The sequence below is a fragment of the Benincasa hispida genome, chromosome 3 (genome assembly GCF_027475165.1).
Source record: "Benincasa hispida cultivar pf3 chromosome 3, pf3_genome.v1.1, whole genome shotgun sequence".
Taxonomy (NCBI): domain Eukaryota; kingdom Viridiplantae; phylum Streptophyta; class Magnoliopsida; order Cucurbitales; family Cucurbitaceae; genus Benincasa; species Benincasa hispida.
Genome location: NC_143480.1, coordinates 73,966,464 through 74,038,552, shown reverse-complemented (window position 1 = coordinate 74,038,552; position 72,089 = coordinate 73,966,464). Strand labels below are relative to the sequence as shown.

The following is a 72,089-nucleotide window of genomic DNA, read 5'->3' as shown; positions in this document are numbered from 1 at the left end:
TGCATGATCTTATAACGATATGGATGGTTGAGTTTTTTCAATAAACTTTTAATAAAATTTGTAGCTCTCATGTAGGAGTGATGCAAATAACCAAAAGGCAAGAAAACCAAACTAAATCAAACCGATCCAATAGATTAGTTCAATTTTTTAGCAAAACATTGGATAGGTTGGTTTGAATTTGGAGAAACCAATAAAAAAAAAATTTATCAGTTTTGGTTTTTTTTTTTTTTTTTTTTTTTTTGACAAATCCAATAAAAAACTAAACTGACCCAAGAGATATGAATATACATAAATAAACCCAAAATTCCTCATATTTCCTTTGTTTAAGCTTGGATTCTTCATCTCTCTCAGTCTCATACATACGTACATACATATATGAAGGAAATCGAACACGAGGATTTTCATGAGCAACGAAATGGATCATTCCAAATTACAATCATATATGACATTACAAATTACAGTCATACACAGAAACAAATAGTTATGCAATAAATCCAGAAATTACAGCATGAAACTACAAATGATCAAGAAGAGAAATCTCTACACACATTTGTAGACTCGTCTCTACACTCCTTGATCATGAATGCTCGAACACAGCAACCTCGAACGCTTGAACAACACGACCGCTACATGACACGAATACCATGCACTCGTCCTCAACAATCGCCTCGGTCACGAACAGCCTCCACAGAACCTCGATGGCGTCGAGTTGAGTATGACACCACCAAGAAGGGTATCTTGGTATTCTCGGTGTGAGAATCTAGAGGGTGGGCTCTGTTTGGACTTGGATTGAGGCAGAAGAATGGTGGAGAAAATAATCGTGTACACGATTGGACAAGTGGGAGAAGACTGGACCTATCATATAGGTCAATGCCCAATCGTTTAGCAAAAGCTAAGTGATCATCTAGTAAAAGCTAAGCGATCGTTTAGCTCATCGTTTAGCAACGTGTCTGTCACCTACAAATACTACACGATCGTTTACCTTTTCTCAAGCTGTCGTTTAATATATCCGTATTTACTTGACAAACTCCATGAGATTCTTTTTCTTTTCGAGAGAAAAATCTCAAAACAAATTTTTGACAAAAAAAAAACTTACTAAATTTAGGTAAACAATTTTTCTTTTATCTCACGGTTTCCATGAACCACCAATAACCTCCCACTCAATTGATTATTAGAGAAAAATAATTAATTATCCAATAATTAATATTATTATAAATATAAATGATAACCAACTTATCATACTATATTTATAACCTATAGTTTTAATATTTCATCTCATGAAACATATAAACTATAGTTCTTTTTCTATTCCATGGCACTTAATGTAAATCTCATTTACATTAATTCTCCACTAAATGTCTCATACATCATACCGATCATATCATAAATAATATAATTACCTCTTGTCAATTTGAACATTTCAAATCAACACCAGGAATTGATTCTCAACTGCATCCATTGAGCTACCAAGGGGACCTTATGGACTTGTAGCTCAAAGCTCCAACGGTACGTGAATAACTCACTAAACTCTTTAGTCACGGGATCCACCATCTGTTAACTGCCAGGCACTCCATTAAAGACCGATAACTGAACTCTCCTTACTACATATATATTATGTGTCCATCTTAACCAATCAATAGTACGACAATCTTTCACAGATCGCTCGTAAGTATAGTTGGGCCAATAACCGTTATGCCCCTATAGTTACATCTAACTCCTTAAGTACCACTAATCCCTTTAATGAACATAAGTCATAGTCCTACTATGACTGAGTCCTCTCTTCCAAAGCTGTGGCCACTATGTTCAAGCCCCAGAATCAACCCTTAAGGGAGCAATCTCTCTACTTATCCCTGCTTCGGGAAAGAAGTGAATTCCATCTTGTGGATTGAGTTCCCAACTCCCAAATCAGACAAGTCCAAAAAGGTAGGCATGTTGAGTTGGCAATCTGGCTACTCTTGCCCATACTAATCAAAGGAACGCCCTCAAAGACAGAAGTTCCTAAAACACTCAGGATTGAGGTCGTGTCACCTATGGTCGTTTAGGTGAGATGTAAGTCTCAGTATCAACAACATTATATAGAGTATAATCATCTCATGGTCCAGGTCTTATACAAACTCTTTGTCTAGGACACCCCCGCTTGCACATCTCCACATGAGTGGTCAAGATGTACCATTTGTAGTAGTTTACAACACTTACAAACCTCTACAAAGCGGACCGTATCCGTAGTATCACCAAGATAGGGTATCACACCTTAAGCCTTATACTACAGACCTATTTAGGTTATCACTTAACACATGATCCACTTGTATATCACATATACATGCTTAAGTTCACATAAGATAACCAAGGAGTTTTGTTTATTGGATATGAGTAAGTGCCATAATTAAATAACAATTATTTTATTCATCAAACAATGTGTATTTTTACAAAACAACGAGATTCCGAGAGAATTAGGACACCAATCCCAACAATATATACGTACACATTATGTCAAGATATAAGAATTCAAAAACCAACTGCAAAATATAAGAATTCAAAGATAATGTCATATATAAATTTTAAAATTAAAATGAGATCTTTATACCTATTATGTCAAGAGAGGTATGAAGGGAAAAAGACAAACAATTCATTCAGATTGTTTGAATTATGATTTGTTGCCAATTGTGTTGAAATTTTGCCGATATCTTTGATTATATGATAACTTTGAATAATTGCTATGGAAAATTTGAATGATCTATGGAAGTAACTTTGGGGAAAAAAATAGGAAAATGGACAAAAACATAATTTTTATTAGATATCAGTTTGGTTCCTATTTTAGCTAAACTAACCTGTTCGGTTTGGTTCTTGGATTAGCTTAAAACTGAAGAAAATCGAACTAATATCACCCCTACTCTTATGAGTGGGGTGTGTTATGTTATAGGAGAACCCTTGACAAATTTTACCTATATGGGTGTGGGAGTAGGGTTGCTCTCTAAGAATATGAGGTTTATTCTCAAATACATTCATGAAATACCGGATAAGCACAAAGCTTTAAAGTGTTACCCAATAAATCCTATGTCAACACTTGGATAATTATATGAGGATAGTAAATTTTCTATTTTCCCGTTAGCATTATAGTTCACGTCAAAGACTACTATTAATACTAGAATAGAAATTATATTTCACTAGTAAAAGTTCGATATAGAGCCACACCTTTTATGATGCATGATTATCTTTCTTTTGGCCAATATTATTTTTATGCTTATTTTAAATAATAAAATGAAAGAGGTAATGTTGTTACATTTTCAATATTTAACAACTTTCTTTTAAAGTTTTAATTGAGTTAAATAAAGAGAGTTTAACGTACTTGATTTGGTTACTTGAATAGAAAACTTAATTACACTTGAATTTAGATGTCATTTATTATGAATATTAAAAATCAAGATCCAGATTTGAGTATAAATAGTGGTAATATCTTTCCTCAAGTCATACATCTTCAATAGTGTATATATATATATATAATATATATATATATATATATATATTATATATATATATATATATATCTTATCTTTCTCTCATTAACTCTTTAATAGCAATTGATCAAAAGAAGATTATTTTTAGTTGTGGAGCTTTGAGCTCAACCTTTCAGTGCATAGTGGTTTGAGTTACTCAATGTTTCAATTGGGTTGTTGTATCTTTGAGGGGACATGCCAGATGAATATCTATTACACCGGTGGTCGATATAAAGAGATACAACACACACTGCATAGGTCTTGAATCTCCTTAAAGAGATTGATATATTCGCGCCTCAACCTAATTGTTAACGTATTTGTTTTCTCAATATCAACTTCATTTTCCTCTGTTATTTGAAAAATTCCCCCATCAGGAATCAAAGTATTATTTAAACTTTGTATGTTACTTAAAAGATTGTGGACAATTTTTTAACTTGAACATAACTTAATTAATTAAGATGTTCCTCTTGGACCAAAAAATCGCAGTTTAAGTTAAAATGAACTTAATTCAACGATAATTGACACGATTTTTCTTTATAAAATTTAAAAATTTGATATCCATTCTCGTTGTTTATTGTAATAATTTAAAAAAAAAAAAAAAAAAAAAAAAAAAAAAAAAAAAAAGATTCAAAATGAACCTCAAAATAGGAGAAGGAAAAAAAAGATGGTAAACAATTTGATGCCTTATTAAATGACAAAAGGAATGAAATTCGAACAACGTCCACTCGGCACACTCCTTTTGGCTGAGATTGTCCAACTTCACGTGACACTTGTGAGCTTGCCGTTAAATATTCAATTTCAATGGTAGGAAACTAAAAGGAAAGTTCTTATAAATAAATAAAAAAATACCAAAAATATTTACCTTTTATAATAAAATGTACTTGTGAAACTTTTTGCTATAAAGTATAAATAATTTTAAATATTTTTTTATATTTAAAAAGATCCCGTAGATAAATGTTACTATCTTCGTTTTAAATTTGAAATGGTGTTGCAATTTTTACTCCCTAATAATCGTTATATAATGTATTTTCATATACTTTCAATAAATTATAAAACATATGTATGTATGAAGTAAAACTGATGAGATTTAAAAAAAAATGATATTATATATAAATATTTAATTTGTGCTTGTGCATTAATCGAACATAAATTTACGCAGAATTTGATATTACTAAAATTAGCGAGTTTACGTAGATTTTCACGTTGCTTTTTTTTAAAAAAAATAAAATAATATATGAATGAATTGAATGCTATTAGATGGTACAAATTGCAATATTTAACCAACTATATACTAAAATTTGATGAAATTAAAATTTTAAAGTGAAAATTGATAATAAATTTTGTGTATAAAATACAATTTTTCCATTGTTTTTAAATTTTTAAATATAATTTAAATTTTATTTTCACAATATTAGATTATAATGTATCAATAAAATTTTAGTAGTTACTAAATGTTAAATCTATTAGTGTTACTTTTGTTTGTCCAGAGATGAGAAGGTTAAACTATGAAATTTTGAAAAATACATATTGATCAACATCTTATAAAATATCTTTGTATTAATTGAATTGAAGATGTACCATTTATTTTTCTAAAAACCTAGATAGTTTACTCATAAATATACTCAAAAGTTATTATAATCGCAATTTTTTTTAGGCGTATTTGGATTGACTTTTTAGTTACAGTCGGTTAAATGTACTTTGCCTAAGAGTGTGTTTGGATCAATTTTTCACGTGTTTAATTATTTTTTTTAAATATCATTTTAGTAAAATTTGTAATACTTGACAACCATTCAAAATGATTTTTTTAAAAAAAATATATTACTTGATTAATGTCAAATTTTAATATCGTGATATTAGTTTTGAAAATAATCTCATGATTAAGCTTCCAGTTAAATAAATATTAAAATACTACCACTTAATTTTATCGACAAAACATGAAAGAGAGATTGAATTTAAACTAAAATTAAACATAAGATAGTTGGAGTCATAACGAAAGGATATTCTTAGGAAATTGAGTTGATTTTATCTCGAAAAATTGTGTTTTAATTTAAATTTAAAAACAAACATTTTATTAGAGGTCTATTTATTGCTTTTTTCATATGTCATTATGTCTTAAAATAATAAATGAAACTTTATGATCATCAAGAAAATTTGACACAAAAACTTGTTCAATACAATTTGGGGGAAAAAAACAGTTTCTATCGTTAAATTTGAGTGTTGTATCATAAATAAAACTATTAAATCAATTATTGTATTAAACATTTGTCAAGTATATCCATTTAAATTTTCGTTCAAATTTCGTTTGAGAAAATTCGAATGAGAATTGTATAAATTAAACTTTTAAATTAAGATAGATAAATCAAATGAGAATATTTTTAAGGTTATCATTGAAAATCAACAACAAACTTCTTTAAATATCGGATCAATAAAATGGACAATTAAAATTGATATAGGAATGACTTAAAAAAAAAAAAATCTAACATTCAATAGTTTAAATTGATATAATTATTAATTCATGTTCTTAACAATTACAACTCCAAAGTTTGTTCTTTTTAATTAACATTGTTTTTTCTTTTTCTCTAATCAAATAAATTTTCATTTTCGATAACTATATTAGGAGAGCATACTATAATTTCATTAATAAACGGATAATAAATAATAAAGAACAATTTGTTTTGAACAATAGATGTCTTTCACATTCAACTATAACAATGAATAATCAATTATAATTTTTTAACATCAGTTCTAGAAAAGCGCACTTCTATATTAAAAAAATGGATTTGAAAAAATATTTGGAAAAACAAAGATTGTCGAGTAGTATTGAAAGAAGGGAATTGAACCTATAACTTTGAAATTCATAGTATAATTTTTATGTTAATTAGGCTATGCTCATTATGACAATACATACTCGAAAGTTGAAGAATATAAATTGACATTTGTGCTTAAATTTGTTTTCTTGCTTTCGCACATAGTAGAATCATTGTAAAGACAATTTTATCAAACCAATTCCATCTAGTGACAATAATTCTTCACGCGTGTTGTACATAGTTTGGCCCAATACTACATAAAGCAAGTCTAGTTCACAATATTCCACCATGATCTTCTTCAACTCAATAAAGGGTTAGAGTTATATCTTCGCTACTCACAAAATGCTCGTCTCCACTAGAATGTGATTGACTAAAACTCAATTGACATAAAGTATGTATCTTCGATAAAAAAATAATAATTAAGGTCCAAATCTGTACGTATTGAACTCAAATAATGATGATGATGATAACAAAAACAACAAAATAAAATAAATAAAACTTCAGTTCATCACAAGATTTTTATTATCGTTATGGAATCTACGATCTTTTTGGTCATACCTATCAAATAATATCACATAACCTCTCGCCTCCATAATTCATAATTTGAAATTTGGTTGTACACCTAGATATCAATAATTCTTCCCAAGCAACCAACTAACACAACTTTAAAAATTGCATTATGAATAGATTGATGGTTTTTTTTTTTTTTTTTTTTTTTTTTTTTTGTGAGTGTGTGTGAGACAATATAGAAGATAGGGAATCAAACCTTTAAATTCAAAGTTGGCATAGCATGTTTTGTACTAGGTTAAGTTATATGTTTATTTTGACATATAAACCGATTATTTGAAGATTGTTTTTCATTGTCAATATAAGATATCAATTGGTAACATATTTTTTTGACTAAAATGTTCATTCTCACCTACTGAATGCCTTGCATGTGTTATCTCACATAAGGAATATGGAAGTTATGCGTTCCTAGATCTATAAATAAGAATAAATTCCTACATATAAAAGAGGTAGGAAAGTAATTAGTTAAAATACATAAAATAACTCGATGGCTTTGATCAATTTATAATGTTTTGTATATGATCTTTGTATTCTGTTCTCCTCAAAATGATAAAATTGATTCTCCCTTTGTTCGTAGACATAGTTAACACATTGTTAATGAACCATGTAAATTTGTACTTTTATTTTTCATGTCCCGTCATAACATCACCAAAGCTCAATTCATTTATATTTTCACATTTGTCATGTTGCAATTCTCACGTTTGCAGGTTGTTCAAAAATTTCTAATAACGATCATATATATATATGATCATATGTCATAAATATATGAAAGAAGTAAATTTTTTTTTTTTTAAAAAAAAAGTAATATGTATACTTGTAAAAAAATGAATAGAAAATATATAGGGGCAATTGCAACTTTAATAAAAGATAAATTGAAAATTGGGCACTTGTCTCTAGATTTTGCTTTTTTTGAAAACATGACAAAAAACTTCCGCCTAACAATTTGATTGTTATATGATTTTTATGTGATTGTTATCTGATTTGTAAGTGATTGTTATGTGATTATCACACCTGCAATTACAAAAAAGTTGAAGTCATGACTTTGATTTCTTAAAATGTATTTGTCATACAATGCAATTTTCTAAATATATAAAACATCAAACAATTATTAGGATAAAATATATACATACAAAATACATGGAAGGTTCTAAGCCACCGGACATCTGTCATATAGGTCAAAACTGCTGGTCTATGGGGTTGGGTTGCCAACTCCATTATTTGCATAGTTTATTTGTTTATTCTTTTTTTTCTAAATATATTAAATTCAAACATACAGAAAAAAATATATATATATATATATACAAATATTCTCATTCCGCCCCCTTTGATTTCTGAAGTCCCACTTCTCCGACTAGAAAATTCAGAAAATGTCATCAAATAAGTAAGTTCTAAATAAATGCATTAAATAAAATGGTTAAGGTTAGGTTAAATTATTATTTAATTTAGTCATTTAAAATTAATTTTCATAAAAAAATAATATTTTTTAAAAGCTACTTATAAATAGTTCGCAAAGAGACTAAATCTTTTGGAAAAACATCAACAACAAACTTAAATTTAGTGAAAGTATATGAATTAAAATTAGACATTTAAAAATATATAGATAAAAATAAACGAAACTCAAAATATGAGGATCAAAATAGTATTTTAACTATAAAATTACATACTCTTTTTATTTCAGTTAAATTACTATTTCAATCCACCTGAAATTTATTCTAGTCTTTTTTTCGTTATAATTTTAAAATTTTTGTTATGATCATTATTTGTTTTGGCTGGCTCTAAAAAAAATTGTGCATAAAAAAAGGTGGGTTTTATTCTACTTGTTCTTTTAAAGAACAATCGATAATTTTAAATCTACCATTTTTATGTTACGTGAAAAAGTTGGAACGTTCTTAGGCACTTAATTATCAAAATTAAACGAATGCATGTACATAATTAATAGTATGTTTTCAAGTGTTTAATTTAAAAATTAAGTCATTTTAAAAAAAAAAATGTTTGACAATCATTCAAAATAGTTTTTAAACTGTATTTTCAATAGTTTTTTTTTGTCGAAAGTGTTTAAATAAAAATGAGTTTTTTGAAAAACATTTTTTCTCAAGTCATTCCAATTGGGCTCTAAAAATATTGCCCGTTAGTAAAATATGGTTTTGATTTCATTTTTTTAAAAAAAATTCTAGTACAACAAATAGGGTTGGAAGTTTCTTAAAAAAAGTAGTATTATCACTTACGTTATAGTTGAGTTATGCTCACTTTAGATATTATATTTTTTTTTAATAATTTTAAGCGTGTTTACATAATTATATATAGCACTTAATATATAGTTGTAAAAAAAAATATCATTATAAGAAAACTATTGTGAACTTGAGAGTACAACAGAAACACAAATACCAGTAAAGAATATAATATTAAAATAAATATAATATAATAATAAAATAAATAAAACAACAAAAGATGAATTTCTCCACTTTCTCCAATCTTTTTGGTTTGATCACCCATATATGTCTTCCAAAACCCACCAAATGTCACTATTTATAGGCAATTTGGCAATTATGAGGTGGATTACATGGACACCGATAGTGTGTAATCTTGAGACACATGGACAATACATAGATAATGGGTTAGTGACACATGGCCAATTGGCACTAATAATGGGCATATATATTACACCTAATTTAACATATTTATAATAATTCCCTTTAAATGCCCATCATATATGAAATATGTCTCGTTAAAACCTCACTAAGAAAAAACTCATGGGGAAAAAATCCTAGTGAAGGAAAAAAAGCACATATTTCATATAATTTGATACTATTAAAAAGAATACAATATATTTACTCCCCCTCATGGAAACATCACTTGAGATCTCCGAGTTTCCGCATTCCAATGTTGTGTACCAAAATTTCAAAGGTTGCAGTTGGTAATGATTTTGCAAATAAGTCTGTCAGGTTATCCTTCTAACAAATTTGTTGTACAGTGATGTCAACATTTTCTTCAAGATCATGAGTATAAAAAAGCTTCGGTGAAATATGTTTTGTTCTATTTCCTTTAATATATCCTCATTTGATTTGAGATATGCATGTTGTGTTGTCTTCGTATAATATCATCGAAGATTTTTACTAGAAGACAAACTACATGTTCCACGAATGTGATGTGTTATTGATCTTAGCCATACACATTCTCGACTAACCTCGTGAATTGCAAAAATTTTAGCATGATTTGAGGAAGTGGCTATTATGGTATGTTTTACTGATCGCCATGATATAGCAGTTCTTCCACATGTGAACAGATATTCCATGTCGATCTTTCCTCGGAGATAATGGAGTATATGCTTAATTCCATTCCATCGTCTTTTTGTCGGAGACGAACTATATCTTGCTAATAAATTTACTGAAAATGCAACATCTGGTCTTGTATTATTAGCAAGATACATAAGTGCACCAATTGCACTAAGATGTGGAGAAGTTATTCATTATCATCTTGAGGTCGAAATATATCTTTCTTCACTTCTAGTGAACGAACTTCCATTTGCATATTTAATGGATGTGCTTTGTCCATATAGAACATTTTCAAAACTTTTTCTGTATAGGTTGATTGATGAACAAATATTCCATTTGTTAAATGCTCAATTTGCAAACCAAGGCAAAATTTTATTCTTCCAAGATATTTAATCTCAAATACGTTCTTAAGATATTCTATTGCTTTTGAAAGCTCTCTAAAAGTTCCAATTATATTTAAATCATCAACATATACAGTTATAATAACAAATCCTAACCGTGAATTCTTTATAAAATACACGGACATATTGGATTATTTTGATATCATTCTTTCAACAAATATCCACTCAGGTAATTATACCACATTTGTCTTGATTGTTTCAGTCCATATAGCAATTTCTATAACTGTATTGAATATAATTTCCAGGAATTTGATTTATATGTTTTAGGTATCTTAAATCATTTTGGGATTCTCATATAAATATCATTACCAAGAGATACATATAAATATGTTGTGATTACATCCATAAGATGCATGTCCAGATTTTCAACACAGTTAGACCGATTAAATATCTTAGTGTAACTGTGGAGAATATGTCTCCTCATAATCAATACCAAGTATTTGTGAGAAAACTTGTGCAACTAGTCCTGCTTTATATCTTGTGACCACATTATTTTTATTTTTTTCCGCACAAATATTCACTGTATCCCACAGTTTTGACACCTCCTGATGCTCAGACTACTGGTAAAAAAACCCGACGTTTTGAAAGTGAGTTTAATTTTGCCTCGATTGCTTCTTTCTACTAAAGCCAATATTTCTTATGTCGACATTCTTCAATAGATTTTGGTTCAGAATTCTCATTTTTAGATATAATATTAAGAGCAACATTATACGCAAAAATGTTGTCAACAATTACATGAGTTCGATTCCATCTTTTTCTTGTCATGACATAGTTTACTGAAATCTCATTATTATCTTTATGTATTCCACTTTTCTCATTAGTCACGTCATGAATTTCTTCTTGGATATTTACATCCTCAACCAAGTCCTATTGGCTATTAATTATTTTTCTTTTTCGAGAATTTTTATCTTTGGAACTCACTAGTCTGCCACGCTTCTGCCGTGTTCCAGACTCATTAGTAACAACTTGTTGTGTTGGGATATCAATTTTCGATGAAACATTTGCAGTTGGTATATATTACTTTCTTTGCATCTATAAATGCATATTGTTATTGGTTTGCTATATTTTGCAAATGAATTATCTTCTGGACTTTAATTTCACATTGATCTGTATGAGATTTTAAATGAGACAATAACGATGCATTTCATGTAATTTATTTTTCCAATTTCTTAATTCCTCCCCCTAATGTTGGAAAATTTGTCTCATTAAAATGACAATCAGCAAATCTGCAGTAAATACATCACTCGTCAAGGGTTCGAGATATTTAATAATTGATAGGGAATCACATCCAACATATATTCCTAACCTCTTTTAGGGACCCATCTTAGTGCACTGTGGTGGAGCAATTGGAACATATACTGCACATCTAAAAATTCTCAGATGGGAAATCTTTGGCTTATGATCATAAGCTAATTGTAATGATGAGTACTTGTGATAAGTTACTGGCCTAACGCGTACACGTGACGCTGCATGCAAAACAACATGTCCCCATATAGACGAAGAAAACTCATGAGTAATGGTCTTGCAATTAATTGCAAAGGTTTTATAAATGATTATACTAAATCATTTTGCGTATGAACATGAGTTATAGGATGTTCAACATTTATCCAATTGATATACAATAATATCAAAAGTTTGGGATGTAAATTCATCGGCATTATCAAAATGAATGGTCTTAATTATATAATCAGAAAATTGTGCTCTTAACTTAAGTATTTGAACAAGTAATATTGCAATTACAATATTTCGACTTGATAATAAGCACACGTGTGACCATCTGCTGGATGCGTCTATTAATACCATAAAATATTTGAATGGTCTACTTGCTGGGTTAATAGGTCCACATATATTACCATGGATTCATTCTAAAAATGTAGGTGATCCAATCTCCACTTTAACTGGTGATGGTTTAATGATTAGTTTGTATGTTCATTTGAATTCTCAATAGTTATTCTCATCATTATAGACCCTGAATGACCTAATCTGTTATGTCAAATTGTAAATATGTATGGATTCATGAACTTTAGGTTCATTGTTGCATATGTTTCAATTACTCGTATATGAGTATAATATAATCCAGAAGATAAAGCAAACAACTCTTCCAATATACGTTTTTCATATGAGACGGTAGATATGATATAAAAATACTCTATATTATTCTTTCTATTAGTCTCAATGTGATAACGATTGCAACATATATCTTTAAATCTAAGTAGATTTCTCTTTGATTGACTAGAGAACAATGCATTGTCAATTGTAAAATTTGTTTCTCTAGGCAAAATAATATTTGTTTTTCCAAACCCTTCAATTAGGTTTGCAGAACTTGACATTATATTGACTTTTGCTTCTAGCATTATCAGTTTGGAAAAATATTTCCTACTTGTAAGTATTGTATATGTAGTTGTACTGTCTGCTAGACATAGATCTTCTTTACTCATTTTTGAGTCACCCAACATACGAGAATGATCCAAGTTTCTTCATTAAAAGAAAATAATTACAACAAGAAAAACAACATTTGGAATATACAAATGTTAACGTATACTGAAAGGAAAAAACATGAAAATTAATTAAAAAAAACATTAAGTCTAGATATTTTCAAAGTCAAAGGAAATACTTGATGTTCCATCAATTCTGCCGATTTTCTCTTTAGGAGATTCAAATAAGTCAACCACATCTAAATTTTTCATATTTGATGGGGTAAAATATGTCATTATTCTGGTATACAAAATTTTCTTCCACATCTTTCTTTCTCTCTCTCTCCTTTTTTTTTGTGATGCTTGATAAAGATCAACTAAGTGTTTTGACGTGCGACAGGTACGTGACCAATGACCAGTCATTCCATATCAGAAGTATTTATTTTCAACACTTTTTGAACTCTTATCTTGTGGAGTTTTTACTCGGTGATCATCATTTTGTATGGTTCTTTTGAAATTTGAATGATTGGAACGACCACCACAGAAATAATAATCATTTATTCCTCTGCACAGCCATGACCTCAGCCACGATCACGACTTTGACCATGATTATTATTAAAATTCACAACATTCACTCTAGGGAATGGTGTCGTTCCGGTTGGTCGAGATTCATGATTTTCATTAATAACTCGTTATTTTATTCGGCCACGAGAAGCATGAAATTAGTTCAGAATATTATTTAAAACCTTTCTCTCAATATTACTATTACAGAAGTATATTAGAGATATGAAATGTAGAAAATTTCTTCTCTAACATATTATCACCAGTCATTTTCTCTCTGTATAACAATAGTTTCGAGCTGATTCTAAATAATGTAGGGTTGTAATCATTTATTGATTTAAAATCTTGTAGCCTGAAATGTATCAACTCATAACGAGCTTTGAGAAGAATAATTGTTTTTTTTATGAGCACGCCTCTCTTTCAGATTTTTTCACAAGATATGAGGATATTTTATTGTAAGATACTTCATTTTCAGTCTCTTGTGAAGACGACAACGAAGAAAAATCATAGCCTTTGCTTTGTCCGACTGGATGTCGTATTTCCTTCTTTAATAGTCTTTCCAAGATTCATAGCATCCAGTTGGATTTCGGCATCAAGTACCCATGATAAATAATTACTGCCTTTAATATCAAGGACGATAAATTCTAAATCCGTGAGATTTTTCACGGCAATATTATCATAAAATATTGTATTTATATTTCCTTTTTTTTTTTCTGATTGCAACAAATACTGAATCATCTTTCGCCCTCCTTGGTGCTCGCCAAGATGCCAGCATGTGATTGGTGCATGATCCCTATCGCTTCATCACCTAATAGACACCTTAACAGAAATTTTCCCAATTATTCTGGCCGGAACTTGTACGCAACACTTGTACGGGGGTGCATGCATAAAGGTGAAAATAACCCTATTTAGGGAGTGCAATAGAGAACCTGAGATTCGATGCGAACAATCAGTTGAAGGAGCGACAAGCCTGTTTATCCAATTAGTTTTTCTCCGTGGTACTCAAATTTTATTTGTGAGAGCTCCTATTCACTATCTTTTTTATTTCTTTTTCGCAACCGGGCGGACCTGATGATCTGCAGAAGGCTCCACGGGAAGCTGCTGCGCGACCTCTAGCGCGATTATCTTAGTCAAGGGATCGGCCCCGCCTAAGGCGGGTGAAAAGTAAAGAAGGATTGATGGTATGAACCGATATGCTCCATCCACTAATCTGCTCAGGAGGTGGCCAGATGATTGTTATGTTAGAAATTTAATAAATATTAAATATGAAAAATAACATTAAATTTATTATTATAACGAAGAGGAAAACACTAACATACCTTTAGGACCTATCTTTAGCGAGGAAAACAATAGGAGCTCGTGCTGATAACGTGTTGTGAACTTAAGGAGCATAATGGGAATATGAATACCAATAAAACATAATATTAAAATAAAATAATATAATAATAATAATAAAATAGAAACATATTAAAATAAATAAAATAACAAAAGATGAATTTCTCCACTTTCTCCAATCTTTTTTGATTGATTACCAATATGTGTGTCTTCCAAAACCCACAAAATGCCACTATTTATAGGCAATTTGGTAAGTAAGAGGTGGATTACATGGACACTAATAGTGTATAATCTTGAAATATGTGGACAACACATAAGATAATAGATAAGTGACACATGACCAATAGATACTAATAATGAACATTATTACAGTTAATTTAACATATTTATAATACAAAGTTTTTTTTTTTTTTTTTTTTTTTTTTTTTTTTTTTTTTTTTTTTGCCTTTTTCACCTTTTTGGTAGATTTTAACCACGAAACCCTTCCCATTTTATAAAGTGCTTTTAATAAAGTCAACTATTTTAGTATATATATTTTTTAATCATAAATTTGGAAGAAAGAGTGATTTATGATTTAAATAATTTAGAATTACTTCAAAAAAAAAAAAAAAAAAAAGGCCAAAGATACTTCTTTACATGAAGTCAGAATTTCAAATTTTCCAATGTCCACGCGTTGGTGTAATAAATATGTTAAAATATTATTCTAGTCCAAATACTTCGAAATTTGTTCAATTTTAACCCTTATATTCATAATATTAAATTTCCATCGATATTTATACGTTTCTAGGAGTTTGACATTAACCTAAAAGGTGAATCGATATTTTTACTGTATTTTAGAAAAAATTATGAAATTAAAAAAATTAAACAATAAAATATTATTAATGTAAATATAACATAAATAATAGACATGTTAAATTGTTTAAAAATAATCCAATGTTTATTTATTAATTTAACTTTATCTTTTTTTTTTGAATTTTATGTTTCTATATTTTTTTCTAGAAATATCTATTGAAATTGATAATTTATCGATATTTCTATCAAAGTTTTCTTAAAAATAAGACATCGATATTTTTTTTTGTCAAAATCGACATTTTAAACCTTACCTACACTATAAATTGTCTAATTTTAGTAATATTACTTTCAACAAATCTTAAATTTATTTTACTATAAATTTTAAAAACATATCTACATATATTGTATTATCTAGCCTAAAATTTGTTATTATTATTAAACCAATTACAAAAATGAATGAACATAACTCAACCATCGAACAAACTTTTAAGTATAAAGAGTAAAAATGATATTTAAAAAAATGAAATATAAAATAGGAAGGCTAAAAAAGTAATTTTACCATGTAAAAATGGGACAGTGAGAATAAATCACACACTCTTTTCCAACAACTCTTTCTTACACAGTGCCACTATAGACATAGACTTGTTTGACGCCATTTTCTTTTTTTCTACCTTTTTGTTTTTCCTTTTCCCTCTCTTACTTTTCCATTTCTCTCTCTCTATATCTATGCCTGAAATTGCAAGTTTATGAGTTTCCTTTTCTCTCTTTAAAGTTGGATTGGGAATGCGGTTTGTCTTTGATGGAGGGCATCGCTTCCAAGGCAAGTAAGGAAAGCTACGATTACAATTAACAAATTCTAGTATGTTTCTTTAATCTCCCTCTCTTTTTACTGATGCATGATAATGATGACTTTGATTATGATTTATTTGCTTTATTTGTTGGTTGATTAATTTACTCTTTACTTCCTCACTCTTAGATCTGTGTTTCCCACTGTTCGAAGAAGATCCCCCTGTTCAATTTCCTCCTTTTTGTTTGAAAAGCTCGGTTCTGCCTGCAATGCTCCTCTGATTTAGCTTTGTTCCAGGTATTTTACTTTCTTGAATCTTATCCATTTGGGTTTGGCAGAAATGGGTTGGGGTCCAAAGGGGAAAAGGGTACTGCTCTGATTGAGCTTCAGGAGAAAGTAGTGGAGAATTCGACTTTGAACAGCGTTTTAGCTGCTTTTCTTTCTTCAACGTTTGAGGAATTTTGGACTTTTTCTTCTTCTTTGCTTCGGAGTTGCTGAGAAATGTTGACTGAGGTTTGAGAAACGGAGGACTGGTTTAATTCAACCCTTACTGGTGGGGTTTTGAAGTTCGGTGAGCGTGAAATTTGGCTTTGCAATGAGAACCCACGTATGCAAATTTTCGTTGAAGTTTTTTAGTAACCGAAAATGGGGGGTTACAGTTCTTTATTGAGTACATTACTTATTCTAGTCAACTGATTCAATTTTAGACTGTTCGCAAAGTTATTACATGTTCTCAACATGCTGAAGGATGGCCTTGAATTAGGAATTTATGATCCCCATTTTTGTTGCTAATTACCCTACTAGGTTTTCTCTCCATCTGACCCTACGTTTAAGGAAGTGCAATTCTTAGGATACTGAGATACCAAAATTGTTCCTAGAAGATATTTGATGCTGTTCTACATCACTTTTTAGGATCCATTGGAAGTGATAATGGCATCCAGACAAGGTCCAAAGTCAAAAAAATTGGGTCCTGTTAGTACAAGGGTTGCCAAATCGCCGTCATCTTCTACTACCTCATCATCAAAACAGTACCTGGAAACTTCTATTGATGGGCAGAGCTCTCCTGCATCTTCTTCAGCTCGAAGTAAGCCACAGTATTTTTACTCAGAAAATGTGCACTTAGATGTGGAAAGATCCAAAGAAAATGTCACAGTCACGGTTCGCTTTCGTCCGCTCAGGTGCATTTTGTTTTTACAAATTTATGTATAGCTTCAACGAGTAGGTTTCCTGCCCAAGTTCTAATGAACGTGACTGTTTTATCTTTGAGAAGTCCGAGGGAGATTCGTCAAGGAGAGGATATTGCATGGTATGCAGATGGTGAAACAATTGTGCGGAATGAGCATAATCCGACTACAGCATATGCTTACGGTAATTTTTTGAAGTGTATTTGATGCCTTCTGATGTAAGACATTTGTACTTGATTGAAATAAAAAGATTGCAATAATAACTTATTAGTTTGCTCACCTCTTAGATTAAAAGATGTATCACCAAATATGCATGAATCATACCTCTAGGCCCTATTAATGGAGAAAAATGATATTGGTGTTACTGCAAATAATTCTTCATTTGTTGAGTTAAAGGCCACAGTGATGAAATGTCTCAAGAGTTAAGCCTACACTTCTATTCTATATTCCTTCATCTAATGCGATTATCCTTCTGATCGTGCTATTAAATTGTCAAAATTGCATGTTAAAATCTAAAGTTTAAGTTTTATTGGTATTTGTACTTGTACTTAATGTTTTATATGCCATTGCATATCATATTCAGTATTTAGATTCGTTTTATTTTAAAAAGCCCTCTTGGATGCGCACCTAGGCTCAAAGCGCAGGTTTGGCACCTCGCCTTTCAAGGCGAGACTCACAAAATAAGGCGCGCCTTTTGTGGAACCTCAAAGCTTAGTACCCTGGGCCTTGGGGGATTTTTCATTATTTTTAAAAAATAGTAATAATTAGGGTTTTTCATTCTTTATTAACTAAATCAGATTTACTAAGGTTAAATGCAAACTTTCTTATGTTTTAGGGGTCTTTTTTATTTTAAAAGGAAATAAGTCACTTTATTATTAAAAATGAGACAAATGCTCAAAGTATAAGAGGATTATACAAAGAGCATACAACAAGAGGCCTAAGGATCAGGAGACGCACCCGAACATCTCAACTAGGGGTCTTTTTCTTCATTGGACCTTGTGTTTTGGGGTTCTTTTGCGCTTTGCGCTTAAGCCCCATAAGACTATTGCACTTTATTGCCCCTTGAGCTTTAAAAAACACTGTTTCACTCTTCTTTTACCCTCATTTTTTGTATCTTATTTGGTAAGGCGTCCAAATAGTTATGCAAGGTGTATTAATTATTTTTGTGATTACTTTTAAATTTGTAATCAATTTATCTGTTGGAAGAGATCATGGTTCTAATTTTGTTATCATGTCAAAAGTAGTGTTGTCTCACCCAAAAATATTTTTCTTCATGCTTTTAGATCGAGTTTTTGGTCCTACAACAACTACTCGTCATGTCTATGATATTGCCGCTCAACATGTTGTTAGTGGTGCTATGGAGGGCGTTAATGGTAAGTAGTACTGGTATTTGATTTGGTAATATTTTGCATCAAAGTTAAGTTTGAGTGAATAGTTTGCGTCATATCTTGATAATTAATTGATTTATTAAGTTCTTTCTAGTTACAATAGTTGCCCTCATTTTGCTTTGTTTTAAACATGAAAAGCGAGAAGGATACATTGTGATGAAGGACCAGTAGAGTAAGAGTAAAAAAAAAAAAGGGCTTGCCTTTGGACCTTAGTAACAGCTGAACTTCTGATTACTTAAAGCTGCAACCATAAGTTCAACATCCCCACCGGCGCCCCCCCTCCCCCTCTTGGTGGCAGTCCTAATGGCAACAAGCTCCTAAAAATCCTCCATCGCCATGGTTCCTTGACATTGTTTCACAATTCTTTATGATAGTTAAATTTTCTCCCTTCATAGCATGCCCCTGAAAGTGCGCTGATACTGATATAATAGAGCCTTTATAAGAATTATCAATTACATTACTGAGGATGGAAAAGCACTACAATACTAGAGCCCTTATTCTCTTCACTCACCAAAGACTGGTTCACCACCCCTCAGCCACGTTTTACTAACGATATTTACAAAGAGTGGGCCCATACAACAAGTATAACTCTTACTGGTCCTTTGAGGGAGGGGGGGGTGGGGGGTGTTGGGTGGTATGCCTCCCTAGTAGACCAGATAGGAAAAGGGTTCCCTCGTGTCTGCAACTGTGCAATATAGCTTATATTCATTTTTCTGCGGTACATATTCATGCTTGGGCCCTGAATGCCATTGATGAGAATGTTCCTGATCAGTACACTTGACATCTGCTGGCTTTACTAAGAGCAGTCTGCGCAGTAAAACTGCTGATTAATACTGTTTTTTATCATTGTTAACCTCTGCATTATGCATGTTTATGACCATGATTTGCTGTTTGAAATATATGATATGCTGTTTAGTTTAAATCATGTCCCCACCTTCCCAGGTACAATATTTGCATATGGGGTGACAAGCAGTGGGAAGACTCACACCATGCATGTAAGATGCAAAATTTTATTTCCCTCCGCATTTCTTATGATCAGTATTTTGCCATGAACTTGAACGTTTTATTTAACAGGAGATGAGGGGAAAAAAGAAGACTTGACCTCAGCATGTAGAAAACATACAACTTAATAAATGAATGCTTATAAAATGATAGTCTCAATAACTTATAGACTCACCCATCTTTATCAACAAACAGAGAGAATATCATTTTAGGTGGTCCTAAGTTGGTTGGAACCCAATCTTTTGGCAATGTCTCTGTAATGCCCCAGGCCCAGGATTCGGACCAGGATTTGGAATTTGGATCGATACCTGATGGTCCTGGCATTCCCCTACGTTCTCTGCGACCTGGCTACGTCGTCCTTACATATCTTGAATGCTTCTAGAGGTGAAAGTTGTCTCCACAAACCAACACACGTTCTTTCAGCATGCTTTGTCCTCACTCACATACATCCTAGGAAAATTTCCAGGTCACCCAACATAGGATTGCTCAAAGCTAAACACGCTTAACTTTGGAGTTTTTATGATTGAGCCACTGAAAAGGAAGGTGCACCTTGTTGGTATAGGTAGTAACTTTCAATTCTTTTAAGTCTTTCTTAACTATACATCTACGTCCTTAGGATCCCTCTCATTCGGATGTGATATCGGTTCATTCATGTACCCTTCCTGAACTCGGGTCATTACAGTCTCTGATTGTCATTATTTCTCTGTTTGTTATAAAGAAAATAGGACCAGTAGTGTATTATTATGTCACTGGTGCTAGATTGTAATGTTGTTTCATGGTGTTAAACGTGTCAACTACATTGATTCTAATTCCCCTCCCAGCCATTGCTATAAACTGGTTATGGTTTCTAGTCTAGGATTAATCTTCGGTTATTTCCTTTGTCGGCATTACAGTTGATATATGTTATAATTCTATAGTTCGGGTTTTTCATTCTTGTAAATATTTTGTGATATTTTCCTTTTCTATGCTTTGTACACTTGTATATATTCATATCTTTGGTGAATGAATAGAGCATTATGATTCTTTCTTAAATCTAAGAGTTTTACATGGCATCAGAGCCCTCTAAACAAACTTAGGGTTTTTTGAACCTTAGGGTTTGAGAATTTAGAACCCGTTTGTGATATATTTAGGGTTTTGTGGAGAGGTGAGTTTACACTTTTGCTCACAATCGCCGTCTTTGGTTCGTTCGCTGTCGTTCGCTGTTGCCGTCGCAACCATCAGCCACCGTCGCGGGGAAAAAGAAAACCTATTTTTTCGACACCGCCCAGTCTGTCGAGGAGCCCAGCCATTGATCTACCAAACCTTAAAGTCCGGATCCCATCTGACTAGCGCGTGAGGCTCACGCGCCGATCGTTCCTCTATGCTGTCCGTCCACGCGCCGACGCATGTAGGCGCGTGTGCCATTGTTTTGGTTCGTCTTCTGTGGGTTTCCTCAGTTTTGTTGACTCTTCTTGGTGGTGTGTTTGTTTGGGATATATAGATATACTCACTGCTTGTAAAGATTTCTCTTCGGTAAATTAGGGTTTGATTCTTTGCTGTCCGATGTCTATTTTTTGAGGTAATGGCTGATAAGAAACCAACAGTCATGTCTGAGATTGTTCCTATGGTGTCAAAAGTAATTGAACACAAGTTGAATGGATCCAACTACTCTTCATGGAGATCAAATGTTCGCCACTTTATTAGGAGCATGGAGATGGATGATCACATCACAGAAGAGTCACCGATTGATGCTAATAAGAAGATTTGGTGGCGGGACGATTCAAGAATGCTTCTACAAATCAAGAATTCTATTGACCGTGAAATTGTTGAACTAGTAAATCACTGCGAATCAGTCAAGAAACTATTGGAATATTTGGATTTCCTTTATTCAGGGAAAGAGAATATTAATAGAGTGTTTGATGTTTGTAAGACTCTATATCAACCCGATCAAGGAGAAAAATCTCTTACAAGCTACTTTATGGAGGTTAAAAATACATGCGCGGAATTCAATGCCTTGATGCCAATCAGCACAGATCCAAAAGTTCTAATGGCTCGATGTGAAAAGTTGTTTATCATGAGCTTTTTAGTAGGTCTTGCACCTAAATATGAAATGGCCAAAGATCAAATGTTGTCAAGCTTAAATATCTTATCGTTGGAAGAAGCTTACACTCGAATACTTCGTACTGAAAAGACACAAGCAGTTACGTCATTTGATTCTAGTAGTACTTTGATTGGGCGCACAAATGATTATAGAGGTAATAAGGGGGTTGAATTAAATAGCTCTAAAGGTCATCCCAATAACCAAAGATCAAATCCAGGAAGTTTTGTTTGCTATTATCGTCATACGAAGCGTGAATGTAGAAGATTGCTGAATAAGGGTCAGAGGATGCCATCACCCTTTGCACATGTCGCCTCGACTCCTGATAATCTTGACAAGTCAATTACGATTTCCGCAGAGGAGTTTGCTAAATTTTAGCAGTATCAAGAGTTATTGAGGGCATCATCTTTTACTCCCATTACGGCCATCGCAGAGACAGGTAATATTTCTAAATGCCTTCTTTCCTCCACGTCAAAATGGGTCATTAACTCTGGTGCTACAGACCATATGACAGGTAACCCTAGTTTATTCTCTAACCTTTGTACATCTACCTCTTCACCTAATGTCACTATAACTGATGGAACCTCCACTCCTGTTTTAGGATCAGGAACCGTCCATCTTACTGAATCAATTTCTTTGTCATCAGTTTTAAATTTACCACATTTCTCGTTTAATTTGATTTCGGTCAGTAAACTTACTCATGATCTTCATTGTTGTGTCTCCTTTTTTCCTTGTTATTGCTTATTTCAGGATCTTACGACGAAACAGACCATTGGTAAAGGGCGTGAATTTGGAGGTCTTTACATCTTTGAACCACAAACACCTACGGCCATCACATGCTCAAGCGTGTCGTTTGAAGAGCATTGTCGTTTGGGTCATCCGTCTATCTCTGTGTTGAAGAGTCTTCGTCCACAACTTCAACAGTTTGCTAAATTTCATCGTTTGAGTTTGTATCCTCAAATATAAATGAGCTAGTGCTCCTTTTGAATTAGTCCATTTTGATGTTTGGGGTCCATGTCCTATTGAGTCCAAAGGAGGGTTTAGGTATTTTGTTACATTTGTCGATGACTATTCTCGTGTTACGTGGTTATATTTAATGAAAAGTCGTTCTGAGTTACTTTCTCATTTTCATAACTTCCATGCTGAAATTCAAACTCAGTATATTGAAATTCAAACTCAGTTTAGTGGTGCTCTTAAAATCCTACGGAGTGATAATGCTAAGGAATATTTCTCTCATACACTCAAGTCTTATTTAGATGCCCATGGCATTCTTCATCAATCTTCTTGTATCGATACTCCATCTCAAAATGGGGTTGTAGAACGAAAGAATTGTCATCTCCTTGAGACAACCAGAGCTTTGATGTTTCAGATGCATGTTCCAAAATCCTTTTGGGCTGATGTTGTTTCCACAGCTTGTTTCTTAATAAATCGCATGCCCTCTTCCATTCTTAAGGGTGAGATACCTTTTCGTACTTTATGCCCCAAGCAACATTTGTTTCCCATTCCACCTAAAATATTTGGTTGTACCTGCTTTGTTCGGGATGTTCGGCCTCAGCATACCAAGCTGGATCCAAAGTCCTTAAAATGTATTTTCCTTGGTTATTCCCATGTCCAAAAGGGGTATCGGTGTTATTGTCCTAGTCTAAATAAATATTTCGTCTCTCCTGATATCACTTTTTTTTAACATACCCCATTTTTTTCATCACCATCTTTCTCTTCGAATAAGAGTCAAGGGGAGCATAAGGAATTAGAGGATGATTTCCTTGTCCATACAGTTATTTCTCCTTCCGATCCTCTTCCTGATTCATCTCTACCTGTGGCTACCTCTACTCTTCCACCCATCGTTAAGGTCTATACTCGACGACAACCTCCTTTAGTTCCATGCCCTGTACCAGAGTCTTCTTCGTCATTGGATCCAGAAACGAGTGATGATCTTCCTATTGCTCTTCGTAAAGGTAAGCGTACATGTGCTCTTCCTATTTCCTCTTTTGTTTCATATAGCCATTTGTCGCCTTCCATATGTTCATTCATTACATCCTTAGAGTCTGTATCCATCCCTAAAACTGTTCATAAGGCTTTGTCTCATCCTAATTGGTGTGCCGCAATGGTGGAGGAGATGACTGCCTTAGATGATAATTGTACTTGGGATTTAGTTTCTCTCCCTACAGGAAAGAAGACTATCGGTTGCAAATGGGTGTTTGCAGTTAAAATCAATCCTGATGATTCTGTTGCTCGGTTGAAAGTGCGCCTTGCAGCGAAAGGCTACGCACAAACTTATGGCGTTGACTATGCTAATACTTTTCCTCCTGTAGCAAAAATGGCATTTGTAAGGTTGTTTATTTCATTAGCTTCAATCAATCATTGGCCTTTACATCAGCTTGATATTAAAAATGCATTTCTTCATGGTGATCTTCAAGAAGAGGTGTATATGGAGCAACCACCAGGGTTTGTTGCTCAGGGGGAGAATGCAATGGTGTGTCGTCTTCGTAAATCCTTGTATGGATTAAAGCAGAGCCCAGGAGCTTGGTTTGGAAAATTTAGTCAGGTGATTGAAAGCTTTGGAATGCGGAAGAGCACGTTAGATCATTCGGTCTTTTTTAAGAGATTTGAGGGTAGTGTCATCTTGTTAGTCGTATATATGGATGATATTGTGATTACTGGTGATGATGCTTTAGATATCCATTCTCTAAAGACCTTTCTTCATAGTCAATTCCATACAAAAGATTTGGGCATGTTGAAATACTTCTTAGGAATTGAGATAATAAGAAGTAAGAAAGGAATTCTATTATCGCAGAGAAAATATGTATTTGATTTGTTGACTGAAACAGGAAAGCTAGGGTCTAAGCCATGTAGTACCCCAATGATGCCCAACTTATAGCTCACAAAAGATAGAGAATTGCTAAAAGATCCTGAAAGATATAGGAGGTTAGTGGGAAGACTTAATTACCTTACAGTGACTCGACCCGACATAGCCTATTCAGTAAGTATTGTGAGTCAGTACATGTCATGCCCTACAGTTGATCATTGGGCTGCATTGGAACAAATTCTTTGTTATCTGAAGGCTGCTCCGGGCGTGGTTTATTATATAAGGATTATGGTCATACTAATATTGAATGTTTCTCAGACGTTGACTGAGCAGGATCTAAAGAAGACAGAAGATCAACTTCAGGGTATTGTATTTTTATTGGTGGTAATTTGATTTCTTGGAAGAGTAAGAAGTAAAATGTGGTGTCACGTTCAAGTGCGGAATCAAAATATAGAGTAATGACACAATTTGTGTGTGAATTAATTTGGATATATGAACTTGTTGAGTTTGGATTTGATATCACCACACCGACAAAGTTGTGGTGTGATAATCAAGCAACACTTTATATTGCGTCTAATCCAGTATTTCATGAAAGAACTAAACATATTGAAGTTGATTGCCATTTTATATGTGAGAAAATTCAACAAGAGTTGGTATCTACAGGATATGTGAAGATTGGAGAACAATTAGGAGATATCTTCACGAAAACATTGGATGGAAGACGTATAGATTATCTATATAACAAGTTGGGCATGATTAACATATATGCTCCAACTTGAGGGGGAGTGTTATAATTCTATAGTTAGGGTTTTCCATTCTTGTAAATATTTTGTGATATTTTCCTTTTCTATGCTTTGTACACTTGTATATATTCATATCTTTGGTGAATGAATAAAGTATTATGATTTTTTCTCAAACCTAAGAGTTTTACAATATATAAGATGTTTACTTCTAAAAGAAGGAAGTTTTAATGATAAAAAAAAACCTTTAAAGGAAAACAAAGAAACCTCGGTGAGGAATTAGGTATTGACACTAAGGTAACCAAATAAAATATTTACATAAAAATAAAGTAATTAAAGAGTTTTCAAGAGAGATACTAAAGGAGGCAAAAGGGAAATTTTTTTTAGAATATTACCATTCAAATAGAGGATTAGAATTCAAAGTATGACATTATGGAAGATTAGTCATTTTTAGCTTGATTATTCGGTACAAAGTTGTGTAGCCTTTCATAGTTGGATCATTTGATTACTCCTAATTCTACATATGGCTGATCCATTTTTAATATTTTGAATTATTGAGGAAGTGAATGCCTATGAGGAAGCCTTTAAAAAGGAAGTAAATGATAATTTAAAGACTTTAATAAAAATTTCCGGCTTTTGGGAGGTTTATTCTGGCTTTTCCCTTGCATTATACCCAGAGAGTCGATCATTCTTCTTCCAAGTTTCATGTAGTTTTTTTTTTTTCTTTTCTTTTTAATATGAAAACAACAACTTTCGTTGAGAAAATAATGAAAGAATATACGGGCATCCAAAAACCAAGCCCACAAAAAGAGGGCTCCCCCTACAAGAAGGGACCCCAACTATACAAAATTGAGTCTAAAGGATTGTTACAAAAGCCTTTGAAATAGAAGCCCAATGAGAAACATGAAACCGAACAAGAGATCAAATTTCTCTAGCATCCCTTTCAAACCCTCTGAACACCCTACCCCACAGTACCCAAATAATAGCACAAACACAAACATACCAAAGAAACTGGCCTCTCTCCCTATACGACGGATTGAGGAGGAACTCCTCGATCATATCTCTAACATCTCTGTGTCGGGCACTCAACATGCCGAATGCCTGGAAAAAAAGAATCCCAAACATAGCTCGCAAAATCATAATGCCAAAGAATATGGTCCAAGTCTTCCTCTGCCTTCCAACAAAGAATATAGCAAAAAGGCCAACCATCGGTGACATCTTCCTCACAAGCTTATCCAACGTATTAAGACGACCCTGAAGAACTTGCCAAGTAAATAGCCTCACATTTCTAGGAACTTTAATCCTCTACAACGACAAAAAGACAGACTGACCAAGAGGAGAAGGGTTAACCAAACACTGGAAAAAGGACTTACACGAGAACCCTTCCAAAGGATCAGGGCTCCAAACTCTCACATCTCTCCTCCCACGACAAAAGGGATGGCTCTCAAGAAGAGAAAGGAGAGCCACCATGTCCATCGTTTCTCTATCAGAAAGAGTCCGATGTAACCCGAAGGAAAACGTACAAGAGCTCCCATTCCAAATAAGAAAATTTGTCACAAAATGGTTTTTAAAAGAAGACTGATGATATAACAGGGGGAAATAACCCATAGAGAGGTCTGTCCCCCACTTAGTGATCTTTCCAAAAATACGTCTCTTTCCCTTCCCCCACCACACACCGAACCTAACGAGTAAAGACAGGGAACTCTTTTGAGATATCTATCCAAAGATTCCGGTAGGTGCCTTTAAACCCTTTATCCAACCACTCATAAGTATGAGGACCATGCTTACTAGCAATAATCCTACGCCAAAGATAATTGAGCTCAGCGGAAAGTGCCATAGCCATTTGGCTAAAAGGGCTTTGTTTCGACCCTTGAGATTCCCAATTTCTAATCCCCCAAAGAAACCGGTTTTTCGATAACCTCCCATCTAATAAGGTGCGAGCCTTTTCCTTTACCTTCATCAATCCCTTCCCAAAGGAAATCACACATCAATCTTTCCAAATGCTTGCACACTTTACCTGGGGCTCGAAAGAGAGAATCAAGTAGTTAATTTTGACTTGTAAGAGGAGAAGTGTGTATGATCTCAAGTTCCTTCGTTGTCTGAGAAAAATTGTCTACACAGTTCAACAAGGAGTCATTGTTCTTCAAAGGTTTTCAGTCAGTTGACTTTTTTGATCCTTGGTTTGAAGATTCGGTTTACTAGAGGTGTTGCTTGTCACTCTCCTTTCAAGGATCTCCCTTGTTCCTATGATTCTGATGAGGACTTGGTTGTTAATGTGAGTAATGAAGAATCTGATTTTCATCATTTGGACCTAGTTCCCGAGGAACCGTTTTTAGGAGAACATATAGGGGAAGCTTTTGATTTATTGTTCCATAGGAATGAGAAAAAGCAGCGTGTTCAAGATACAAGGTTGAGTGCTTCTCCTTTGTCTCCCTCTTAGATACCATCCACATTTTCTTCAATTGTAGAAGCTTGTGGTCTTTAATTGTGTAAAGTGGGTTAAATCTGTCCTCAATCTTATGGAATGTTCTTTTGCACTTTGTTTCGGTGGTAGTCCTTTGGGTTGAAATTGAAGCTACACTCTCCAGGCTCTAGGCTTTTAACTCTTTTCTAGAGATGGTCAAAGGTTGTTGCTGCATATGTTGGGTTCTTATTCCTTCGGTATCATGCCCTTTTTGTTTGGTTGTTTGTATAGCATTGCAACCTCTCTTTGTGTGCCTATTCTCAAGCTTAGTTGGCATTCAAGTTTTCTGTTAAAGCTTTGGTTTGAAAAAGTTCAACGGTCTTTATAGGATAAGCCTCTTCATTGGATTGGTCGCTTTGGTTTAGTATGGGTTCAAGTCTCTTCATGATAGATCTGGATCGACTTTTTTTGCCCTTCTGCGTAGTCCTTTTCTCATTTTCTTCTGTATGTACTTGTTTTGGTAATTTTGGAAAGTTTTTCTTTTGGTTTCCTTTTATCTTGAGCACTAGACTCTTTTCATTTATTTATTTTTTAAATAATTGGACTTATTGATGTAATTGTCGTATTTTATTCAAGGTTAATATAAAATCAGACCTTCCTAGATTATTTTTAAACATAAATCAAATTGGTAGTTATTCACATTTTAATACATTAATACATTATTATTGGGGTGTGGGGCATTTGGCTTGAGATAAATAATAGCAGAATCTTTAAAGGGGTGGAGGGATTCGGTGAAGAGCCTTGGAAGGTGACTAGACTTGACTCTTCGTTGTGGGTGTTCGTTAATTGTTTTTATATATTTATTTATTTTTATTATGATTATATTTTGGCAATTATTAGCTTGGCATCGTTCTTTTGGATTGAGATCTGGTTTTTATAAAACTAGTTTAGGGGTCTTTTTTGTTGGTGGGCTTGCTCTTTTTGTACTCTCTTGGATATTCTTTCATTTCTCTCAATGAAACTTGGTTTCTTATAAAACAAAACATTATTATTTCTTACATTTAAATATTTCATACTCATAAGTTCTTAGATTTAAATAGGAAAAGGATGCCTTTGACTTGGAGTTAAGATATTACATATTCTTGGATGAACTTTTGATGGCTTGTTTATGGTCTAAAGACATTTCAGGGGCATGGCATTTGACTTGTCATGTAAGAGGGCACAATTTTATGAATTTATATTCAAAGGAGGCGGGCAGGCTGTTATAAACTTGACCTAGTGTGCTTCTTATTAGACTATGAAAAATGTGTTTTGTATAGGTACATAGTTGGATTAGTGACATTGTCAATGAACTTACATAGGTCATACCCCATTTGTAGGGTGATCAGAGGTCGCCAGGAATAATACCACTGGCTGTGAAGGATGCATTTAGCATCATCCAAGAGGTAAATGCGAGGAAACTATCTATGGTTTAAATACATCATCTTGAAAGTAATACTTTTTTTAATGTCTTTCTACATCCAGACTCCTAATCGGGAGTTTCTTCTTCGGGTGTCATACCTAGAAATATACAACGAGGTACGATCCTTTCCATTTAGGCTTTTAGTTTCTGATGCTTGATTTTATTGTCACTTCATTTGCAAACTTTTATGAGCTTTTAGATTTCCAACGCAACAACCAAAGTAAAATAGTGCAAAATCAGGTTTCTACTTGAGTAGTTTTAATGGCACTAAAATGTTTCTTTCATTCCAGGTCGTTAATGATTTGTTGAATCCTGCTGGACAAAATCTAAGAATCAGAGAGGATGCTCAGGTAATGTACTTGTTTTCTTATTCTTTATTCAATGTCTTATATGTCAACAAATGCCAGTTCAAGAGGTTTGAGTCTCTCCTTGCTAGGAGAATCAGAGAGGATGCTCAGGGGGAGGTTAAAGTAATAGTTAAATGGAATTATGACATACTTCCGCTCTCTGTAGTATATTAAGATGCAAGGAGAAGGCATTACACCAAAACCATTTAGACTTTCAAGAGGTTTGATTTTCTCCTTGGAAGCCCCTAGTTACTTTAAGTCCCCCTTCTCTCTCTACTGTCCTTATAGTGAATATCATAGACTGAGGCCCACTTGCTCATATAATCCCTCAACTCTCGTACAAACTCACACCCCTACCTCTGCTTAGACTCATAGTTATTCCTCCCGACAAAACTGAAGTACTATGGATGCTTTGCACTCTCTGAAATACCCTTGGCCCAAAGGTTTGACTTGTTCTCAAGCTTAGACAGGAAATCTCAATGATGGACACAAGTGAATGAAATACGTCAAAGTTTTATTCAATACCTCAAATGTACAACATGCTGCAATATTTATAGACATGGTAGAAATAAATTGGTAAAACAAGGAATGAACTGGCAGTAAAGGTAGCTGGTTGGTGGTTTAAAACATACCCCACCAAAATACAAGAACTTGACCGAACTTAAAGAACTAAAACTACCACCCAGCTAAGACTTCACAAGAAACAAAGAAGAACAAAGAATAATGGGCAAGAAACGCCAAGAAAAAACCTTGTGCCTAAGAGTCCAAGAAGAGGAAGTAATTTGTACAAGGTTACAAAAATCCCCACAATAAGAATTTGACTTTTCTTCAAAATCCTGATATTTCTTTCTTTCCAAGTAGTGCATTCTTTGAAGAAATGCATCTAAGGGTCTCAATCATATCCTTTGGAGCTGTCAATTTGCTTGTTTGATTTGGGATAGCTTCTTGGGAGTATTTGGGGTTTGTTTTGCTTGTAATAGGGAATGTTCCATTTGGCAGGAGGTTTTTCTCTGCACCCACTGTTTTGTGACAAGGTGTGGTTTCTTTGGCATGTTGGTTCTTGGTAGTTTTATGGGGCATTTAACTTGAAAGAAATAAGAAGAGTTTTAGAGGGGTTGAAAGTTTTTTATTTTTTTTTGGGTTAGGCACAGTATTTAATTAGAGCCTTTTTTTGTATGAATAATTGCTTTTGTATGCACCTTTGTTCTCTTGCATGTTTTCTCTATGAAGGCCTTGGTTCTATTAGGGGAAAAAAAGAGAAAACTAAATGCAAATGTTTTTTGTTTTACCATATGGCTAACCTACTACATTTCTGGATTCATTTAGCTTTTGCATTATCTGAGTCAAGGAGGACTAATTATGGACCTTAATTTCTTGCCAGTTTTCAGTATATTCATATTCTACTTGCTTGCAGCCATGATATTTATTCCAGCTATAAAGAGATTTTGTCAAGCATTATAAGAGTGTTGAAACTATGTGCATTTACTTTTACATTGATGATTTTAGGGCACCTTTGTGGAAGGAATTAAGGAAGAAGTTGTACTATCTCCAGCTCATGCACTTTCACTTATTGCAGCGGGGGAAGGTAAGAATACTCGAGAGAGTCTTTGGTTTTATGGAAAAGAAAAAGGATCTGAATATTTCTATGATGATTTATTTCTCTTGCAACATTCATTTTAAATGCTGATTGTTATTTGAAAGTGAGTCAAGATTATTTTTTCTTTATTAGATTTTCAGATGCTCATTATGGTTAATTTAAGGGCAGGGATGATAAAATCCCTTACAGGTAACTGGTGAGTGGGTTGGGAAATCTTCATTTGAAACGAGGATGAGTTTGAGAGTGGAGAAGAATTTAGTCCAATTTAACTTGAGGCATAAGGATGGATAATTTGTTTTCCGTTTCTGGGACCCAACTCTGGCCTTGAATTCAAACCTCTAGTCATAATTCTATTTATTTATTAACTATTTCTATGTTAGTCGATAAAGTTTGGTTTTTGGAGAAATTAAATTCTTATTTTCAAAGGACCCAATAATGGGCATATATAATACAACAATTTACAAATAAGGAAACTAACTAGGAAAGGAAAATAATGACCTATAATTAAAAATAACTGACTAATATCTAATGTAAACAAAATAATAATCTATTTAAATAATACAAATGTACATAAACTACATATATATATATATATATATATATATATATATATATATATATATATATATATATATATACCTAATTAGTTGAACCAATAAATGGTAAAACTTTTCTCTACTCGTAACACTTTATGCATTTACATGTAAAGTCTTTCACTCTTTTGTATATTTGATCAATTTTTATTTACTAGGTAGTTAATTTATAAACTGAAAGTTGAGCCTGGGACCGCACCTCCATTGCCATCCCCAGTCAGGAGTTGCTAGAAAAGTAGGTATAGGCAAAATATGAAAATTAAATATATATAAAATTGAGAGGCTTACATCATGTCATAATCACATGGTTTATGGATGATTATTGTTGTGCAAAGAAACCAAATTCAATAATCAAGAAAAGTTATTATCCAAAAAAGAAAATGAGCAATCCTCCAATCTACCAAAACGTTTGAAAACTTCACGAGGATATAATAGAGGAGGCATTTTAAATACAAAAGAACTATTTGAAAGAGTTCACCAATTTGAAGCTGAGAATCTAGTTAATCCCCAGAAATCTGTAGAAAAAAAAGTTTCTTCTGGACTGATTTCAAAGTTTCTTCTGTTTCTCACCTCTCATAGCTCCCACAGAATTGGTTATTAGCATTATCTCATGCCTTCTTAGCATTCTGTCTTTGAAATTCTACGCACAAAGAAGTTGAAGAATGACCTGTTTGACTGTATTTTGGAAGCACAACAGTACATCAAAAGTTGCTAATAATATGTGCCGACAAGATGAACTAGATGGGCAAGAGAACAGAGGATTAGCTTTGATCCTCTGAACTTCATGTGCACAGCAGAACGCAAAAGTTCAGAGACAAAGCTGAGCCAGGAAACTTTTTCTGAATCCTGTACAATATTTAACATGTCTAAGATCAATGTTTCAGCTGATTGGCTGGTCTTAGAAATCCTTGGGTCAACATTTCATCTGGCTGTTCAAATCGCCTAATGTTTCAGCTGATTGGCTGTTATTTTTGGAGAATAATAATTCTCTTATTATTCAAAAAGGACCCAATAACGAACAAATATAGTATAAGTATTTTTTTTTTTTTGAAAAAGGAAACGAGCCTCTTCATTGAGATAATAAAATGAGACAAAACAGAGTAAATAATAATACAATGAAGAGACAAATCTAAAGCCAAATGATCAGTGAGTGTACTTGGACATCTCAACTAGGTTGTCACCTCCTTAACACTCTCATCATATCCAGTAAAGTAAAAAACTAACCAAGACCGAGGTTCCAAGAACAACTAGGAACCAATACAAAGCCAGTACAAAGCCAAGAACAAAACATTACAAGAGCTTGAAACTAATACAAGACAACTACAACTGAGAACAACCAGCAACAAAAAGATTAAACAAAACTAAATAAACAAGACTACAATGGAAGGAAAATGAAGGCCTTCCAATTGAGACCGATGTCTTGGATGGAGATATCTTCAAAGGCTTTGGAAAGGGAACACCACGAGGAAGCATTGAGCCAAGCTATCTTGAAACGGATCATCCAAGGGGAAGCTTTATCATGAAAAACACGTTGATTTCTTTCAAACTATAGTTCTGCTAGCAAGGCTTTCACTGCATTGGACCAAATCAATCTTGGTTTTCCTTTAAATTTAGGACTGATCAGCAGCTGCAAAACATTGTCCTTGAACTCATTACCAAAACTGCAACTGGGGTTGAAACATTCAAACAGGTGGTGCTAAAAATTTCAGCATAACCGCTATTGAAGACCAAATGCTGTAGGTCTTCTGAATCTGCCAAGTATAGAGGACAAACTTGTGGAGATGGGCTGTGAGAGGGAAGTTTAATTTTCATTACAGCAGCACAATTGAGAAGCCCATTAAGCATTATCCAAATTATGATATTAATTCCTCTGGGGGCTTTTAGTTTTCCACAATGAAGTTTCCAAACGTTTCCCAATGGGGGAAGCCGTGGAAAGATGTGTTATAAGGGATTTTACCGAGAAATTTCCATTAGCTTCAAGTTCACAACTTCGTTTATCCAGATTTGGTGTGATTGTTTTTGCTGCAACAAGGCCAATGAGGATTTGAAAATCAGCACACTCTTCCTCCTTTAATAGCCTTCTAAAATTAATGGACCAAGAGTCGAGTGAGGAGTCCCATAATTCGTAGACAGCACCATTTGGATTCGAGGAGATTCTATATAGTCTTGGAAAGGAGTCTTTTAGAGGTATTTTGTCCACCCAAGAGTCAAGCCAGAAAGCAATTCTTCTTCCGTTACCAATTTTGAAGGCAGTCAATGTTTCAATTTTTAACCAAGTCCTTGATATGCTGATCCAAGGACTACGAAGGCTGCAAGTGACTTTTCCACTAGTGTGCCACCCAAACAAGCTTCTGCCATGGATACTTTTTACTACTGGGCTCCATAAAGAATTTTCGTCATTGATAAATCTCCACCCCCACTTAGCTAGGAGGGCTAAATTCTTTGTTTTCAGGCCTCCAATATCGAGATCACCATCTGCTTGGGTTCGAGTGATAGAATCCCATTTGACTATGTGATTTAGTTTGCCCCCTTTATGTCCTTCCTAAAAGAAATTCCTCATTAAACGTTCAACAATTAGGACCACCTTTCTCAAATGATTTGGGAGATCTGTTTGGTCTTTGTAATTTGAACTGATGTATCGTTGGTGACTTTAACTTGGGCCGATGATGAAAGGGCTCCTGTGGGGAGAGCCAATAGATCAATGCGAAATTTTAATCGGTTTACAGAGGTGGGAGGTTGATGGATCCTCCGTTGCTGAACCGGAGGTTTACGTGAGCCAATAGCAGAGCTAGAAGCAAAATTGATTGGTTTCTGCTCTCTCCGGATTGGATTGAGTTATTTGGGGAGATTCGTCAGGTGGTTGGCCCAAGGATTACTTCTGATCATTGGCCTATCATCCCGTCCTCGGGTTTTCAGAGGTGGGGGCCTAGTTTTTTCCAGTTTGAAAATATGTGGCTTCAACATCCGTCCTTTAGAACCCACATATCCTCCTGTTCAAGGGAAGTGGGAAGGGTTCATATTTGGAAGTAAGTTGAAAGCTTTAGAAGGGAAGCTAAAGGTGTGGAACGGAGAAGTATTTGAAGACATTTGGGTGAAGAAAAGTGAGCTTGTGGCTCGAATAAAAGAGATAGACGAGGGGGAGATGGATGGTCCTCTTGGGGAAGCCTTAAAGGTGGAAAGAGATTCCTACAAATGTCAATTTGCCGAGGTAATTAGAAAAGAGGCCTGCTCTTGGAGGCAAAAGATGAAAGTTGCTTGGACTAAAGATGGCGATTGTAACACTGCTTTTTTCCATAGGATTGTTAGTGGCAAGCATAGTAGGAATATGATCGGTCCCTTAGTTAAGGATTCTAGGGAGACAATTAGGAAGGACATCGATGTTGAGGAGGAGGTGGTTTCTCTCTTTGCGAGTATCTATGGGCCAGAGGTTACTCCTAAACCGTTTATTTGAGGGATCGGCTGGAATCCAATCTCTCCTAGGGAAAGGGAGGGGTTGACGATCCTCTTTTCTATGGAAGAAATCAAGCAGGCTGTTTTTGCTAGCGATAGGTCTAAATCCCCAGGTCCTGGTGGCTTTTCTTTAGCTTTTCATCAAGATAATTGGGATGTGGTCAAAGCGGATTTGTTCAAGGTCTTTCAGGAATTCTTTGAAAGGGGTATTTTGGATAGATCGATGACTGAAACGTACGTTTGTCTCATTCCTAAAAAGGATAACATGACTAGGTGAAGGATTTAGACCAAGTATGTATAAAATTACTGAAAAAGTGTTGGCTAACCGCCTGAGAAGGGTGCTCCCGTTGACAAACTCGGAAACAGAAGGTGCTTTTATAGCCGGGAGATAGATTTTGGATTGTTGTATTTGAATAGGTTATGGAAATATCCTCTCAAAATTGGTTTCATTGACCCAAATGGGCGGATAATTTTTGTCCTCCATCAATCATACGAGACTGTTTCATTTAAAAAGAAAAACCACATATGTGTGTGTGTTCTATATATATATATGATATGTCTAGTTTAGTTTATGATAAATAAATCAACTTTCCCACCCGCCTTTGATACATGCCCTTGTCAACTGTACTAATCTCTTCACTTTGGTCTTGGCCTAGATTTGGATCCATAGGTGTTTCTGCAAGTCTACACTCAAGATTTCCAGTCTCCTTTAACAAGTCTAGAATATATTTTTGTTGAGAAATGACAATGATATCTTTAGATCTCGCCACCTCCATGACAATTTCTATGGCAGATATTGATGGCGGCATTGATGAATGATGGTGAGGATAAGCAGCGATGACTTAGACTGCTGATGATGTCTGATGGCTAGGATTATGGTTAGGGTTTAGTTTTTCTATTTTCATACCATGTTATTTCTGGAAAAATAATAATTTTCTCATATTTTTCAAAAAAGGACCTAATAATGGGGTAAATATAATAGAAGAGAAATTCTAACAAAGAGAACTAGTTATAAAAGGAAAGAACATCTAAAAATAATTAAAAGATGTAAATGACTAATTCAAATATAACTATACAAATCTACCGGAGGCATTTAAATTCTTACTTCCACAAACTACTTGATCACGTTTCTTGAAAGTTATTTTGTAAGGTTACCGACCGTCCCTGCTCTTCTGTTTTCTTGGCTATTATGGATGACTATCGAATAGATCTGCCTTGTATAGTTCGCTGATGATTACATTAAGTTGTCTTTATATTTTACTTTCAGGCATTTTCTTATTAATATATGTTTATTTTATGAAGTTTAATCCTTTAACCTCTTTAATCTATTGTCTCACAAGCATGACTGTTAATTTTTTCGGAAGTTGTATATTGTAATTGCATCTGTTTGTTATTTTGATGATATTACATTATGACAGTTTCACTTTCTGATAAAATTTTAATTCTTGCGAACAGAACACAGACATGTTGGGTCTACAAATTTCAATTTGTTAAGCAGCAGAAGCCATACAATATTTACATTGGTAAATCTATATCTTAACGAAAGCATAACGCTACTTTGATTGATTTTAGTCTCTTTTCTGGTTGGGTAATCAAGTGTAATTCTTCACCAACTTCTACTTGATGAATTTAGACTTGATTTCACCATACCCTCTCTTATTATTGCTTGCAGAATTACATCTGCAGTCGGTGATATATTATCATGGTGAATATCATTCCTGTATTGAGTGACCCTTTTTCTTTTTCTTTTTTCTTTTTCCTCCATTGGTGAAGACCTTTTAATAACCGGTAGCTATGATCTCTTGGTAAAGAGTTTTCAATTGGGCGTTGGACCTCTTCCTTGAGATGCTTCTCTTGGTATTAAAGAATGCCTGGTCTTCTTTCTTATTTATACATTCTAATGGTGTTATACACATCATTTTTATTTCGGTGCTTGTTTTATCCAAGAATTGTAATACTTTCATGTTATTGAACATACTTGGGCATATTCAAGAAACTCAAGTTTAAAATGGCCATCTGCACAGCAATTTTTTTGGCCTTCAATTCAATCCTTCGACATTTTAAACTCCTAGCTTTGTTTTTATAATTGACATTTCTGCTGTTAAATTCTCAAGAAATGTCGGACCACCTACATGTCAAAATTTTTGTTCCATTCCATTTTTTCATTGTCCAATTTTTGGTTCGTGCCTTATTCACTTTAAGTATTTGTTGGAAATAAGGGGCTTTGTTGATAGTTTATAGCCCCAGGATATTTTAGTATTTTACTTTACCCTAGGTTTATTTCCTTTTCTATTTTAGGTCTTGCTAGAGCTTATAAATATGACTTCTATTGTAAATTTCATTGTGTGTTAAAATAATAAAAAAAAGACTCTATCGTGGTTTTTTCTCCTTGTTCTAGGGTTTTCCACATAACCTAGTGTTCTCTATTTTCTATCATTTAACATGGTATCAGAGCGTGGTAATGAAACCCTAACCACCATCGGCAAAAACCAACCATTGCAAGATAATCTTAGTTCTGCACCAGCCTCGCTACTGTTGATTTTGACCATCAACGCTACTGCCGTCGGAGACGTCGCCGAAGCTAATTCTGTCGCCGCCGATACCGTCATTGTTACTGCTATCCAAGCCGCAATTAATCGGTCCCTTCAGTCCTTGCATATCTGTCCAACTCTAGTGCCGCTGCAACCCTTTGATGGAAACCCTAGTGCCGCCGCTCTTTTTCACAATGCTGCCGGTGTTCCTCCCTTGTTACCGAGAGCTGCCGCTGCCTATCCCTCTAACTTCACTGCCAGTAGTTGAAACCTACACCTTGAAGTCGAGATTGGTGAGTCGTTCGCTTACCACAGAGGTAAATCCCTTGCCGCGGCAACATCGGGAATCCCTAGCTTCTTTCCCTTTCAGCCGCAAGAAACCTATCTGCAGTTGTCGAGCCTTTCTCATCATGAGCTGCCTAGTTATGAACATCAAGGTTCGATTGGTTTATCTCCGATAATGGTTCAACAACAGTTGGCTAATCTTCAAGCAAGTTTTCAACAACAAATCGTTGCTCTTGGGGCAGCCCTAGGTGCTTCCACAAACTTAAATTCTAGTATAGTGAATTCTGATATTCCTTCCGGTCTACTGATGTTTCTAGAGAATCTGGTAACCTCTTTCCTTGCTTTAACTACTGCAAACTATTTGTCTGGATCTATGGGAAATTCCATAGGGTTAATTGCAGGAGAAAAGTTGAATGGTCAAAATTATTTCTCCTGGACTCAGTTCATTAAAATGACTCTTGAGGAGTGTCACAAGTTTGGGTATCTAACTGGTGAGATACCAAGACCAAGGCCAGGGGATCCTCAGGAGCGCATTTGGAAAGGAGTCTTCTCCCTGCTTCGATCACTGCTGATTAATAGTATGGAACCTCAGATAGGGAAACCGTTGTTGTATGCTGCGATTGCTCGAGATATCTGGGATGTATTTCAGAACTTATATTCTAAGAGGCAGAATGCGTCTCGCTTTACACTATGCGTAAACAGGCTCACGAGTGCAAACATGGGACAATGGATGTCACTTCATACTTTAACAAATTGTCCTTAATCTGGCAGAAGATGGACCTGTGTTGTGAAATTATCTGGGATTGCCCTTGTGGAGGTGTTCAGTATTCCAAGATTTAGGAAGTTGATCGTGTCTATGATTTCCTAGCTGGTTTGAACTCCAAGTTCGATGCAGTGCGAGGCCATATACTTGGACAGAGGCCTATACCTTCTTTTTTGGAAGTGTGTTTTGAAGTTCTTCTAGAGGAAGATAGAGCCAGTACTATGAACATCACGACTGTATCTGCTATTGATTCTGCTGCTTTCAGTACGAAATTATCTGGTTCTGATAGTGATAAGCAAAATGGGAAACAGACCCCAGTGTGTGAACATTGCAAGAAACCTTGGCATATGAAAGATCGGTGTTGGAAGTTACATGGTAGACCATCGAATGGCAGAAGACGTCCTCCAAATGACAGGTCCAATCCTGGTGGGCTCTTATGAGCGAATCTGTGAGTGCCTCCCTAGTCACAACCTCAGGTGAATTGCCAAAGTGACCCTGGCGTCTCTTCCCTTGGGGCTGTTGCTCAGTTAGGTACCTCTCAATCCTTAAGTCTCCTCAACACAAATGGAAAGAAACCATGAATACTTAATTTAAGGGCTACAGATCATTTGACTGGATCTTCTGATAATTTTCTATCATATCTTCCCAGTGTTGGTAATGAAAAGATTCAGATTGTAGATGGGACCTTTGCTCCTATTGCGGGCAAGGGTCATATTTCTCGTTTTGATGGTTTAACTTTACAGAATGTGCTGCATGTACCCAAATATCTTACAATTTACTATCTATTAGCAAGATAACTAGAGATATGATCTGTCAAGTTGCTTTCTCACTAGATAATGTTTTCTTTCAGGACTTGAGTTCGGGGAAGACGATTGGTACTGCCTGGCACAATAGGGGACTCTTGATGATGATGCTTTCTTTAGGAACTGTTATAGGACTAGTTGTTATCTTCTTATTTTTCAACTTCAGAAAAATATTGTATGTTGTGGCATTTTCGCCTTGATCATCCAAATTTCAAATATATGAAATATTTATTTCCTCATTTATTCAATAAAATTGATATCTTTTCTCTATCTTGTGATGTGTGCATTCATGCAAAACAGTAGAGTCACCTTTCCGTCTCAACCTTACAAACCTTCTCAGCCCTTCACCCTTATTCATAGTGATGTTTGGGGTCCCTCAAGTATTACCACCTCCTCGGGAAAACGGTGGTTTGTGACCTTTATTGATGATCATACCCGTCTTACATGAGTTTTTCTCCTCACTGATAAATCTGAGGTTTCATCGGTATTTCAACAATTTTACACTATTGTTGAGACTCAGTTCAACACCAAAATTGCTATTCTTTGTAGTGATAATGGTTGTGAGTTCCTTAATAATACTCTTCGTGATTTTCTATCTTCTAAAGGCATTGTCCACCAAAACTCGTGTGCCTATACACCTCAACAGAACGAGGTGGCTGAAAGGAAAAGTCGTCACCTTCTTGAGGTTGCACGGTCTCTCATGCTGTCTACTTCATTTTCTTCTTGCTTATGGGGGGATGCAGTTCTAATTGCAACTCATCTTATTAATTGAATGCCTTCTCGTGTCCTTCCATTCCAAATTCCTCTTGAATACCTCAAGGAGTCATACCCTACCACGCGGCTTATTTCTAATGTTCCTCTTTGAGATTTTGGGTGCACTGCGTCACAGTTGTACTTCTCCAACCAAGCGGCACCATGATTCACCCGTGATCATGGTCAGCCTTAAGGGATGCTCAAGTCCCAATTCACTTTTTGCTCAACTCTTTGAAGCTTCATCGGACCTTAGGCGAGGTTCTGGATGCTCAAGTCCCAATTCACTTTTTGCTCGACTCTTTGAAGCTTCATCGGACCTTAGGTGAGGTTCTTTCATCCTCAACCAAATTGAATCATGCATAATTGAACTTCATTCGGCCATATACATCGCCTGTACGTGTATTTTCCCTTATGTGCGATTCTAACCGACTTACCTTTACTCTAGGCCAAGTCCTGAGGCTTGATCTTGCCCATATATGAGGCTAAGGTCATCATAATGCAACGTCGTATCTCTCTTCATCATCTTGGTTCCCCACGTCCCCCATACTTATACATCGCTTCAGAATTTCACCGGGATGAGTTATGACCTTTCGTTGGTCCAAAATAGGCTTATAACCCTTTATCGGGGTTTACCTGGTGATTCAGACACTGGGGCTTTCCGAGACATAACAATGCTTACCGGGCTCTACCGGTCTACTTCGGTGCCTACTGGGCTTCTACCGGCCTAATGGTCACCTATCGGGCTTTAGCCGGCCATTACAATGCTTACGGGGACAACTCGGGTAAGTATCAGGTCAATCGGGAACTATCGGGTCCCATTGAAGCTTCAGGATGCCATCCCGAGTGTCGGGATGTCATCAACTTTCTCTCTTCTGCTCGGGCATGCTTATCGAGAACCATCGTCAATCAACCCATGGGCAACAATCCAACTCGGGGCTTTTCGGACATCTATCCATCCGGACATAATGGAGAATTAGACCCTTCTGGGTCCTTGTTGAATCGAAACAGCATATCAGGTGCTACATCAAACCTCTGGCCCATGGGAGGGGGCGCAATGCCGGCACACCCGTGCTGTCCGACATTGTCCATGAGATTCCATTCTTGATGGAAGACGTCCAAGACACTTATCTTGTAACGCTCGCTCACGCCATGGCACGCATGTGCCATGGGGTAGCTCATTTAGGCCACGGGCTAAAGGGTGGTGGAGAGCTGACACCATGCCTCCCCGTATAGTACATTCTGAACGTTTTCCTCTTTCCCACCCATGCATATGACATGTGGCGAACGGTCACTCACCAATGTAGAGCGCCCCTCTGGACTTTGATTGACATGAAATTCGACGTGCTTGCATATCTTATCAATATGCATCTAACTCTAGAGCCACTCGTCCAAACTCACGACGGAACCTCACCTTCCAAGGTCATGGCCCGGGCCCCCTCTGGCCCTACTAAGCTTGTTATTGACACCACCGATGACATGGTTACTTGTCTTTCTACTTAGTGTTCAACATGGCATGTTTGCCTACTCATGTTGGTGTGTTGGATGATGCACCGTCCTTCTTTGTTGCATCATGGCATTTCTCTTGACTCTCTGTCTTTGCCAGATTTGTCGACACTCACGTGTCGCCACTTCACTGTTTGCACAAGTGGGTTCACAATCTATTATCTCAAAGTTAGATTGTGACACACTGTCTTTGTCCATAGTCATGGCCCTAACCAAAATAAGTTTACTCCTCGTGCTTAGAAATGTGTCTTTGTTGGGTATCCCCTTCACTAGCGAGGTTATAAATGCTTCCACTCTTCTTCCCAGAATACTTCATCTCCATGGATGTAATGTTCCTTGAGGATAAACCTTTCTTTCCTGTTAGTCATCTTCAGGGGGAGAGTACTAGTGAAGAGACTAATTGGTCCACATCTTCAGTCCCTACTGACCTTCCTGAACTCCTTACTGAACCCATCCTGAGTGTCCATGACACCGTTCTACCCACTAAACAAGTCCCTCGGATAACCTACTACAGGTAGAATCTCAGAAAGAAAATGGTATCCCCTACTGCTCCACCGGCTTCGGTCCATGAATCTGAACCAACGCAAGCTCAAGGTACTACTGGCCTTGATAATACTAACTTGTGTGTTGAGGATGATATCATTGATTTGGCCGAGAATGACAGGAATGATATGTTAGTTCTAGAGAATAACAAAGTTGCAAGCAGTGATGAGACTTCAACAAAAATACAAGAGGGTGAGATTCTTCATCAGGCTGGAAAATGTAATCAAAATCCCATTACAGATGAGGAATCAAGCAAACCAGAGGATTATAATATCTCTCTTGACATACTTATTGCATTGAGAAAGGGCACCAAATCCTGCACCAAGTACCCCATGTATAGCTGTATGTCTTATAGTAATCTGTCTTCTAGGTTCAGGGCGTTCATTGCCAACCTTGATACAGTAACAATATCGAAAAAAACATATATGGCTATGGAAATTCTTGAGTGGAAGACTGGCATCATGGAAGAAATGAGAGCTCTTGAAAAGAATAATATGTGGGACCTTGTTGCTCTTCCTAAAGGGCATGAAACAGTTGGGTGCAAGTGGGTGTTCACTATGAAGTATAAATCAAATGGAACTCTAGATAGGTACAAGGCCAGACTTGTAGCAAAAGGGTTTACTCAAACGTATGAGATAGATTATTTTGTGACTTTCTCCCCTATAGCGAAGTTAAACATGGTCCAGGTCCTTTTTGTTGCAATTAATAAAGACTGGCCTCTCCATCAACTTGATGTGGAAAATGCATTTTTGCATGGTGAATTAGAAAAAGAGGTGTATATGAGCCCCTCCAGGCTTTGAAGCTCAGTTTGATCATCAAGTTTGTAAACTCAGGAAGTCTTTGTATGGTTTGAAACAGTCCCCGAGAGCGTGGTTCGACAGGTTTACTACCTTTGTTAAGTCCCAAGGTTTTACTCAGAGACATTCTGATTATACGTTGTTTACAAAAAGGTCAGTATCTGAGAAAAATACTGTTCTAATTATGTATGTTGATGATATTGTCCTGTCAGAAGATGATGCTATTGAGATCACCAGGTTGGAAAAAAAAATGGCTGATGAGTTTGAGATCAACGATCTAGGGAATCTAAAGTATTTTCTTGGAATGGAGGTGACAAGATCAAGGGAAGGGATCTTTGTCTCACAATGGAAATACGCTCTTGACCTGTTAAAAGAAACAGGTATGACTAGATGTAGATCTGTCGACACTTCGATAGAATTCAATTCGAAACTTGGAGATTCCGTTGACAAAGTTCTTATTGATAAAGAGAGGTATCAACGTCTAGTGGAAAAGTTGATTTACTTATCTCATACTAGACCAGATATTTCCTATGCCGTCAGTGTTGTTAGTTAGTTTATGTAGGTACCCTACGAAGAACATATGGAAGCTCTAAATCGGACTTTGAGATATTTGAAAAACTCTCTAGGTAAAGGAAATGCATTGAGGCTTATACTGACTTTGATTGGGCAGGATCAGTTAGTGACAGAAAGTCTACCTCTGGATATTGTACTTTTATGTGGGGTAACCTAGTTATTTGGAGAAGTAAGAAGCAAAGTGTTATTGCTAGAAGCAGTGCTTAAGTTGAATACAGAGCTATGAGTTTGGGAATCTGTGAAGAAATATGGTTGAAGAAAGTTCTGTCTGATCTACACCAAGATAGTGTTCTACCTCTAAAGCTCTATTGTGATAATAAAGCGGCTATAAGCATAGCCAATAATCCTGTACAACATGATAGAACGTAACATGTGGAGATTGACACACTTTATAGAAAAGAAACTGGACAATGACAGTATCTGTATTCCGTATATTCCATCTAGTCAACAAGTTGTTGATGTTCTCACCAAAGGGTTACTCAGGCAAAGTTTTGACTCATGTGTTAGCAAGTTGAGTCTGATTGACATCTACGCTCCAACTTAAGGTGGAGTGTTAGAAATAAGGGGCTTTGTTGATAGTTTATAGCCCCAAGGGTGTTTTAGTATTTTACTTTACCCTAGGTTTATTTTCTTTTTTTATTTTAGGGCTTGCTAGAGCCTATAAATATAACTTCTATTGTAACTTTCATTGTGTGTTAAAATAAGAAAAAAGAGACTTTCTATCGTTGTTTTTTCTCCCTGTTCTAGGGTTTTCCATGTAAACCTAGTGTTCTCTATTTTCTATCTTTTTAACTATATTCTGGTTGGAAGCATCACATTATGTCTAAGAGGCTGAAAGAATAGTAATGCCTTTGAATATGTATAGCCTCCTAGGCATGGAGTGATGTCCAGCCATGATAACACTTGGATCTGTTTTACTTGTTTGGTAATCTATAGAGAGGGGCTTGTTAATTCTGAAACTTACTGTTTACTTCCCATATCTTAAGAATAAAGATTAATGGGTCATGTATGTTGTTCAAAGGGGCAGCCTAATTGATCAAGGGCTTATAGGTTTGATATATGAATACCTTGGTTTCTCATGCTTCTATACATTTTTGTAAGTTGTAATTATACTTGTATTTTTTTTTTTTTAAACTTACCAAGTGGGCACTTTCTTGTAATTGTTTTCATTTCGTCGCCTATTATTTTGGTGGCTTTCTTTTGTTCTTTCCTTAATTATTCTTATAAAAAAGAAAAAGAGAACAAAAAACCATGGTCACTTTTTGGACCCCTTTTTGAGCGTAAAGAAATACTTTGACCTTCATAGGGATTTGGCTTGGAGTACAGATGTGTGATGTATCTTCTATAGGCATCTTTCGGTCAGAGGGCTAGCTACCTAGGAATATGAAAATTATGGTTCACTGTATTTGTTTCTGTTAATTAAATAAAAATATGAATCTAAACATGAGCGAAAATTCAATAACTAATATGAATAAATGTATTAACCAACCTAAAACTTATAGTATTCGAGATGATTAAACTTGATATATTTTTATCGCAATTTCTATAATTGAATATTTTTTATCGGAATAACAGAATTTGCTAACATATAGGTAAAATAAGTAATATCATTGATTAAACCTTCGCTTTAAGTTACTTTCTTTTTCCTTGTTCTTGTTGTGGTTATGACACCTCGATAATTTTTATTTATTACTTTTTAATTTTATTTTTTAAATTTTTTGATTTTATTTATTTGTTTGAATAGATAATTTTTTTAAAAATTTTTTTGTAACAACTAACAAGAATAGGAGACATGGTTGATTTATTGCTGAAATAGTATTTTCACTCTTGTGAACAGACGATAGAGAGCAGTCCATGTGGTGAAAGCAGTGAAGGAGAAGCTGTAAACCTGTCTCAACTGGTAATAGGACACCAACTCTTTCAACATTTCGTTTTACATTTGACTATTTACGTGATCATCTTGTAGTGTATCAATTCTCTGCAATTTTTTTTGTAACTTTTCCTACATTACTTATACCTGCAGAACCTCATCGATCTGGCAGGTTCTGAGAGCTCAAAAGCTGAAACTACTGGTATAAGGCGAAAAGAGGGATCATATATTAATAAAAGCCTGCTAACTCTTGGAACAGTGAGGCCTCTCAAACATTAACTTTTTAAATCGAACTTTTGGTATCTTCATACTGCCGTTTGTTTGTACGAGATTCTCATTACTAATTATAATCTTATTCTGTTGTAGTTTTCTAAATGCTGTTACGACCTTATTTGAATAGAATCTATTCTATAGGTTGCACAACTATGCCCTTGAGTTCTAAAAAAATCTTATGAATGCTATTAGATACTTATACAAATCATTTTGCACGCTCGCTTTTTTGATGTCTTGTGGGACGTGATTTGAGAGGAATAATAGTATCTTTAAAGAGGTTTGAGAGGTTGTTAGGTTTAATGCTTCTTTATGGCCATTGGTTAGCTGACCTTTTTGTAATTATGAGCTAGGTTTCATTCTGTTGGATTGGAGTTCTTTTTTCTTGTTGGATTCATTTTTTTATGGCTTTGTACATTCTATCAATATATATATTTCTTTAAAAAAAAGAAAAGACAAAAAAGAATTGGAATTGAATTAAATTTTGGAAGTCATTTTCAGGAGGCAGGACACTTTCTGTCTGGGTTTTTCTAGGCTATACATCTTAATAGCCATGTTTGACTGTAGAATAACTCTTTTGGCTGGAACTCAACGTTGACCTCTTTAACTTACGGATCAAGAAAACCTTTTTAGCTGGATTACCTTTGCTTGCAGTTGGGAGGAAATTTTGATGCTTAGGGAGAGTTGCTTAAATACATTGTTATGTATTTATCTTGTAATTATGATTAGTTGTCCTTTATTGTAATTTTATTATCTCCTAGATTAGGATTTCTTAGTTGCCTATATATATATATATCTTTAACCTGATTAAGTTAATAAGATCATTATTCTCTCTAAACCTATTGAGAACATGGTATCAGAGCAGTTTAGGGTTTAGAATATTCGTTACGTTAGGGTTTATGCCTCTCACAAGGTTAGGGTTTCAGTTGATTCATCACGTTTGAGTGGCCGTTTGTCTACACCACCCATCCCAAGAGAAGCGCCATCGCCGTCCCTTAAGTCTGCTGTCGTCAGTCGTCGGAAACGTCCACGCATGAGGCTCACGTGCCGCCACAAGGATTCTTCTCCGTTGCCATGCACCGGCGCGTGGGAGCGTGTGGAGCCACCTCTCCACGATCCATCAGTTGGGTTCTTCTTGACTCCTCTATTTTGATTGTTCTGTACATTTGGTTCTATTGAAATCTACTCGGTTGTGAGTTATTTGGAAAAATACCCTTTTGTGCTTATGGTTTGTTGCTATTTTGTTTCAATTTGGAGCTGGTCTGTTCTTTGGTTCACCTTTGATTTCAATTCTGATTTGCTCTTTCCGCTCGTGAGATCTACAAACTGTGTATTAGCTCATAATGGATGAAGTGAAGCATATGGTAGTATCTAATGTAATTCCCCTAGCATCGAAGATAACTGAACACAAGTTAAATGGATCGAATTAATATGATTAGCGTCGGACAATTCAATTTTATTTGCTTAGTACGGATATGGATGATCATGTGACTGAGGAGCCACCAAAAGATGATAAGAAAAAGGTTTGGCTTCGCGATGACGCTCGACTTTATCTTCAAATTAAGAATTCTATTGAAAGTGAGGTTGTTGATTTGTTAGATCATTGTGATTCTGTGACGGAACTCTTAGAATTCTTAGAATTTTTATACTCTGGAAAAGAACATGTTCATCGAATGTTTGATGTCTGTATGCAATTCTTTCGAGCTGAACAGAAAGCAAAATCTGTTACAAGTTACTTTATGAGACTTAAGAAGACAGCTTCTGAACTTGCTTTACTATTGTTGTTTAGTCCCGATGTCAAAGTTCAACAAGCTCAGTGAGAAAAGATGGCTGTTATGATATTTTTGAATGGACTTTTACCTGAGTTTGGAATGGCTAAAAAGCAGATCCTTTCTGATCCTGAAATACCGTCATTAGAGGAAACCTTCAGTCATGTTCTTCGTATTGGGAGTTTTCAATCCGATTCGCCTGTTTCTCAACCTAACAATGCTCTTATGAGTAAGAATAATAATAACTCCCGGGGTACTTCAGGGATGATTAACAATTTTCAGAAATCTAATTATGATAATCGAAGATCAGATTTTTAGGAGATCGTCTGTCACTATTGTCGTAAGCCAGGACATATGAAACGTGATTGTCGAAAGTTGTTGTATAATCTCAACATGCTCAGATAGCTTCCACCAATGATATGGCTAAGAAGTCTGTTACCATCTCTGCTAACGACTTTGCTAAATTTCAAGTATTCGAGGAATCCTTGTAGGCATCTTCTTCATCAAATCCTATTGCCACCATTGCCGATACAGGTAATACAAAATGTCTTCTTACATCATCTACCAAATGGGTCATAGACTCTGGTGCCACCGCTCATATGACAGGTAATTCTAACTTAGTTTCTACGCTTTTGTCCCCTGTTTCATCTCCGTCTGTTATTTTGGTAGATGGATCAATTTCCTCTGTTCTTGGATCCGACACCATTTCTCTCACTCCATCACTTTCTTTGTCCTCTATATTACATTTGCCTCAATTGTCTTTTAATTTAATTTCTATTAGCCAGCTTATTCATGACGTTAATTGTTTTATCTCGTTTTTTTCCTAGTTATTGCTTGTTTCATAATTGTATGATGAAGAAGATTATTGGTAGAGGACATGAGTCGGGGGGCCTTTAAATTTTTGACCATCAGATATTGAATGTTGTGGCTTGCTCTAGAGTTACATCCCCGTTTGAAGTTCATTGTCATTTGGGTCATCTATCGTTGTTCGTTTTGAAGAAACTTTATCCAGAATTTTGTTCCTTGTTGTCTTTGAATTGTGATTCGTGTCAGTTTTCTAAATTTCGTCGTCTTAGTTCTAGTCCTAGAGTTCATAAACGAGCTAGTGCGCCTTTTGAGTTAGTCCATTATGATATTTGGGGTCCTTGTCCAGTCGTGTCCCAAACAGGTTTTCGCTACTATGTTACTTTTGTTGATGATTATTCTTGTGTGATTTGGTTATATTTAATGGAAAATCGTTCTGAGTTATTGTCTCATTTTTGTACTTTTTATGTTGAGATTTGAAATCAATTTAATGTCTCTATCAAAACCTTGCAAACCGATAATGCTGGTGAATATTTCTCTCATGTACTTGGATCTTACTTATGTGGTCATGGCATTATTCACCAAATCCTTTTGCGGGGAATGTTGAAATATGGTTCTTTAGCCCTAAGGACATATTTTTACTTTATGCCTACTAAATTAAGGTTTCTCCTCGTTCTATTTATATCTGAGGTTGGGGTATCTTGTAAGCATGACATTAAATAAAAAAACTTATCTATTGTGGTTTTTTCTCCTTGTGTTAGGGTTTTCCACGTAAGCCTTGTCTTGTCACTTTTCTTTATCCTTGTCTTTCAATACAGACATTCCATCTCAAATCGGAGTTGCTGAAAGAAGGAACAGACACCTCCTTGAAATCGCCTCCGCCTTATCCTTTCAAATGCATGTTCGAAAGCAATTTTGGGCTGATGCCGTGTCTACTGCTTGCTTCTTGATTAATTGAATGCCTTCCTCTGTCTTCAATGGAGAGATTCCTTATCGTACTCTTTTTCCTACGAAATCGTTGTTTCTTGTTGCTCCTAAGATCTTTGGCTGTGTTTGTTTTGTTCGAGATATTTGTCCAAATCGTACCAAATTAGATCCAAAATCTTTGAAATGCATTTTCTTAGACTATTCGCGTGTTCAAAAAGGTTATCGTTGTTATTGTCCTACTCTGAACAGGCATCTCGTATCTCCTGATGTTACATTTTTCGAAGATATACCCTTTAGTCCATCACAGTCGAGTTCGTGTCAGAGGGAGGTTGATGATCTTTTTATCTATGAGATTACCTCTTCTACGTCATCCTCTCCTCCACCTTCCTCTATGTCTCTTTCTCTTGACCTTTTGGTTACTCGAGTCTACTCCAGGCATCCTCCACAGCCACCTTCAGAATGTCCTCCACCATAGGCTTCTTCGATATTTGATCTGAGACCAAGTGATGATCTTCCCATTGACCTTCGAAAAGGTAAATGCACTTTTACTTACTCTATTTCTTCATTTGTTTCGTATAACCAGTTGTCTTCTCCTACTTATTCCTTTATTACATCTCTTGATTCCACCTTTATCCCTAACTTTGTTCATGAAGCTTTATCTCATCCCGGGTGGCGTAGTGTAATGATTGAGGAGATAACTGCTTTGGATGATTATGGTACTTAGGATCTCGTTTCGTGTCCGGTTGGAAAGAAGGCTATTGGGTGTAAATGGGTGTTTTCTATTAAGGTCAATCCTGATGGAACAGTGGCTCGGTTTAAAGCTCGTCTTGTTGTCAAAGGTTATGCACAAATCTATAGGACTGATTATTCTGATACACTTTCTTCTGTTGCCAAATTAACTTCTATTCGACTATTTATATCATCGATGGCTGCTACTCACAATTGGCCTTTGCATCAACTTGACAATAAGAATACTTTTCTTCATGGTGATCTTCAAGAGAAAGTATATATGGAGCAACCACCTGGGTTTGTTGCTTAGGGGGAGAATGATATCGTCTTCGAAAATCTTTGTATGGACTGAAACAAAGTCCTCGTGCATGGTTTGGTAACTTTAGTCAAGCACTTGAATATTTTGGTATGAAGAAAAGTACGGCCGATCATTCTGTATTCTATCGACGATCTAACAATGATATTACTTTGCTTGTATATGTTGATGATATCGTTATCACTGGAAATGATGTATTAGGTATATCCTCTCTCAAGAGTTTTCTCCAGGGTCAGTTGCATACCAAAGATTTGGGGCCATTGAAGTATTTCTTGGGTATTGAAGTAATGAGAAGCAATAAAGGTATTTACCCGTCCCAACGGAAATACATACTTGATTTGTTGTTTGAGACAAGTAAACTAGGAGTCAAACCATGTTGTACTCTAATGATACCAAATTTGCAACTTTTGCTAAGGAAGGAGAATTGTTTAAAGATCTTGAGAGATATAGAAGAGTAGTTGGAAAGTTGAACTATTTAACAGTGACACGACCTGACATTGCTTATTCTGTGAGTATTGTGAGTCAGTTTATGTCTTCCCCGACTGTGGATCATTGGGCTACAGTTGAACAAATCCTATGTTATCTAAAAGTTGCACCTGGACATGGGATCTTATATAAAGATCATGATCATACAAGGGTTGAATGTTTTTCAGATGTTGATTGGGCTGGATCTCGAGAAGATAGGAGATCGACCTTTGGATATTGTGTTTTTGCAGGAGGAAGCTTGGTGTCATGGAGAAGTAAGAAACGTAATGTAGTTTTCCGTTCGAGTACTGAGTTAGAATATAGAGCTATGTCACAATCTGTGTGTGAAATAGTATGGATACATCAACTTTTATCTAAGATGGGTTTCAGTGTTACTGTGCCAGCTAAAGTATGGTGTGATAATCAAGCTGCTCTCCATATTGCATCCAAATCAGTATTTCATGAACGAACTAAACATATTGAAGTGGACTGTCATTTTATTCGCGAGAAGATACAAGAAGGGTTGATATCTACAAGATATCTGAAGACGTGGAGAACAATTGTTTTCGCTCTTACTGTTTTCACTCTTACATATTTACAGGATATGTGAAGATTGGAGAGAAAAACCACTTACAGAAATCCTTGAAAAACAAAAACAGATCCAAAATAAAAAACAAAAACCTTCCTCTTACTGTTTTCGCTCAGAGAAATCCACAACTTAGGTTGATTATTCCCCCAAAGCGCTCTCTCTCTCCATTCATCTCTCTCTATATAAATAAATGATGAATCTCGAAGAAGGAATTTCAGCCATTTGAATCAGGACGGACCAAATCTACTGATTTTGAGCCCCAGCTTCATTTTTGGTGGATGCTAGGTGTCACGATCATGCTTGTCCAGAGCATGTTGCCCATGGCCGCATGTTCGCCTCCACCTTTTTTTACTATACTTTCATCCTATGTATTTCGTTTTGTTAGTTAGTTTACATTTTATGTACTTTTTCTAGTGTATGACCGCTTGCCCGTTTCCATATGCAAGGGTGGCAGATGTCTTTTTTGTTCAGAATGTAATATGTGGGGGTATGACTAGTTGTCCTATCTTCACATCCGAGAGTTGTATGCTATAAAGTGTTGTTGACCGTTTTATGGCTTAGCTGTACGACTAATCTTCATTGCTCAATCATGATTTCAAACGTTTGCGAAAATTTTTTTCTCTAAACACGTTTTCTAAAACATTTTCTCAAGAATGGGGATGAAGGTTGTGAGAAACGCCCATTGTGCTATTGACTATTCGAATTTGGATCGGTTGACTTGTTCGAGGGAGAGAACAAGTGCCGCACAATCGCCTTGAGACCCTTACAAGACTGTGATTATGGGAGTTGGTATCAAAGCCAAGTTGGCTCGTGAAGTTAAGAAGTTGTGATCATGTTTTCTACGAAACAGTTGGGCAAGTCCCATGTTGACCGGTTGGTCGAGATAGAAGAGCAAATGCTCTATCTAATAGAAGTGCCTGATCAGGTTCGATTCCTAGAAACTCGGTTACAAGAAGTCTCTGACAAGACCGATGATATCGACATGGTGTCTGGCCGCCTGGACAGAATGCCCGTCAAGTAATTGTTAACAAGGGTTGAGACCATGGAAACAAAAGCTATGAGAATTGGTAATTTCGAGCGTGGGGATGGCTCGATGGGCTCTGTTGCCCCTATGGAAGAACGTGTCGAAGAACTAGACAGCTTGCAGAAAACGATAATTCAGATGGTGACCGAGTTATCCGAAGACTTTCGAGTCATTCTCGATGTCGTCCAGGTAGAGATCGCGGACATCAGTGCAAGAGTTAACCTCACCATGAGAGCGGTGGGAAACCAAGCACTAGCTGGCGATGCAGTCCAATTCAATAGGTAAAAGTACTCGAGCCTAAGCCCTTCTGTGGGGCTCGTGATGCAAAATCGCTAGAAAATTTTATCTTTTATATGGAGCAGTATTTTAGGGCTACAAACGCAGCTACTGAAGAGTCAAAAATCACTTTGATGACTATGCATCTAGTAGAGGATGCTAAGTTATGGTGGAAGTCCCGTTTCATGGACATCCAAGGGGGTCGATGCACCATTGACATGTGGGAGAGATTGAAGCAAGAATCGTGTTCTCAGTTCTTCCCTGAAAATGTTGAAATTTTGGCAAGACGTAAGCTACGAGAATTTGTACATATTGGCACTATTAGGGACTATGTGAAACAATTTTCCGAGCTGATGTTGGACATATGGGATATGTTTGAAAAAGATGAAGTTTTCTGTTTTGTCAAAGGTCTGAAACTGTGGGTGAAAACAAAACTATATGAACAGAGAGTACAGGATCTCCCAGCCGCATAAGCAGCGGCTAAACAATTATTTGACTTAACTGACGAATCTTAAGTACACTCGAGACCCCCAACTAGAGGAAGTAAGAACAATTGCTCAAGCCCAAATTAGGAATGTCCAATCTGGATTCATAACATTAAACTCATAGCCTTCATCTGTTGAAACTTGATTTAATCTAATTAGGTCAATTGGGTTTGAAAAATCTTTAAGAAAAAGATTGACATGAACAAATTTAGGCTCTTCAAGTAATTCAAAATCTCCCAAATTTAAAAAGAAATTCCCACGATTTTCATCTTTGATTTCAACCGTAGCCAACATGAGTCCATAAAGATTTTTCCTTACCTGAATTTTGGCTTCCGAGCAATTTAGAAAATTTAATGTCTCAAGTGCAATGCTTTCCAGACTTCCAAAGTAGGCACCAATAGCTTTAAATGTCCTACTCCAATAATCCAGTGGGATGTTTTTGATAGAAATTCAGCCTCCATACCCTTTAATAAATGCAGGTCTGCTATGTTTCATACTATTCTATTTTTCAAATAAAAGATGGAAATGACTGATCGACTGCCATTTCCCTGGAGACTCTATCAGATCTTCCAACTTTCTTTGTTTTAATTTGATCATTGTCAATAAACAGGGGATTAATTATAACTTTGGTTTGGAAGAAATCCTCCAACGATTTAGCTATTTCATTCCAATCATTGAATGTGAATAGCCTTGAAACAATCCAAAGATTACTAAAATCTTCGGCATACACTTGGTGATTCTTCTTTAGCTAGAAAGACGCTCTGCTGTGTTTTATTGATGAAAAAACTGGGGATGGACACTCATTATATGGCGAAGGAGTTGCAGAGGGCTGGGCGAACTTTTTCCTTTTTAAAACATCTACATATTTCTCTTTGAGATTCAAAGTGGGAATTGTAGGTAGAATCGCATTGCTCTAAAAAATACTTAGTTATGAAATTGAAGACTTATGTCGAACATCACTAACGATTTTATGAAGAAAGCTTTTCAACATTCCAATAAAAGAAAGCCATCCCTGTTACAAGGGCCCATAGGGACGTGTATGAAGAATCGACCACGGGTTACAGGCGAAACTATGTATCGAAAAAACTTGCCGCTGGAGCCCTTGAACTTAGAAAGTTTTATACCTCCGTAGTTGTCTTTAAATCTATGAAGGAAGAATCGGTTACATTGTCCCTGAATTAGCTGTGAAAGTCATTCCACACACCATTGTAGATGAGGCAATGGCAGAAGGAGAACCTTGTTGATGTCCATGTCCTTCACAAAATCTGTTGGAGTCGTGCCAGATGCAATAATATGACCCATTCACCTTGCAACTTTGAGTTTCCATGCTTGTGGACAATCGAGAAGAGTCCCTAGGAGGAAAGAGGATCACGGGAGAAAAACACGCCGGGAGGTTGACTGGAAAAGAGTTGCCGGAGAAAATACGTCAGGAAGTTGACGGGAAGGAGGAGAGAGAGAAGAAAGAGGGAGGAGATAAGAGAGAAATTACCTTAAGGCAATCCCTTCCTTCCTCTACCTCTTTTTACCATGCTTTCATCCTATGTATTTTTGCTAGTTAGTTTACTTTCTATGTACTTTTCTTAGTGTATGACTGCTTACCTGTTTCCATATGCAAGGGTGGTAGATGTTCTTTTGTTCAAAATGTACTATGTGGGGGTATGACTAGTTGTCCTATCTTCACATCCGAGAGTTGTATGCTATAGAGCGTTGTTGACCCTTTTATTGCTTTCTAGTTGTACGACTAATCTTCACTGTTCAATCATGCTTTCAAACGTTTGCGAAAACCTTTTTCTCTAAACCCATTTTCTAAAACATTTTCTCAAGAACGGGGATGGAGGTTGTGAGAAATGCCCATTGTGCCATTGGCTATTCAAATTTGGATCGGTTGACTTGTTCGAGAGCGAGACCAAGTGTCGCACAATCGCCTTGAGCTCCTTACGAGAGTGCGAGTGTGACACTAGGCCTCTTAAATTCAAGTTCCTAGGACTCTTACTAAATCTCTGTTACAAAGGAGGGAAAGGTAGTTCATTTGTAGGATGTGGATATGGTGCAAGGGAATTTTCTCAATTAAAAAAAAATGAAGAAAGAAAAAAGGCAAAGGAATTCCAGTCCTACATCACTATAAAATATCAAGTTGAACCAGCTTACATCCCTAACAAATATTAGGAGGACTAAAAGAAGGAAAACCTCAAATTAGAAGTTAGAACTAAAGAAGGTTATAGAGTAATCACAGATCATGGAACATGGGATCTTATTTACTCTCTTTTATTTTTTTAAATCTCTTTTTGAGCACCTTATTTATGATACCCTTTCCTGCGAATAAACTATTATTAAATATTTTCCCCCGAAATCAGTCTTCCATGTACTAATTTTTATCCTCTACACTGGAGGAAGTCCATAAAGAACAAACCATGGTGGAAAATAGTTCTAGCAATCAGTCGTTAATTTTCTTATGAGCACTATATCATATCCAATTAAGTCAATTGGTACCCGCTGGTAGCACTCTCACAGCACTGGTTGTCATGTTGGGTTTACTTAACTCTACCACCAATGATGAGTTGTCATTTGTTGTAAATGACATAACTTGGTCGATGCTGATTTCTGGTGTCAGGTAATATCAAAGCTAACAGATGGAAAGGCGAATCATATACCATATCGAGACTCTAAACTTACCAGGCTTCTTCAGTCTTCACTTAGTGGTCATGGGCGCGTGTCTGTAAGGCTTTTTATCCCTTATTATCGGAATGAATTTCATTTTAATAATATTTAAAGATGTTACCTAGATTTAATTAGCATAAGAAGACATTGGTTTGTTCACTTATCTATGTTTGTATTCACAGCTTATATGCACAGTTACTCCAGCATCAAGTAGTTCGGAAGAGACGCATAATACATTGAAATTTGCACATCGAGCAAAACACATTGAAATTCAAGCAGCACAAAATAAGGCAGGAGTGTTTTCTTTAATAGAAAAGTTATTTTTCTTACTTACATGTTTGATTGTAAACCAGCTGATTTATTTTGGAAAAAATGTAGCTGATTCCTCATTCCTGCAGATTATTGACGAGAAATCACTGATCAAGAAATATCAAAATGAGATTCGATGTTTAAAGGAAGAGTTGGATCAACTAAAGAGGGGTATTATGACCGTTCCTCAACTGAGAGATTCTGAAGACGACATTGTGCTCCTCAAGCAAAAGGTACTATCATATTCGAAGTGTTGAATCAAAACCCTATTGTATGTTTAAGTTTGTGATACGAAAAAACAAATCAATTGTGTACTGTTATAGTTCTATTGTTAGGGTTTTCCATTATTGTAAATATCTTATTATATTTTCCTTTTCTATGCTTTCCTTTTTTAATCACTCGTGTACACTTGTATATATTCATATCTTTGGTGAATGGAATGGAGTATTATTATTCTCTCAAACCTAAGAGTTTTACATGGTATCAGAGCGCTCTAAAAAAAAAAAAAAAACCTTAGGGTTTAAGAATTTAGAACCCATTTGTGTTACATCTAGGATTTTGTAAAGGGGCGGGTTTATACTTTTGTTTGCCGCTGCCGCTGGAGAAAGGGAGGGTCGTTTTTCTTCGCTATTTTTCGACACCACCCAGTCCATCAAGGAGTCTAGCCACCAATCTATAGAACCCCAAAGTCCTCATCCATTTGACCAGCACGTGAGGCTCATGCGCCACCCTTTTCCTTCTACCGTGGATCCATGTGTCGGCGCATGTAGGCGTGTGCGCCACCGATTTCGGTTCATCTTCTGTAGGTTTCCTCGGTTTTGTTGACTCTCCTTGGTGGTTTCTTTGTTTGGTCTGTATACTTACTGTTTGTGGTTCATTGAAGAAACAAACATCTCTTCAGTAAATTAGGGTTTGCTTCTCTTCTGTCTGGTGTTTCTTTTTTGAGGTAATGACTGATAAGAAACTAGTAGTCATGTCTGAGATGGTTCCTATGGTGTCAAAAGTAACTGAACACAAGTTGAATGGATCCAATTACTATTCATGGAGATCAAATGTTCGTCACTTTATTAGGACCATTGAGATGGATGATCACATCACGGAAGAGCCACCGACTGATGCTACTAAAAAGATTTGGTGGCGGGACGATTTAAGAATGCTTCTACAAATCAAGAATTCTATTGACCATGAAATTGTTGAATTAGTAAATCACTGCGAATCAATCAAGAAACTATTGGAATATTTGGATTTCCTTTATTCTGGGAAAGAGAGCATTAATAGAGTGTTTGATGTTTATAAGCCTCTATATCAACTTGATCAAGGAGAAAAATCTCTTACAAGTTACTTTATGGAGGTCAAAAATACATGTACAGAATTTAATGCCTTGATGCCAATTAGCACGGATCCAAAAGTTCTAATGGCTCAACGTGAAAAGTTTTTTATCATGAGTTTTTTAGTTGGTCTTGCACCTAAATATGAGATGGCCAAAGATCAAGTGTTGTCAAGCTCAAACATCTCATCGTTGGAAGAAGTTTATACTTGAATACTTCGTATAGAGAAGCCACAAGCAATTATGTCATCTGATTCTAGCAGTGCTTTAATTGCACTCAAATGATTACAAAGGTAATAAGGGGGTTAAATCAAATAGCTACAAAGGTCATCCCAATAACCAGATCAAATTCAGGAGGTGTTTGTTCGTTGGTTTCGTGATTCGAGCTTAGAAGTGTATTGTATAAAGTAATTGGAAAAATAAGTGTAAAAGTGAATGATGCATTGATGTGTTTATGATGCGTTAGTGACGCGTTGATGCGTTAATGATGTGCAACAGGACGCATGACACTCCTCTATAGGCGTTCAAGTTTTCCTGAATCAGATCCAAGTATACATCCAACTCGGGTTCCTGGTAAGTCCAGGGTCGAACTCAGGGATTCAGATTAAAGCTAACGCAACAGACCTTGCGTTGTAACTGTTGTAGAAATATCCTTAGTGAATGTAGAAATGAGTTATTTACACTAAGCTGTTGTGTGCGTGCAAGAAGATACAAAAGGGTCAAGTAGAGAATAAGAGGTCGTGTGAAAATGGAGTTTGATGCAAGTGATATGCGTCGATCTAAGTTATATGTACACGAACAAGAATATGATGCGTATGAGATGACTTGCTTATCTCTGTTTATGCGTTAGACTTCTATTCGGCACTTCTCAATGCAAATGTCATACAATACCTATCTCTAGGATGTATGCGTCAGTCACAGGATGCAATAAAACACCAGTGCGTCTATTTCTAGATGTACTAAGCGTTTCTAACTTAATGCTGGCTTATTTATTCTCTCGAATAATTTAAGCTAAAGCTGCTTTTACCAATTGATTTAGTTGGCTTAAGCGTTTTGAAATGGAGTTTTGCATGAAGTTATAGATGCATCCAACATAAAACAAGAAATAAACAGTGGCGAAGTAAGATAGATCAAATATGTGAATTTATAAAGAAACTGATTGTCTTTACAAAACCAACACTTAATCAAATGAGATGATGAAAATGATAAGTAAGATGAAATGAAAGAAGTCAAGCCGCAGAGTACAATCTCTTGCCCTCTTTGGTTCAATTCTAGTTCGTGTACAACCACTTATGGAAGAATTGGAAGAAAGTTCTCTCTCGAGCTCAGCTTTCTCCGCTCCTTGATCGGCGATGGTGGTAGTTCTCTTCCCTCTTGTTCTTCTCGTCACCACAGCACAGCTCAAAAGTCTCAAAATTTCAGAATTATGCAATGAGCTAAAAGATCCGTTCATCTTGTGGGATTTCTTCTATTTATAGGCGTCGGTCTTCTCCAACATGATGATGGACAACATTAAATTCCATACCCCGGTCAGCCGCCTGACACTCAGATGCTTTTCAGACGCTGCCCGCTGTAGATGCCCATTCTTGCAAGTGGTGATTTGACACAAACAGCCTGAATCAATGAATCTTCCTTGCGTTGAATCCCTCCGATGCATGCCCCATGCGTTAGACTTTTCCTGCGATACTAGAATATTTGTTGAGATCCTGCAATATCATGCGTTAGTGCCACAGTATTTTAGCAATAAACATTCTTTTGCATGAGTTTGATAGTGTTCGAGTAATTCCATGCGTTTTCTCTAAAAATGATGAGATTTTATCATTAACGACCCTAATTGTTCCAACTTTTGAGCCACAATAACTTGTATTTCTACAAGTTATCAGTGTTATTTGCTATTACTGTTGTAAACCTGGTCATACGAAACGTAAATGCAGAAGATTAATGAATAAGGGTCAGAGGGTGCCATCTGCGGATGTTGCTTCTACTCCTGATAATCTTGACAAGTCAATTATGATTTATGCAGAGGAGTTTGCTAAATTTCAACAGTATCAAGAGTCATTAACGACATCATCTTCTACTCCTATTATGACCATCACAGAGATAAGTAACATCTCTAAATGCCTTCTTTCCTCCACGTCGAAATGGGTCATTGACTCTGGTGCTACAGATCATATGACACGTAACTCCAGTTTATTCTCTAACCTTTGATAAATTTAGTCAGGTGATTAAAAGCTTTGGAATGCGAAAGAGCATGTCAGATCATTCGGTCTTTTTTAAGAGATCTGAGGGTGGTGTCATCTTGTTAGTTGTATATGTTGATGATATTGTGATTTTGGTGATGGTGTTTTAGGTATCCAGTCCCCAAAGAACCTTCTTCATGGTCAATTCCATACAAAAGATTTGGGCAATGTTGAAATAATTCTTAGGAATTGAAGTAATAAGAAGCAAGAAAGGAATACTACTATCACAGAGAAAATATATACTTAACTTGATGATGCCATGTAGTACATCAATGATGCCCAACTTACAGCTCACAAAAGATGGAGAATTGCTAAAAGATCCTTAAAGATATAGGAGGTTAGTGGGAAAACTTAATTACCTTACAGTGACTCGACTCGATATAGCCTATTCAGCGAGTATTGTGAGTCAGTACATGTCATGTCTTAAAGTTAATCATTAGACTGCATTGGAACAAATTATGTGTTATCTAAAAGCTGCTCCCGACGTGGCTTATTATATAATGATTATGGTCATACTAATATTGAATATTTCTTAGACGTCGATTAGGCAGGATCTAAAGAAGACAAAAGATCAACTTTAAGATACTGTGTTTTTGTTGGTGGTAATTTGATTTCTTGGAAGAGTAAGAAGCAAAATGTGGTGTCACGTTCAAGTACGGAATCAAAATATAGAGCAATGACACAGTCTGTGTGTGAATTGATTTGGATATATCAACTTCTTATTGAGTTGGGATTTGAAATCATCACACCTAAAAAGTTGTGGTGTGATAATCAAGCAACACTTCATATCGCGTCTTATCCAGTATTTCATGAAAGGACTAAACATATTGAAGTTGATTGCCATTTTGTATGTGAGAAAATTCAACAAGGTTTGGTATCTATAGGATATGTGAAGACTAGAGAACTATTAGGAGATATTTTCACGAAAGTATTGAATGGAACAGTATAGATTATCTATGTTGTAGTTGGGCATGATTAATATATATGCTCCAACTTGAGGGGAGTGTTATAGTTCTATTGTTGGGGTTTTCCATTATTGTAAATATCTTATATTTTCCTTTTTTATACTTTTCTTCTTTGGTCACTCTTGTACACTTGTATATATTCATATCTTTGGTGAATGAAATGGAGTATTCTGATTCTCTCAAACCTAAGAGTTTTACATGTACTTCTTTAGATAATAATTAACTATTTCATCGATAGGTGAAATATGCTGTATAGAGGGTTGGAGAGGGAAAAAGGGGCTGGAGTTACAAAAGGAGGATTATGGTAAAAGTTATAATCTTCTTCTGATATAAACATTGGGATTTGTTCTTTGTGGTGTAGAGTTGTAGACCAAAGAATTTTATTCGAATGTAGTTCACCTCCAAAATACATCATATCCCATATTTAAAGTCCTAAGGTCAGTTACCTATAACCTAAAGAACCAGTTATCAGAATTCTGAATAGTAATATACTAGCCAACCAAGCAGTAACATAAAACACATAATAAGCAAACAATTCCCGCCAATGGAAACCTAAAATAAAATTACACAAGGATAAAACAAAACGAGAACGTTCTTAATAATGGGGAAATTACTATTTACTATTGATTGAAGACTCTTTCATAATTAAAATAAACAAAATAAAAAACCACTGATGATGACTTGGGGCTTTAGTCTTCCTGTGGAGTGAGGTGGGGGTATGATATCATGGATATCGAATAATAATAATGTATATGTATGCTTCATGCTTGTATTGTATTCTTTGAGTCATTTGATTGTATATTGTTATACATGCTTATGGTGCAAAGATGTTTGACAGAATATCAATGTACTTCCATTTCTCCAGAAAGATATGGTGTTTGACTTAAACTATTTATTTTCGTGTGATCCTATGGATAAAGTTAGAAGATGGTCAATTCAAACTTCAGTCAAGATTGGAACAGGAGGAAGAAGCAAAAGCTGCTTTATTGGGCAGAATTCAGCGTCTGACTAAGTTAATTTTGGTTTCCACAAAGGCATCACAATCATCACGGTTTCCTCACCGACCTGGTCTTAGGAGAAGGCATTCTTTTGGGGAGGAGGAAGTATGTACCCTATTGCCTTGAGATGTTCATTAATTAGCGATTGATATGAGTATGAATACTTTGACGGTTATTACTCTCAATATCATTTAAATGCTGTGGACTTCTGAATATTTTTTTATACTTGGTGAATCTATTATCTCTGAGTGCTTATCTACGTGTGGGCAGCTAGCTTACCTCCCATACAAGAGGCGAGACTTAATTTTAGATGATGAAAACATTGATGTGTATGCTTCCATTGAGAGCAATAGTGAAGCCAATGAGGATATGGTTAAGGAGGAGAAGAAGACCCGAAAGCATGGCCTACTAAACTGGTTAAAATTGCGGGTATGTGGTATTTGGATACTCAAGTTCTGCTGTTATTATCACCATTTTTAGTTTTTTGCTTAAGATTATTTTGTCCGTGTCTTGTGCTCATGCATTGATTATTAAGATTCATTGGTTAATGATTGTTCTGATAGATCTGCATCATATCTGTTCCAATAAAATATGTTTTATATACATACATGCATCATGCATGCAGGCATATATGATGGTATTGTAGGGAGTCTCTTAGGCCATTTAGTGAAAAAGCTATCAACTTGTATTACTGCTCCAACATATTTTTCTATACAAATTTTATAAATAAACTTTCTAACTAAACTTGGCTCTTAATATCTTCATCTTGGTCGTTGACTTTGTGCCTCAAGATCTAAATAGCTAGAGTTGTATTTATTCATCCAATCACTCCTAGATATTAAAAAGTGAATTATTCACCAAAATAAAAGATCAAGAAAACCTGAGTCAAGCATCAGGTGCAAATTATTTGTTTTATCAAGCATATTAATACGAAGTGGTTTTTAGAATTAGTTAAATATGGTATAAGAAAATTGATTGTAGACTCACTTTGGTTTTCTCTTTCCTAGGAATTTCTCAAGTACTCTCTTACAGCCTGCATGACTCCTACTACATTTTAGCTCACGAATCCTTCTAAAACTTCATTTTCTTGGTGCCTGACTCTTGCTTTTGAATCTACTGCTACTTGAAGTTTGATTATTCCTTTATGTCCTGATTATATTCTAAATCTCAAGCTCATTTGAAGTTCTCCTCTTGGTGTTGTCTCTCCAAAAGATTCAAAGGGTTTTCCATTCAAGATATTAATCGTAATTGGAAGAGTGTCATAGCTCCCATTTAATATATATGTACTTTGTACTTCGTCTATTTTATGTTCTTTTATGTTGTTACCTCTCTTTTTATTCTTTTTCTTTTTCTTGTACCTTGTGTTTTGGAGTATTAAGCTCTTCTCATTTTCTTAATAAAAAGTATAGTATCCTTTTCAATATATATATATATATATATATATATATTCTCAACCTACAAAAATGTCTGAGTATGCTTAAAGTGAACATATATATTACTTGGCCAAATATATTAGTTTTGTTGGATTTTCTTTATGGTGTTCATGATGATAGATTGTTGTGTAGAAGTATAAATGTTTTTTATTTACTATGGATCAGAAACGAGATAGTGGCTTGGGAACTTTAACAAACACAAGTGATAGGTCAAGTGGAATGAAGTCAACAAGCATTCCTTCGACACCTCGAGCTGATCAGAATAATGTTCCGACAGAATCCAGATTATCCCATTCTTTACAAACAGAAAGCTCCCCATCTGCAGATCTCTTATCCGACGCCAGAGAGGAGAAAGAAGCTCGTGAGGAAAATATTTTTGATCCAGAGACACCTTTGGTATGCATGTGATTGTATTTCATGTTGAAAGTTCTTGAAAGTTCTATTAGACCTGAGTTAGCGGCCGCTTGTCTTTGTTTGCTTTCTCTGATATCCATAATGGAGTAATTTGAACCTCTTTCATTGGAGAAACACAGGAAAGTAGTGCAATCCTTAGACACCAGCTAGCCCATGACGCTCTTCCGCAGAAGTTTTAATGTTATTAAAAAACTATTTTAGTATAAAAACTTGTTTGTTTCTGGCTTGAGTTGAATTTCTTTCTTGGAATCACAACTTTTGTGACCAAGAGAGTCGAATTAGCTAGATTGTTAAAAGAAAAAGTAAAGAGGTATAGACGTAAGTGATATAGAAGTAGAAGCACAAATGATATTCTTGTCCTACTCTCTTTGTTAAAATAAATCAAACAAGTATATCATCTCTTCTCGCGTGCAGATTCTTCTTGAACCCTTATTTTTGGGTTTTTTTTTTTTTTTTTTTTTTTTTTTTTTTTTTTTTTTTTTTTTTTTTTTTTTTTTTTTTTCCATTTCTTAAAGAGATTTCAAAAAATAATCTGTGAATTATGAGCCTATATTGCTTCTAAATTTGATGCGCTTCTTCCATAGTGCGGAAGAAGATAAATAAAATTAAACAATAACTTTCTCAGAATGTGTATCAAGAATTATCTTTCTCGAGAGTATGATTATATATCTAAGAATTACAAATTCCTTCCTTATTTTTAAATTAAGTGTAATTACCATTTTTCTGCAAAACATACTTAATTGCTTCACCATATACTTTTTTTTTAAAAAAAAGATAAAAAATAAAAAGACTTTTATTATTCTTCATACCATGATATAACTATATTTTTCTTATGTCAAAATTGTTTAATCTGTTTTGCCAGACTAGCATAAAATCAAGCGATCAGATTGACCTTCTAAGGGAACAGCAAAAGATTTTGTCTGGAGAGGTAGCACTTCATTCAAGTGCTTTGAAGCGTTTGTCTGATGAGGTTGCAAGAAACCCACAGAAAGACCAAATTCATGTAAGAGCTTATTTTCCTAAAGCTAGATGTTTACGTTCTATCAATGTGCCAGAGAACTTTAGTCTTATGGTTCTTCTGCTATTAAGTTTGAGATGAAAAGGTTAAAAGATGATATCAACGCCAAGAATCAACAGATAGCTTTTCTCGAAAAGAAAATTGCAGATGCTTCACCAAATAAAATGACAGACTTGGAAATAATGCATGTAAGGTCTTTAATAGTTTTAGTATATTCAAATTTCTTTTAAAAGCAACCTCAGTCCAGCTTATGCAAACCTGCGTGCTTGTCTTATTGCTGCAGGAAATTGATGAACTGACTGCACAGTTGAATGAGAAGTCATTTGAGCTTGAGGTGACTGATGAATTGAATATTACGAATAATCTCAAACATGTGTTTCTTATTTGAATTTACAGTAAGCATCATGAATTAATTTAAAAAAAATATAAGGTGCTTCTCATAAATTGTTATTACTTACTTTCCTGCCTATGGACCACAAGCAAAACATTTATCAAAAATCTGAGTGCACTGATGGTATTTGCTTTCTGCTTTGGTGGTCACAGTGGGGTTTTCGCATCCACTAGTATTTAGTTTAGTCCAACTTTCTTGCATTCGTATTGATAAATTGGGTCATCATTACAAAAAAAAGTTTTCAAGAGTCATGATGAAAAAAAAAAGGCATCAATTTCTCCAAGGTGTTTCTCAAGATAGTAATTCTTCTCTTGCTAAACTTTCTGGTTCTGTCTCTATAGGTTAAAGCTGCAGATAACCGGATCATTCAGGAGCAGCTAAACCAAAAGGTAAATAACTACTTTCGCACATTTTATTGAGCTAGCTGCTCCAAAAGTCATGATTTTCATGTAGTGGTTGTGACTAACATTCTTCTATCAGATCTCTGAATGTGAAGGACTACAGGAAACTGTAACCTCCTTGAAGCAACAGCTAGCTGATACACTTCAATTGCAGAACGCACCGAAAGATGAAAGATTAGCCCAGGTATCTTCTATATCCCAACATCTCCCTCATTGAGTGATCACCACAACTCACTTTCTAGCAGATTCAGTAGTGGAAAAAGAAAATATTACTAGTTATTTCTCTGTTAAGAACCTTTTTCCAATAATTTTTTTTATTGCATTTTCAAATCAAAGAACTGATGTTCCAAACTCCAGTTTTTTTACTGCTCAGTTTTGTGATTATTATCCCCGAATGATCTAAATTTATTTGATCAATCTTACGAGACAATTTATATTAAAAAGTAGAAGTAAATAAATAATGAAAAGATTGATTTTGTTCTTTCCCCTATGACAGGAGGTTGATGATCTGAAGCATAAATTGGCTGAACTAACGGATTCAAAAGAGCAACTCGAGCTAAGAAACCAGAAACTTGCGGAGGAGAGTTCATATGCTAAGGGTCTAGCCTCAGCTGCAGCTGTTGAGCTCAAAGCCTTATCAGAAGAAGTTGCCAAGCTCATGAATGAAAATGAGAGACTAGCATCTGAACTTGCTGCATCCAAGAGCTCCCCTTCACAAAGAAAATCTACTATTGGGATGCGGAATGGCCGGAGAGAGGTTATTTCAAAGCGCACAGACATAGGTCCATCTGCTGCAGAACTGAAGAGGGATCTGGCAATTAGTAAGGAGAGAGAACTTTCCTATGAAGCTGCTCTTCTCGAAAAGGATCATAGAGAGGCCGAACTTCATCGAAAGGTTGAGGAATCAAAGCAGAGAGAAGCTTATCTAGAAAATGAACTTGCTAACATGTGGGTTCTAGTTGCAAAATTGAAAAAATCACATGGAAACGACACTGATGATCACTCCAAAATAGACACGTTGCGGCTTGATGATGAAAGGTTGATATGAAGCAACTGTAAACATCATAGGTGGAAATGATCGACGATGTTGCTGTTTGTGTGTGTGTGTGAGAGAGGGTGAGAGTGAAAGAGAGAGAGAGTGTGAGATGTAAAAAATGAATTGTTCAGCGCCATCAGATTGGTGTATTTGTGTATAACAAGGTAGGGTTGCTTTCATTCATCAGAAAGAGATGCTGTTTCTTTTGTTCTCTTCTTCATTGCTTGTTTTATGAGAAAGAATTCATTTTCAATGTAAATGTAGGCCTTGTCTTGATATGTGCTTCATACATGTTTGTTGAGTATATTCAGTCTGCCTTTTGGCTAAGGTTGTGGCTTTGCGTTTAAAGATTTCTTGTACGGAAGGGGATGGAAATTAACAATAATAAGTTGAAACTATGACCCAAAATTCCCACATGTCCGTTTCTTTGTCTGTTTTGCTCTCAATTTTTCTTCCTAATGGTAAAGTTAAATATTATTGAAATTTTGAAAGTTTAGGAATATTTTTAACACAACAAAGTTTGAAGATATTTTCTATAATTTAATCTATTTCATAGTACTTTCGAATTTCTTCCCTTTGGTTTAATCTTGGATGTTTGAAAGTGTGTTAATTGTAAGAAAATTATTAAGTATAGTCCTTTATAAGGTAGAAAAATTAAACTAATGAAAACTTTGAGAAAATGTATTTTTGTTTAGATCTTTAATTTCAATTTCCTCTTAGATTACATTTTTTTTTTCTTGAAAGAAAAATAAAGAGCAAAATAGAAAGAAATAAATAAAAACTAGCTCCCAATCTCGCTTCCACTCTCCCATGCAAGACCTAACCTAAGGGTATACATGAATTGAGTTGGATTGGATTGGATGAAAAATACTCAAAAATTACTTTTTTAGCTTTGGTTTTTCTTAGTTTTCATACTTAAAATATGTTTTTCCTATGTATTTTTATATTGATATGTAGGAATCGAGCATTTGGATGAAATTATAAGTAATTCGAAGTTTAATTGAAGAAAATAGCCTTAGGAAGGGCAAAATGATCTTAAGGCATCAAAAAAGTAAAAAAGGAGTTGAAAAAGGCATCCAAGTGTTCCCTCAATGCAAAGGTCAGTGCTAGAGACCCGAGGTTGCAAAACAAGACAGTGTCTCGATCCTACAGGAAATTTACAACTCCCAACGTCATGTCGCTCATGGGAAGTTTTGCAGATGTCACGATATGTAATTTAGTTTATTTAATTCTTTCGTCTCTTTTTTTTTTTGGTATCAAGTTCTCAAGGTTTGGAGGCCGAGAGAGAGGTTAGAGCTATTTGCAAGTGCTTTTGGAGCCATATATGACCGAAGAGTGTTGAAGAGTCGATTCTATCTTGGAGATGGAATCAGATTGTTGGATGATGCCTTCTCTTCTTCCCTTATCTTTAATTGTTGCTTGTATTTTAGTAGTTTGATTATGGTTCTATCTATGGAACTTATGTTAGGTGATTTTCTCATAGTTCTAGGGTTTTCAATGTAGTTATAGATTATTTCAAAAAAATTTCGCTAATCTTGAATTTCAATTAGCATTGATATTTTTTAGCATAATTACTTTTAATGTTGTTGAATGCTCTTATGTTATTTGGCTGATTTTTTTGAGCTATAATCTTGATATAACGAGAAGGTTTTAGATTAGACTATGCATGCTATACTATTGTTTGAATATACTCGTGTAAGAGGATAACAATAGAGATTGATGACGAAAAACCTTAATGTTTTGCTTAATTGACTAGTTCCAAGTGATTTATGAAGTAGTAACTAGGTGAAAAAAAGGTTGACTTCGAAAGGGAAAAATCTAGATGAAAAACTTCAAGATCTAGGTATTGTGTTAATTGCTCCAATTAGACCTGTTGATGAAATCAATGCCCTTAGAGTTCTCTGAGTTTAAATTATGCATACTTGATCACTTTATTTGCTTTCTTAGGATTAACTCAATTTGTTTTGTATCACAGTTAGTCCCTTGAATAAAATTGGAATGGTCTCTCTAATAGCTGAAAGAATAGATAACTGATTTCTTGAAGACGAAACTTGACTAAAGCTATTTTAACTAACACTATAATTTAACACGTGCGCTTTTGCATTATCATTGGATTTAGGGTTTTCTAGACGAACTCGAATTTTTGGGTTGGCTACCCAACACCAACCATTTAGATATGGGTGGGTTGGGTGGGGTCATCGGATTATGTTTTCTTTTTCAGTATTTTAAAAAATCATAGGAAACACGGTGACACTTGTGAGAATGGGAACGAGAGAGTTGGAGATGGATGAGACGAAAAAGGGAGAATTGACACTAGCACAAGTGCACGGGTCAAAGTAATAAATATCCTGGTTATGCTGAGTATCATCCATAAAGATTAGATTATAGTATTTCCTAGATATTGTTAACTACTTGCCGATTTTATACAAGCAAATGTCAATGATCTCATAATTTTAGATTGTAAGCTTGAATTAAATAAACTAACAAATTTCAGGGACACACAAGCTAGGGTGTTGATTCAATTTTGAATTACTTATCTAGTATTGATAAAAGAATTAAATGAATAATCATTGCATAAACCTAGGATTCTAAATTCAGGATTTCCTCTCTAGAGCTCAATCTATCCTAACTGTAATTCCTAACTCATTCTCATGCAATCAGATAATTAAATACAACATTACGATTGTCCAATTATAATTCTCATACTCAATCTATCACTCACGTGCATAAATTAATTAAGATTCAAAGTCTCAATTCCATAGAAAAAAAATTCTCTCTTTGAGCAGAAACTAAGCCTCAATGCAATTAATCAATGGCAAGTAAACATCTGAGAATTTGAAATGCAATTAAAAATGAATTCAATCGCAAATCAATACATCGACAAAAATTGTTCAAAATCTCCTCAACATCCTAAGTAATTAAATTAACTACTCATGATTGGAACAAACAAATGCATCACAATAGTAATTTTTTCTAGAAATTAAAAACAAAAAGGGCAGGAATGTCTCAAAAATTGATCCCTTCGTCTCTCGACCATTAGCTCACAATCATCCTTTTCGGCTCTATTTTCCTTCAATCCTCTCTAAATTTATCGTTCTATATCGCCTCCAAACGCCTCCGATCTCTGATATCCCGAAACGTAAGAACAAAATATGATTTAAGAAGTTTGGAATCGTCGAAACATTGCGGCACTACAACTAAGTTGGAACCCTTTTGCCGGTCGTAGCACTGCGACACTATGGATAACGCCACGATGCTATACTAACTTTTTTCCACTTCAAGTTCGAAGCGCCGTGGCGCCATTGCTGAACACTGAAGGGATTTAAATCCGTGCAGAAACGTATGAACGCCATACGATTCAATTTTCAATTTGATTTTAAGACAGAAAATATAGAGAAGATGCAAAATAAAATTCATAGGATAAACATTCATAAATAATTAGCATGCTTTCTATTGTGAATTAGAGAGGAAATAAAGGGAATTAGAAAGCTTACCCTTATAACAAATTCTTCACAATTTTCTCTCTGATCTACTGCACAAACACGAACGGATTTTTGTCTTCCCAGTTCGAAAACGCAGCAATGACAGTAACGAAGAACACAGACACCACCACGAGCCCTTCCTCATTATTCTCTAGCTACATTGAGAGAGCATAGTGATTGGGAAGAAGAAGATTTTCTTTTTCTGTAAAAAAACGTGAGACCCATTTTTACGTAAATGGATGAGAGATCAAAGGGGAAGTGATGGGAAGTTACTAAACTAACTCTCTCTCGATTATTTGAAATTCAAAATGACAAATAAAATAAATTATATTAATTAATTACATAAACCAAATCTAATATAATTAAAACCATACTGTATGTTTTGTCCCATGTAACATATAATCTATAATTTATTATATCGCATATAATATAACCTATAATTTATTAATCTCTCATCTAACCTATAGAATTAATATGAATCATATTCATATTAATTTTAACCTATAGTTTTTATACGAATCATATTCATATAACTAATATTTGAATCATATTCAAGTATTATATCTCTCATTAAAATTTTATATTGTAATGTATCATATACATTATATTAATTATATCTTATAAATTAAATCTCTTCAATTTATTTGAACAATTCAAATAATTCGAAAATTAATTTGATTCTCAATAGTCCTAATTGAGCTAACGATGAGACCTTATGTCACACCCCCTCCCGGTTTACCCTCTAAAATCGAAAGAGGATGTAACGGCAACAGTTACCGACCTACTTGCCAGCACTTACTGTCTAACTTAAGTGAAACCTGCTTAAAACCTCAATATGCAAAACGACTTGGTAATAAAACAACTATGATATTAACTAGTGTAAAGACTTAATTACAGTTCCAAAAACAAACATATGTCCAACAAAAAATGATAAGAATAAGCGTGGGTCCCAAAAGAAAATAAGTTTCACAAGTTCCAGGCTCTTCTCCAAATATGTGTACAACAAAACAAGCTTAACCTAAGCTTCTTCCTTCGATCTCCAAACGTTGGGTGGCAAGCTGCAATGGATTCAACCACGGGGGAACTGACCGCTACCTGGGAAAAAGGAAAACATTTGAAAAAGGTGAATTGGTTGCCCAATGAGTGACTCATAGAAATACATTTCTTCTCAAGCCTTTCATATGCATTAATGTAAATAAATAATCACACTGAAAATAATCTCAAGCAACTTACATAGTATCATACATTATTCATAGCGTTATAATCAATCATATTGTCAAACCTTAGTTGAGAATGAGCATTCATAGCTCAAGCTCCCAAGTCCATTCATGGCCGTGAGACCCATACTTCTATCCCGTTATAAAGACTGTAGTCAGAAGACCCATACTATAGCCTCTCATAAAGAACTACTTACGTGCAGGTGGAGTATACTAAGTACCGTCAACACCTTAGATACTTCCTCGAATACCTTTTATACCTTTGGTACCCGGTATATTAGAAACGTAATATTCATGGAAAATTCGAGCATCATAAGCTTTAGGCATAGCACTTACCTAACTTTCACCATAAGAGCATTATTACCATTTAACATGCATGCTTCACAATTACAAACATGTAGTTGAAATACTCTTTTATTCAATCTTAACATATGCTAATATTAGTAGAACTCATTTAAATAACTTAAAACATCATGCTTAGGAAATGCCATGAACCCTTTAAAACATAAGTATAAACTTTAGTTGTTTGGAAAACCCATGAATGTTAGCATGAAATTCATTTGGAACGCATGTCCTTTTTTGTGTACATATTTGAAAATATTTAGTCACTCATGGATCTTTAGGCTTGGTTCTTCCTAAGCTTTA

The 72,089-nt window shown here is 35.2% G+C and overlaps 1 protein-coding gene, 1 long non-coding RNA gene and 1 pseudogene across 5 annotated transcripts; 2 read left to right on the top strand and 1 right to left on the bottom strand.

Moving 5' to 3' along the window:
- Positions 1-16,260: 16,260 nt before the first annotated feature.
- On the top strand, positions 16,261-67,021 carry LOC120073823 (kinesin-like protein KIN-7K, chloroplastic). Of its 3 annotated transcripts, none has more exons than XM_090311762.1 (25): positions 16,261-16,467; positions 16,620-16,727; positions 17,343-17,608; positions 17,701-17,798; positions 18,898-18,987; positions 19,945-19,997; positions 29,411-29,476; positions 29,556-29,609; positions 29,784-29,843; positions 31,347-31,425; positions 36,936-37,003; positions 45,869-45,931; positions 46,055-46,159; positions 56,167-56,271; positions 56,396-56,503; positions 56,612-56,755; positions 61,975-62,157; positions 62,323-62,481; positions 63,651-63,881; positions 64,762-64,902; positions 64,989-65,105; positions 65,201-65,251; positions 65,650-65,697; positions 65,789-65,893; positions 66,206-67,021. In XM_090311762.1, the coding sequence occupies exons 3-25, from the start codon at positions 17,361-17,363 to the stop codon at positions 66,755-66,757; spliced, it is 2,928 nt and encodes a 975-aa protein (XP_090167888.1). In that variant the 5' UTR covers positions 16,261-16,467; positions 16,620-16,727; positions 17,343-17,360; the 3' UTR covers positions 66,758-67,021. The 3 variants fall into 3 exon arrangements, with proteins under 3 accessions (XP_090167888.1, XP_038882617.1, XP_090167889.1); XM_039026689.2 differs by having other exon boundaries at positions 16,261-16,502; XM_090311763.1 differs by having other exon boundaries at positions 16,289-16,463.
- On the top strand, positions 46,172-48,398 carry LOC150037526 (uncharacterized; annotated as a pseudogene). The gene has a single exon (XR_016528408.1). The product of XR_016528408.1 is annotated as an uncharacterized LOC150037526 (transcript).
- Positions 67,022-69,571: 2,550 nt separating the features above from the next.
- On the bottom strand, positions 69,572-70,476 carry LOC150037525 (uncharacterized). The gene is made up of 2 exons (XR_016528409.1): positions 70,240-70,476; positions 69,572-70,057 (listed from the first exon to the last, which is right to left on the bottom strand). It is a non-coding gene; the product is annotated as an uncharacterized LOC150037525 (long non-coding RNA).
- Between the last annotated feature and the right edge of the window lie 1,613 nt (positions 70,477-72,089).

Bases quoted from the DNA above. Each gene is read 5' to 3' on its own strand.
- LOC120073823 (XM_090311762.1), top strand. From the start codon at position 17,361: ATGGCATCCAGACAAGGTCCAAAGTCAAAAAAATTGGGTCCTGTTAGT. The intron at 29,844-31,346 runs GTAATGTACTTG...TGATGATTTTAG, and splicing joins GAATCAGAGAGGATGCTCAG to GGCACCTTTGTGGAAGGAAT. The intron at 63,882-64,761 runs GTATGCATGTGA...CTGTTTTGCCAG, and splicing joins TTGATCCAGAGACACCTTTG to ACTAGCATAAAATCAAGCGA.